The sequence below is a fragment of the Setaria italica genome, chromosome VIII, assembly GCF_000263155.2.
Source record: "Setaria italica strain Yugu1 chromosome VIII, Setaria_italica_v2.0, whole genome shotgun sequence".
Classification (NCBI taxonomy): Eukaryota; Viridiplantae; Streptophyta; class Magnoliopsida; order Poales; family Poaceae; genus Setaria; species Setaria italica.
In genome coordinates, this window is record NC_028457.1 from 9,940,038 (window position 1) to 10,012,126 (window position 72,089).

At 45.2% G+C, this 72,089-nt stretch overlaps 1 pseudogene; it reads left to right on the top strand.

Annotated features, from left to right (window-relative positions):
- Nucleotides 1–6,061: 6,061 nt before the first annotated feature.
- Nucleotides 6,062–37,556, top strand: LOC101754837 (annotated as a pseudogene).
- The last annotated feature ends 34,533 nt before the right edge of the window (nucleotides 37,557–72,089 follow it).

Sequence of the window (72,089 nt, forward strand, 5' to 3'; positions counted from 1 at the left end):
TAGTATTTTGCCTGTTTATATGTGTTATATGCTTGCATCATTTTTTATCTATGTGTTTTTCTTCCAAATAAAATCTGGACTGAATTTTACGCGCATATTTCCAACAATCCAAAAACCTGAATGTGCCTATTTCTGAGATCTAGCTACGGCAAATGCATCTGATGCCATGAAACCTAAGAGGTTTGGAGTTGAGAACTTCCGCAGATGGCAGACAAGGGCCAAGTTTTGGCTCATGTCATTGGGGCTGTGGTGGGTGATATACCCTATGTTTCCCTTCATAAAGGAGCAGACTATGTAGTTTGAGAATGCGAAGAACACTGCATTGGGCTGCATCCTCACCATCTTGGCGGACCAACTCTATGATGTGTATATGAATTACTCATCGGCCACCATGTTGTGGGAGGCTTTGGAGCAAAAATATGCAGAAGCCGAAGACGGTCGCTGGCTGTATGTGTGCGAAAAGTTTTTTGATTTCAGCATGGACAGTGCTAAATCAATTGTAACTCAAGCACATGACCTCCAGCTTCTGGTTGGCTAGATTGCACATTTGGGATGTGCTTTACCTCCAAAGTTTGTTGCAGCAGCGATTGTTGCTAAACTTCCTGCAGAGTGGCATGATTTTGCTACATCTTTGAAGCACAAAAGAGAAGAGATTTCTATTGAAGATCTCATTGCAGCTCTTGATGTGGAAGAGAAGGCAAGGGCAAAAGATGTGCAGGTGAAGAACGTGCATAATAGTACCAATTTTGTTCAAAAGAAGAAACAATTTAACAAGAAGAAGGGTCCCAAGGCGAATAAGATTACTAGCTTTAAAAAGAAGAAAATAGAGAAGAAGGATATGAAGGACCTCACCTGTTTCGTGCACGGTAATCCTGGTCACTTTGCCAAGGATTGTTGTGACTGCAAGGACAGAACCACTGAACTGAGCAAAAAGTTCACTCATGTGACCATTGGTGAGGCCTTGACTCCAGGAGGGTACGGTAAATCTCCTATTGGTCTATCGATTGGTGGGTTGATACTGGTGCAAATGTTCATGTGTGTTCTGATGCTTCCTTGTTTTCTTCATATCAGACAGTATGGGCTTCCAGCGTCCTAATGGGAAATGGAACGCGTGCTTTTGTTCTTGGTGTTGGTACGATAGATCTGAAGCTTACTTCAGGGAAAACCATCCAATTGAAGAATGTCCAGCACGCACCTGCAAAAAACAAGAACCTGTTGAGTGGGTCTCTCATGTGTAGGAGTGGTTATAAGCTAGTATTCAAGTCGAATAAAGTTGTAGTGTCGGTGTTTATAGGAAAAGGCTATGACAGCGAAGGCTTGTTCCGCCTAAGTACTATGGATTCTTGTTATAGTTTGAATATTACTATTGGTTTGAATAAAAGTTCTACTCATGTATGGCATTCGAGGTTTTGTCATGTTGGTTTTGATACAATTGCTAGAATGTCCAGATCTGAGTTAATTCCTAATGTGATATAGTAAAAAATTCTAAGTGCTAAACTTGTGTGCAAGCAAAACAACCTCGAAAACCTTTCAAGGCAATAGAGTTTGAGAAGAATCTGGCACCTCTAGATTTGATCCATTCTGATTTGTGTGAGATGAATGGTGTTTGGACTAATGGAGGAAAAATATTTTCTTACTTTTATTGATGATGCAACACGTTACCGTTATGTTTACTTGCTGAAGTCTAAGGATGAAGCACTGAACTATTTTAGAATATATAAGATAGAGATTGAGAACCGGTTAGAAAAGAAGATTAAGAGACTTAGAGATGATAGGGGAGGAGAGTATATCTCTAATGAATTTTCTAATTTCTGTTCTGAGCATGGGATTATCCATGAATTTACACCACCATATTCACCACAATCAAATGGTGTAGCTGAGAGGAAAACCGGTCACTTATAGATTTGGTAAATGCCTTATTAGAGAGTGCCAGTATGCCTAAGATTTGGTGGGGGGAGGCAATTTTGACTGTAAATTTCATGCTCAATAGAGTTATCACCAAGAGAAGTGACATAACTCCATATGAGACATGGAGGGGCAGAAAACCCAATGTCAACTTTCTGTGAATGTGGGGATACTTGGCGAAAGTCAACATTCCAGAGCCGAAGAAAAAAAAACTTGGGCCGAAAACAGTCGATTGCATTTTTATAGGATACGCTCAGAATAGTCATGCCTATAGATTCTTGGTAGTTAAATCCGATACTCCAGAGATTATAGTTGATACAATAATGGAGTCTAAGGATGTTACTTTCTTTGAGGATATCTTTCTTATGAGATCGAGTAGCAGTACTTTAGAAAATGTGGATGCAGTCATTCCTAACTCTGAACAAATTGAGAACATACCTCTGCGAGAGGCTAATGAGGAGGATAACAATATAGTCATCACTTCACGCAGGAGTAAGAGACAAAGGGTTGAGAAATCTTTTGGAGATGACTTTATTGTATACCTTGTGGATGACGTGCCTACTACTCTGGCTAATGCTTATGTGTCTTCAGACCGTAGTGAGATGGACTCCATCATGGCAAATGAGACTTGGGAAGTCACTGAAGGTACTGTTGGGTGCAAACCTATTGGATGTAAGTGGATTTTCAAGAAAAAGATGAGACCAGAAGGCACGATTGAAAAATATAAAGCGAGGCTTGTGGCCAAAGGCTTTACCCAGAAAGAAGGTGAAGATTATTTTGACACCTCTTCACCTGTGGCCAGGTTAATCACCATTAGGGTGGTCATTGCTTCCTATGGTCTACACATTCATCAAATGGATGTGAAGACAACTTTTTTTAATGGAGAGTTGGAGGAAGAAATCTATATGGAGCAACCTGATGGTTTTGTGGCTAAGGGACAGGAGGGTAAAGTATGCAGATTTTTTAAAATCATTGTATGGTCTAAAACAAGCACCCAAACAATGGCATGAAAAATTTGATCAAACCTTAACGTCTGCTGGTTTTGCTGTAAACGAAGCAGATAAGTGTGTATATTATCACCATGGTGGGGGTCAAATAGTGATCTCGTGCTTGTATGTGGATGATATAATTATATTTGGGACTAACACTGTCGTGATTGACAAGGTCAAATCATTCTTATCTTCATGCTTTGACATGAAGGATCTGGAAGAAGCAAGTGTTATCCTAAATATTAAGTTGACAAAAAATGAGAGTGGGATTATTCTAAATCAATCTCATTATGTGGAAAAATTACTGTATCACTTTGGCTTTGAGGATGCCAAAATATCCCCTGCACCCTATGATGCTAGTGTAAAGCTATGGAAAAATAAAGGGGAAGAGTTGGACCAATTGAGATATTCACAAATAATCGGGTCCCTCTTGTATCTTGCTTGTGCAACACATCCTGAGATATCTTTTGCTGTGAGCAAATTAAGTCGTTTTACTTCCAATCTAGGGAAGGATCATTGGGAGGCACTAGAGAGAGTGCTACGTTACAAGAGAGGTACAATCGAATATGGAATTCACTATACTGGTTCTCCATCTGTATTGGAAGGATATAGTGATTCCAACTGGATTTCTGATGCGGATGAAATTAAAACCATGAGTGGCTATGTGTTTACACTAGCAGGTGCTGCAGTTTCATGGAGGTCATGTGAACAGACCATTTTGATGCGGTCAACCATGGAAGCTGAGCTTGTAGCACTTGACACAGCTACTGTTGAGGCCGAGTGGCTAAGAGAGCTACTCATGGACTTGCCACTAGTAGAGAAACCAGTTCTGACAATCCTTATGTACTGTGACAACCAAACAGTATTGATCAAGGTTATGAGTACTAAGGATAATATGAAGTCCTCGAGACATGTGAAGAGGAGACTTAAATCTATTAGAAAGCTGAAAAACTCTGAAGTAATTGCTATGAATTATATTCGAAGTGAGAAAAATCTAGCAAATTCCTTTACAAAAGGGCTTGCACGGACAACGATTTTTGTTGCAAACATGGACATGGGAATGAGACCCATTTAGTTGCAAATGTAATGGCAACTCATTTCCTTTGATAGGAGATCCCTTATTTGGAAAATAAGAAAACCAAGTTACTGTTGTAACAGGGAGTACAGGCTGTTTAAAAATTACCCATGTTCCATAAAATGTACTCTCTTATGTATGGAAGGCTGGCTATTATTCCTCCACCGAGGGAAAAGGTATCGTCGTACAAGATACCTAAAATGAATACACCTATGTGAGCTAAACTGTTAGGTCGCAGTTCATGAGAATGGGGTACTCTCTGGAAAGCTCATGCGAAGATTAGAGAGCAAGACCTTTAAAGGCTCCGTTTGGACTTGGCGTTTTGGCAGCCTAGTACCAGTTGGATCTTCAAAAGAAATTTGACAGCAAAAAGCTATGAATTCAAGGCTTAGTCCATTCACAAGCTGCTGGAAGATGGACCTTATTGATCTAGGTGTAAGTTCAACCCGTACGGGACTTATACTGAAAATCTGGTATATATAAAGAATGTTCAGTACAACAATTTTATCTTTCCTTCTCACTGCTTTGGAATTGGTGGGGGATTGTTGGATTTAGGCCCATGTGTGGCCCAATCTGAAAATTCCAAAGCATGCACAACCTTTAGTCCCATATTGCTAAGTTAAGGATAGGTTGCCTTGCTTAAATATGGGAGTCTCCTCTCTGTACAAAATAGGTGCAAGTGAGAGAGCAGGAGACCGTTGCTACACGCACGCGCAACTCACGCGTATTTTCGCGTGAAAAATCGCGTGACTTGGGTATGTGTACAACAGGCTATTGTTTGTGCGGTTTCTATTTTTTTTATGCTGAGCCTAGTGGCTCTTCAATGTGATTGAAACTGCCATTTTAAACAGCAATAAGGTGCGTCAGTTTTTGCTACTTGATTGCAGCAGTTTTTGTCATTCAAATAGGAAGTTTCTACTGCTTGATGAGGGGAATTGATGCACCATGAGGCCTATAATATCAGGAGACATGCTGGTTGATAGGTACGCTGTCACATGCTCACCTCCCCACTTGCGCACTCCATTTTTGCTGTGCTGAACTTTTTGCTGCTGCGCCTCATCGACCTTTGAGTTCGGTGTGCACCATACTTGAAGGAAAGCGGGATCTCCGAAACTGCTGCCACGAGACTCTTGCACGGGGCAGCAATCAGGTTTTTTGGCAGTGTCTACACGCGACCGCTTGGTGATTCTGCAACATCTACTTCAACATGTTCAACTACGTTCTGTGCAGGATCATATTGAGTAATTTCCTTCGCAATCCTGTTCTTGTCAGTATGTTGCTTGTTTACATGTGTTATATGCTTGCATCATTTTTTTATGTATGTGTTTTTCCTCCAAATAAAATCTGGACTGAATTTTAGGCACATATTTCCAACAGAATGTTATTTGAGTTAATATTAAATCTAAAGCCACATATGAGTGACATCGTTGCTATGCCTAAAGAAAACTCTCCTTGAAACCTTGACGGGCGACTGACCTCACCATGAGATTAGAGTCCATTAGCAACATGGATGTCCAAGAGTTCTTGTTAAAAAAAAAGATAGAATTCCCTTTGAATAATGTTTTCACACTCTTTTCTCATGCCAATAATTCCAGTTTGGAATATGAATGAACAGCACTAAATATATCTTTTAGTTCCCCATATTTCTCATAATTTCTAAAGTTTAGTTAAACAAGATGATGATTTAACATAGGAAAATGTTACTTTCTCAAAAAAAAAAATATATCATAAAAATTGATTCTTGCATTACATAATAAATGCATAGCTCTTTTGGTTTAAAATGATAAATAAACTATTTTTCATAATCTAGTAGTTTCATTTAATTAAAGAGACAATTCCCTCGATGCTACAAAAATTAACATTAATCCCCTCACTGCAATAGATTTTCGTGAACTTCCCTCAGTGCCATTGAAATTTTGATTTATCCCCTCAGTGCCATTCCATCCATCTATCCATCCATAAACCGTTAAGTGTCATTGGAAAAGATGATTTTACCTCTCCCGTACCTGGCCCCACCTGTCAGCTCCTCTCAATCTCCTCTCTTTTCTTCTCCGCCCAGTCCAGAAGCTCCTACACACCCAGGCGTGCATCCATGGACCACCGGGAGCCCATGAAGACGCTGGAGACCAACATGGCACGACCCTTCTCCTACTCCACCCCATGGCGGCAGGCGCCATCGTCCTCGCCGATGCACCGTGCGCACGGCAATGGGTACTTGTTGGTGACGCCGTCGCTGGGGAAGGTGCGGCCCCCGATCCACCGTGCAGGCAGTGGTGGAGCTAGTCCACCTCGCCCGCCTCGTTGGGCACCATGGCGGCAGCGGCACCAACAACCACGGGGGCTTCATCCGTGAGCACTACGCCGCCGTCGCCATCCAGACCGCGTTCCGAGGGTACTTGGCCTGCCGTGCACTGCGAGCACTCAGGGGCCTCATCAAGTTGCAGTCACTGGTGCGGGGACACAACGTTGGTAAGAAGGCCAACATTACACTCCGCTGCATGTAGGTGCCGGTGCGTGTCCAAGATCGTGTCCGGGACCGGCGGGTGCGACTCTCCACTACATGAAATCTTCCGGTCTATGACGAACCAAAAAGTGTCATAAACACGTTTTTTCATCATAAACCGTGATATATGATGCTTGAGTGACGATTAGTGATGTTCCTTATTTCAGTGCGTCACTAAGATAATGACGAATGAAAGTTCGTCCCGTATGTTGTCATAAACTTGCTCCTGCATAGCACGCCACGTCGGACCACAGTTCGACGTGGCATGGCAATTGTGATGAACTATTTTGTCATAGATTGAATCAGGCCCAGCTGTTGTTGGACCGAGCCCAATAATTGCCGCCATCATAGATTGATTTGGGCCCAATTATTTTTGGACCAAGCTCAATAATTGCTATCATCATAACTTGGTTTAGGCCCAATTCTTGTTGTATCAAGCGCAACATATGCTGATGCCATAATTTTATTTTGGCCTAATTCTTAATGGATTTAGATGAACATTTGCTGTCGTCATAACTTTGTTTAGGCCCATGAAATAATGGGTTGAACATTAGCTGTCGTCGTAACTTTGTTTAGGCCCACGAAATTTCGTGGATTTATCCCATAAAATTTTGGGCCCAGTTATTTTTGGGTGTAGAGCAGGTAGCACTTAATTAAAATATAATCTAATTTAATATTACATACAAATCAATTCTATAATTGACAGCCAAAATAATTCATACATACTACACATACAAATAAATGTTTCTTATCACACTTCACACATGATTATTCATGTCCAAAGAACAAGCACAAGCATATTATCCCTAAGAGATCACAAACTACTACACATGATATCTCTCTGACCAAGAACAAAGCTGGCCTAAGCAGCTAGAAGGACATGAGCAGATGCCTAAGAAACACATTGACCTTACCCTCTGAAGTTTAGCAGTTGTTGAAGGAGGTACTCAGTTAGTCTTACTATTTTCTTCAAACTCTCAATCTCCTTAGACTGTATTTTCATTGCTGCATCTGAAGCTTGTGCCTTCATCTTCAAGTTGCTCAACATTTGCTCCTGTTCAACAACTTGCAGTCCTAGTTCTGCAGCTTCTTGAAGCCTTCCACAAAAAACTTGAGATCTTGAGCTTGTAGTTGAGGCTGGCCGTCACATAATCAAGCAAAGAACTTAACTGCAAATCTTGAGGAACAGAATTTTGGTACTGCAACCCCAAGGGTTGTTTTCAATATTTCAGCCTACAAATGAAAGGAGCAGAAGTCAAACTTCAATCTTAAACAATGCAACTGAATAAAGTAAAAAAGGTAGGAGCAGGTTAATCACTTGTTTAGTTACATACCACGACATGTGATTTAATTTCAACAATGTAGGAACATGGAACTAGGCCCTGCACAATAAGTATTTGGTTAGTCATCTTAGATATAAGGAACATAATGTACCATGATCATAGAAATGTAGATGCCAGCCTTGCAGAGAGATCTAGAGCGGCCAAGGTAAGAGAAGAAGCTCAAATCTAACATAGTACACCGTGAAATTTACTATTCGCTAAAGAAATACTCCAGCGGCATGGGGGCTGTGGCCACCTCTAGGCGTAACTAGGCACTGCTCTAGACAGATATAAACTTGAGCAAAGTGCTCTCTAGTGAAGCAAATGTAGATTCAGATAATTGAAGGGGGACTACAGAGAAAATAAATGAGATTCTCACTGGTGGAGCTTGAAGTTGCAGTGGTGCATGGTTGAACGGGTAGTCGGTGCTTGTGCGGCATCCTAGCTCAACGGCTCAACTGTGCAAGCATGGGTGCAGCCGCTGCCAGGACGCCGAGATGTTCCTTCGAGACTGCCGCAAACCATGTCGCACCTGGATGCCTGCCGCCCGTGGAGCTTGCCACCGCCACTGAGGTACCCCACAACCGCCGAAGTCGGCCGCCACCGCAGACTTTATAGATAGCGAAGGGGAGAGTGTTGATTTTGGAAATACAAGGTGTGAGTTTGGAGGGGTACTGTGGTAGCCATGTTTTTATTATTTGGGGGGAGGCGAGGGAATACCAAATTTAAAGATCCTGCTTTCAAGTTCCTGGGCATGAAATGAAAATTTGGTAAGCTGCACTTGCTCTGGGGTCACTGACAAGATTGTGCACTCTTATCAGACCCATTTGTTAGTGAAGCTGGGTGCGTTTCATCTTGCATACAACATAGGTAGGAGATGAATATCTGAAGGAGGCCCATGCTTCAGTGAACCCAAGGGTGCTTCAGTGAAAGAGGCCCATGCTTTAGTGAACCCAAGACACTTTAGTAAAAGAGGCCCACTATCAGTGAACTCATTTGGATGTAAGGATTTTCTTTCTTTTTATCCTGACCAAAGTGCACTCGTGTACAAACCAAATATTTTGCATGCCTACTCATGAACGAAATCCTACATATTCAGCCCTATACTTATGGCAGGATTCCTGATTAGTGTAGGCCTGCATATTCTGAGCATCCCACATATATTCATGGACTCATGGCTACTGTAATCCTGTGAGGCATGAGCTGCGAGAAGGTGCTATAATATATAGGTGTTCTCCCAAGGCCTTTGCTCATTGGCTCTTCATGTTTCACATCGTTACTGGTTGTGGTAGGCGACCTACTTGGTTCTGCACCCTGTGAAAGGTGAGCTCATAGCTTCCACATCTTATTTATAGGTTATCATCTCATTGCTTGTAATTTTTATAGTTGTATTGGAAACTGTCTGTAGGAGGATGGCTGCTCATGCGAACGGAGTAGGCAACTTTGATGCTGTGCCACCTACGCAACAGGCAAGATTCGTTGATCCATATGATCTGCACGACATGGAAGAAGCAGATGAGGATGAAATGGAGGAGCTGAAGAAATCTGTGTTCGCTTGGCTGCAGGACCATAGTCACACTCGTGTGCATCGCCATGGTAACTTTGTGTGCCCTTTCTTCCATCTTGCTCACCGGAGGTAGGGTATTCGTGACATCCTGCAGCATGCGTCTGGCATTGGTCGCTCGGGTTGTGTTACCTTGGACTCAAGGGCTAGGCATCGTGCATTGGAGGACTATCTACGCTTGTTTTGCTGCATTTCATGCTACCGCAGGTATGCCGAAATAGGCTTATGCCATATCCATATCCATGGCCGTGTCTGCTGTCTCTTCGTTGCCATGTCCGTGTCCGATGCATTGCATCTGCATATTGTGACACTTTTGTGTAACAGAGATGACTTTGCTTTTATTGTCTGGATTAGTGGTTTTAGCCTGCCGATGCCTGGTGACAATGCACCAGTTTAGTATTTAAAATATGTATGGTTTCGTTGTCGTGTGCTGTTGATGGCAATTAGTGCACCAATTTGTGAACCGCAAGCGCACAGATCATTGTAGCTTTTCCCTTAGAGTATTCCATCTAAGGTTTATCAATCCGTGGATCGGCAGTGAACTGACTAGAGTTTTCTATCTAATCTAACAGATCTAATCGTAACATGAAGCATAGGTTGCATATGAAGGGTGACCTTAATAGATATGAATGATTGAGCAAAGATTGATCACATCCATAGATATCTATAAGACAACACTACTAGGGGCAATAAGGGCGTACCATCTTCTACTTGTAGCTCCAACCAAAGTGGTAACTAACTAACTCGTACCTTGATAAAGAGTCATCTCTCAGAAAGGTGGTTCGCAAGTGTCCTACTTTCTTGTGGTCGCCACTGTGAGGTGCGTGTTGATGCCTCTAGTTTCCCAAAGCTTTACCTCAAATGACTCCCATAATACACACCATCGATCCTACTCAACATTATGCAATCATTCAACCTTTTCCCTACCCGCATGTTGTCACCACAAGAAGGAAAACACACCGACGTCCTACGCACTACTAAGATGTATTCGCAAGACATAGACTAATCACCACGATTACATCTATTCCTACTAAGAACATATGCTAGCTAAATAGATGAGAATAAGCATGCATCATAGTAGATCAAAGTAAGCACAGTATTAGATTGATATCATCATCGTGTGTACATAAGCCTTGGTGATCACAAGGATCGGCTCTAGAAGTCCACCATGCCTTCGCCGTGCAGGGAGGACCATGGTGACTAGGGTTTATCCTAAGCCATCTCCTAGGCAATTTCGAGGACATGCAGCGGCCGTCAGCTCCCTCTGGTGTACGCCTTTGGTTTTGTCGAGTTCTGGTGGATGGATCTACGGGTTTGGTGAGTTTTCGGAGTATTTATAGTCTGGAGAGCGCGTGGTAGAAATTGGAAGGCAAGAGAAGCAAGGAAATCCCCAGGCCGATCGGCCTGGGGGGGTCCAGGCCCATCGGCATGGCCCTTCCTTTTATCCCCTCGCGCCGAACTTTGTTGCCAAGTCTCCTCTGATGTTCTGCAAGTTTAGTTTTGTATGCATGTGGGCCTAGCACAACGATAGCTTCGGGATGAGATTGATCTTTGATAACCTTCAAAATCTTCGCTTGATCTTCTTTGATCCTGAAGTGATACTTGTCATATCTTCACAATCTTAGCCCTTAAGTAATCTTAGAGGAGTGCTTGCCAAAAATGAGCATTGGAGGGGGCCAGAAGACCCGTGTCCAATCAGCTTAGGCTTCACCAGGCTGATCGGCCTGGGCTCTTTCTGAGCCTACTAGCCTTCATCTTTGACAGGTTCATTGCTCGTTTGGGGCTTTATTCAAAAAATATACTTTTAGGTCCAATTTCCTGCAAAACTAGAATGTCCTCCAAAATACAATGCATATGTGAAATTGAGGTTATTTCTGGTGCCAAGTGGTAGGTTAGTATTAGAATATGTATGAAAACACCACTTAAATGGCACTAAAAGTGTGTCAATAACGAGCGTCAACAATTCCCCCATGCTTAAATCTTGCTTGTCTTCGAGCAAGTCCAGGATACTTGCTTAATCAAGAAATCAACACTGCCCTTTGATGTCATCACTGCACTCAGTTATACATAACAAGACACATTGCTCTCTCAAGTATTTAGCATTTAAAGTTCAAGTTGTGACCGGCTACTTTTTTATCATGGAAGATAGACTAGCAACAAAGAACATGCCATAATAAAAATAAATACAATGTTCTTGAACTTACGTGAACTTCAGACCTTTAGCTTATTCCATCATGAAAAGTTTTTCAAAAATATGCAAATCCAACATAAGTGAAATTCTCTTGCAAAAATTTATGGAAACACTCATCTCATCAAGTCACTCAAGCCTATACTAGATTATTTTCAACCTATTCTACTCATATATGAAGGTGGAAGGCTTATGTGGAGCTTGGTGGGTAAAAACAATCATAGCAAAATATTATATGTGAAATATTGTCAAACTAAGAGAGAGATCTATTAGGATCATTGTGACTTATCAAAAAGACCATGGAAAATAAATGTTGGAGAGGGAGAGGGGTGAAACACACATATTTAGATAAGTAGACATGTGCAAGTGGTAAATGAATGATCCCAAGGCAGAAATGAAGTCCTCATTATCGGATTGCACATGGTTGGAAAATGAGCATTGGGAAATTTAATGAGGCTCAAAGAACTGAGGAGCATTTTATTATTTTTTTTATTATTACTTTCTTTTTCAATCCTTTTTCTTTTCTTTCTTCTTTCTTTCTTTTTCCACATTTTTCTCTCTTTTTCCTCATTTGTTTTTCATTTTTCTCCTACGAACTTCTTGCAACATTGTACTTTACTCGGTAGCAGTCAGAGATAATACGATAACTCCTCCCTCATGCTTAGACGATGCTCATCCTCGAGCATGAAAAGGAATAAAGATAAACTTCTCATGTAAGTACCAAAATCTTCGATCTTCTACAAAAAAATATGTTATTTCCACGCCAAATTTCAGAGGGAACAAAGGGGGAAACACTTCGCCGATCGGCCTAAGGGTATCCAGGCAGATCGGCCTGGCCCCTTCTGGCCTCTATTTTCTTCGCTTTTTATTCTCTGTACTGGTGGATGCCTCCAGGTCTTGATTTTCTTGAAAAGGCACTTACTAATCTTTTGATTCTTTGTTGGAATATTTCTCCATACTCAATAATAGGTTGTGGTCAAGGAGGTAGTCACAAAAAATAGAGAGCAATTAGTCAAGTCATATACAACATTGTGTAGGTAAAATAAAGTGGCAACCTTCATCATTTTTCTATAAGCAAGATTATACCAAAATTATTAACAGTGTCATGAGCACAAGGTGATGGTGATCATGATTTAAAGAAAACAAAAACTAGGTTGTACTCCTAGTAGCCATGTTATTATCGAGAGATATACAAAGGTTGCATCGAGTCTATGGTTGAAGGCTTATATACACAGACATTTAGAAAGAGATGGGAGAAGGTTGCGGAAGAATTTACCATCCTTTTGATGCTTGTAATGATGTGTAACACAACTTCCCCATGCTTAAGCATTGTGCTTAGCATGGAAGAAGAAAAATGAGCATCTTCTGGCGACAGTGATCCTTGTATTCTTCGTCCACCAAGTCCTCCCCCATGTTTAGCATTGTGCTAGGCATGGAAGAAGAAGATGAAGCTTTTTGTGATTGTTGAAATCCTTGTTCTCAGCGTCTGGAGCTTGTTTTTATGGTTCTTCACCTTTGTTGCCTTTATTGTCCTTCAATTTCTTCTCTTTTCACAAAAACACTTCACCATGCCTATAAAACAATTCAATTACACAAACTACCCACAAGGTGTTTGCCGGGAGTAGAAGCAATTGCCAACAAACCAACAACACTTGTGGCATAGATAATCCAGTGAAATACAAAAAAACCTAATTAGTGTACGTGAGTGCAAGTGTGAATGCAAATGATAGGTAGGATCATAAACAAAGACATTGTTTGCACCAAGTTCTAAGCACCATGCTTACAACTAGGTTGCTAAAATTCTCTATAGACATCAAAAAATTATTAATCAAGGTTAAACACCATGCTTATCCCAAGATCAATAACTCTTTCCAGCACAAGAAAAATAGAGCGCATTGCAAAGCTTAAAGACCAACCAATGCAATATGGAGATGATATGTAAAACTAGCAAGGTTTATTAAACTGAATGATGATGGTCTACAACCAAGCCTAAACACCATGTTTACACAAGATTGCAAAGGAAAATGCCGTGCAAGGATTAACAAAGATATGAAAGCGTTCATCATAAAGTTCTAGGAAAAAGCCAAGCTAACACATGAATGATGGCAAAAATGCAAATGCACATGCAAAAGGGTTAGCAAAAACAGGGGCTAGCAAAGTCGAAAATACTATTGATTTTGTTCTACAATTAGTTGAGTCAAAAAGAATTGCTTAGAATGACAAAGCAAGGCTGGCCACTTCATTAGAAGACAAGAAATGTTAACAACAAAATCATTCATCGAAAAGCCCCAACAACTAAACTGACAAGGCTCAGGGTAGGTTCACAGGTTTCTTATATTTTTAGTTTCAAACAAGAATTTTGAAGAGAGAAATCAAGCATAGAAATTCTAACTAAGGGGATTTTAAAAAATAAAAAGGAAAAGAAAGGGCTTATTTTTTTGGATGAATAGCAAAAACCTATGATTTTAGGGTGGCTCTGGATGAGGGTGTAGTGTAAATGGTTTTTGGATTATGAAGAGTGGCTTTGGTAAAAGGCTTAGTCAAAACATAGGCAAAAACAACCCAGGCCGATCGGCCTGGTGTGGTCTAGGCCGATCGGCCTAGGCCACTTTTGTCTCTATTGGCTCTAGGTTTTTTGGGGATGGTGTGGAGTTGATAGGAAGGTTTAGGTGCAAAAGGTTTTGATGAAAACAAGATGAAAAATGAATTGCAACATGAGGTAGATTAACAAAATGATATGACATGATATGGAGGTGGTCTAAAACAAAATAAAATTTAGCCTAAATTAACTAGCCACAAGTTTAGAATCAAAGGGTGGTGCCATAATTCATATTTCTCTCTAAAAAGACACAAAGGAAAGACTCTAAACACTAAAAGCACACAAAAAGGGTCTATAAGTTTTCCAAAATAAAATAACAAAGCGCTCTCTCAATATTATTTAAAGGATACAACATGTGGTTGCAGAATTTGTTAGAGCAACGGTACAATGTTACTTGATGGTTTGATTAAAAAGCATAATATAGACCATCATCTTAGTAAAGAAAATGAATAAAAAGACAGGTTGCCTCCCAAAAGCACTGTAGTTAAAATCATATAGCTAGACTTCTCACCTCGATAATGTAGCCTGCTTGTGTCTTCATGTGCCAAAGCTCTGGAGGTTTTTATGTTGTTCTAAGATTCTAAGTTTGATCATGTACACTTGATGAAATCATTTCCAAGCTCCTCTTCATTGTTGTCATCCTAATCTCCTCCGTCTTGTTCTCATCGCCTTGCTGGTGCCTCTTCTTCGTTGATTTTACCATGTATCTAGAATAGAACATATACCGAAATATGGCTCTATTGAAAATTTTATGAAATTACCTTTCCAATGAGTGGTCATTCATCTAAACGGATTTCAAATGAGAGAGTTATGCCTATTTTATTTTAGCACTGCGTGCAGTCAGGAACTGATTTCAGCACGCGCGACATTCGATGATTTGGCCATAATTGTTTGTAGGAATGTCCGATTGCGTTGATTCTTGATTCGTTGGAACCTAGACTTCATGGGGCTCCAGAATGTCAAAAAATATTCTACTTTTTTCTCCTGAGGTCATGCAAAAGTTTGATGACAACAGTAGCTTCTTGTGAATTGATCCAGAGATGCTGATGATCTTGATCTTGTGGTCTTTGGGGCATTATGTCACACATCCTTTGGCTTCAAGGTCATCACCATTGCTGCCCTAGCAAGTATCTTGGTGGTAATGATGCACCTTCTCCATAATTCTTGCTCTAGCCAAGGTGCCAAGATCAGAGGAGGCTCCTGCGCTTTGTGTCGATGATCTGTGTAGTTTTCTTCCTTGATCGCATCACTCAATTAGAAGCTTTTGAGCATCCCACTGGAGAAGATTGGTAGTGTCATGGTACTTCTAGTCTTGTTTTCTCTAGTCTTGATCAACTCCAAATCGTCACCTTTTGTGCAGAGAGGTTCTCCAATCTTTCTTTGCTTGACATGGTTGCCTACATCATCATCACCTCCTTCGTCGCTCTTTGCTGCTGCCTCTTCTCCATTGGATTCCACTGCGTCCATTTCAGAACATATACCAAACTTCTACTCCATTGCAAAGTACATCAAATACCCTTTCCAAATAGTGGTCATTCACCCAAAACAGATTCCAGATGAAAGAGGTTCTGTCCCGAGTGAAATATTTTATCATAACTCCTTGTATAGACTTCCAAAATTAGCAATTCTTGTTGCATTGGAAAGAAGACTTGATGGAGCTTCTGAATATTCTATTTTCCTTTATTGTACATCTCTGATCATGGGCAGAAAATTGATCACAACAGCAACGTTCAACCTAAGATGTTGATGATCCAACTTGCAACATTTTGGGCATGACCCAACACCTATTACTTGAATAAAAAATCTCTAAGAAACATTAGGGAGTGTTTGGATCCTAGAGCTAAAGTTTAGTCCGTGTCACATCGGATATTCGGATGCTAATTAGGAGGACTAAACATGAGCTAATTACAAAACTAATTGCAGAACCCCTAGGCTAAATCGCGAGACGAATCTATTAAGTCTAATTAATCCATCATTAGCGAATGTTTACTATAGCATCATATTGTCAAATCATGGACTAATTAGGCTTAATGGATTCGTTTAGTGATTTAGCCTAGGGGTTGTGAAATTGGTTTTGTAATTAGCCTATGTTTAATACTCCTAATTAGTGTCCAAACATTCGATGTGACAAGGACTAAAATTTATTCCGGGGTTCCAAACACCCCCTTAGTCTTAAAAAAAATTAATTGACACAATGACAAACCTTGTTTAGAATCATTTGTATCGTCTTCATTGATGTGGACTCAATAGCAGATGTTGGGCCACTAACAGAGTTAGCACCTGTTGCTAAAGAGTTGAGCTCGATGTTGTTATCATCTTATCGGAGAGAATTGAGAATTGAAAGTCCATGTTCGATCATCCGGCATCTAGTATTTGCCTGCTTTCAAGGATGCAAACAAGAAAAATAGGGTATATGCAATAAACAGAATTAGGGTTAGTTTGAAATATTAGATAGATCGCCCCAGGGTTTGAGTTGCCAATCCTCGACAATGGTGCCAGAAAAGCTTGTTAACAGCAGTTAGCGCGTCAATTTATGAACGTGCACGCCACTCGCCAAATTATGGGTCTAGGCCCGAGTCGAGACTGGCAAGTGCGGTACCATACCTGTCGTAGGATAGAGTATCAGTGTAGGGGGAGTGGTGCTGACCTTTTTCCCCCTGATTTGCTTTTGCCCCCGATTGGCCCCGGTGGGAGTGCTTCATATTTCTGGGGTGGTCCTCTGTGGGGGATTGCATCTTAGCCCGGATGCAGGATGGTATCATAACTCCGAGGTTCATTGCTCGGTCGGGTGATGTTTAGTCGGCTGATCCCCGATTGTTTGACTCCGAGATGGGTCCAGGTGTACACACTCTGCAGAGTTAAAACTATACGTATAGCCACATCCTCGGTCATAGATAGCCCTATGTCGCGATGACTCTCCATTGTTTTTGGGAAATCTCTACCTCCCCCTTATAGCTACTTTTGTGTTGTGAGCTACAATTGAAGTTGGGAAGAGGGGAAGTTGATCTCTTTCCCTTTAGGATTCGGCTATAGTTGTTGAGAGGCGAAGAGAGGGAGTCTTTGCTTCGACTCTAGTATGGAATTAGGATGTTTGTGATAGGGACCCTGTCGAGGCAGGTGTACCTGATGTGTTGAGAGATTGGGATGATGGATATGGAGTTTTATTCTTTATGCTTGCTGTCGGAGTTACAGATCCGGCAGTCCACCAGGGGGTAATCCAAGTGGTTGATTTGTAGGTGAGGGCGATTGCGAAACCAAGAACTCAAAGGTGATTGTGAGAACACAAAGGGGACACAGAGGTTTGAGACAGGTTTGGGCCACGCAAGAGTGATACCCTATGTCCTGTATGCTGGTGGATTGTATTGCTCAATGATTCGATGGGGTCCGTTGTTTATTTCGTTGCCCTTAGGGGGCTCCCTTTGCCGCCTTATATAGTCTGACGACTAATAGGTACAAGTTGGTTTGAATCTAATCCACTCGATATTACATGGAAGGTAATCTAAGTTGGACTACAATATGTGTCCCACAATATCCGGGCAGATTTGAACTATCTGGTTGCCTTGTCTTGTACTCCAAGTAGGTTCATGTCCTCAACCCACACGCTCTGGTGGGGCGGGCCTACTTATCAGGTCCAACTTGTATCCTGGTCGGTAGGGACCCATAGGGTACTCATATCCCTCAAGCCCCCGAGCGATGTATAGGCGAACAGGAACTTGAAGTCATCACAGTGAAGCTTGAAATGAGGTCGGCTTAAGCTGCGATGGCATCATGGTGACTTAGAGGCTACGCAGTGCTCAAAAAAGAAGGAAATCCAAGCAAGCGCAGAGCCAACACGCAGAGCAAAGACATGTGCCAAGTTGATGGATGCTAGCATGTACTCCATCGGAGTAGCCCTCAAGCATTGGAGCGATTAGGATAATTGATCCGATGGTCAAAGAAGAAAAAGTTAATCCCAGAAGGAAGTCTAAGTGCTCGAGCACAAGGATAGGCAAAACCACAGAAGCACGCTGGCCAGAATTAGATGCCTAGCCCCTGAGGATGAGGACTAGCAGAGGCACAGAAGCACACCAACCTGAAGTAGGCGCGCAGCCCCCGAGCCTGGGAGCCGGACGAGTCATGGAAGCACGCCTAGTTGCCTTCTGCCCTGAGCTAGAGAGGTCAACCGGGCGACAAGAGGCACGCAGAGTCGTCGGCGGTGCCCAGCCCCCATGCCTGGGAGCCAGAGGAGTCGTGGAAGGACGCCGAGTCGTCTACTGCCCCGAGCTAGAGAGGTCGACCTGGCGGTGGGAGGCATGTCGAGTCGTCGATGGTGCCCAGCCCTAGTGTGGCGAAACCACCTAAATTAACCCGGCTAAAGTGTACTCAACGTCGCCTTTTATGCTATCAGACACTTTAATCAAGTTAAAATGGCAGTCCGTCGGGTTTCACCTGATGAACCACTTGTCTCGGATTGAAACAAAGCGTAGTCACACAAAGGCGAGTCCAAAGATTACAACATTTCAGTAGTTTAATAGATAGGTCCCACTTTATTTATTACATCACAATAGTTTGAAAGTGCATAAAGTAAAATTTTATTTCAGATTTTAGTAGCGAAAAATCAAACAGTACAACTAACATCGATACAGAATACCGTGGTGAAGCCGGCCATGATATCAATCACCACAATCCTCGCTATCCGAGGACGGGTTCCACTTGACCGTCCAGCCCGGAGGGAGTTGGGTCGGCCAAGTCAAATTGGCAACCATCTCCTCAAAATCAACACTACCTAAAAAACATAGCCACAAGCAAGGCTGAGTATACTAATACTCAATAAGACTTACCCATCAGGTAGTAACTACTCCACCGACTGCTAGACATGCAAGGCTTTCTGGCTGAGGGGTTTATTTTGCCAAAAGCATCTAAGTAGGTCCTTACTTTCATGTTTTAGTAGCAAATTCTAGTAGATTATTTATTCTAGGTAAGCAACCTATCTAAGGAAGCAAGTTGAGCAAACAATTTAATTCCAAGCATCACCAGTAAAATAACCATTCTCTGTTCCACTTGTTACTCGATGTAGAAGGGGTCAAGCAGCCTCAAACTGTGAGATGCAAACGATTCGAATCGAGTTTCTTAACCTTGCAAGGTGAACCTAACCCCACGACATTGCATACCACAATGGGTCCACACATGTCAGCCGTCCCTCTCAATCCCCAGGCACATGTCAGGCCCACTTCCCTTGGATACAATGCCCCATGTTCTCGGAGGACACCGTATTGTGACTACACTTGTACCCACATGATGCACCAGGGGAAACTCTATTCCAGAGACAGTGGGGCGGTCTGCTCACGTCCCGGTTCAATCAAGTACTAGGCTTCCCTATCGCATACTAGGTATAAGATTAGTACTTTCAAACACTTGACCACAGCTCTAAACACATTTCGACCTTAGCATTTTCATTGCTAGACAGACGGGACACAACCACCAAGTCAGAACCAATCCCGGTCCCGTCCGTCATCCTTATAGTTGCAGTAAGAGTAACCAATCAACTCCTATAACTCGCGAGTGACAGGAAATCACTCAACTTTTACCGAGTCCTATTTAGCACATCAACTACTTGGCCTATCATGCTAGTATTCAACCATAGGCACCTGAGATCATGCAACTAAGGTTTCAAGCAACTCCTATGAACTTAAATGCACAAACATAAGCAACATAAGTCGTGCATAAATTTAGAAAACTAGGTTATGCTCCCGGGCTTGCCTTCCTATTCTAAATTAGTGGGGAGCTCATTGGATGCTTCGCTGATCTTTTGCTCGGCCTCGACATGATGTAGCTCGGCAGGTACTTCCTCGGTCGTCGGGAGCAGTTCGTACGTCTCGTCTGCGAGATTCACTTCTATACGAGATGCATATGCAATAGTTCAAGTTTCCATGCTTTCACATGCAGGATGCAATTCATGAATTATTGCTGAAGTGTAAATTGCATTTCGACCACATTCACCTAAACAAGGTTCTAAACTTTCATTATCTTCATGAAGTAAGGTGTGTTGTGATATAAAACTCGGGGTTGACTTTGATGGTGATTGTGTACACATATAAGGTTTTACAACTTAGACTTTACAAAAGAAAGGTGGGGTTACTCTAGGGTTGCTCAAGGTTCATTTGGAAAGTTATCCTGTTTCTGAATGTTTTTTTGTACCTTGGTGTGTATTTACTATGATTTATTGTGAAGGATATCTATTTTCCATATTTTTCCTTTATTTAATCTTTCACAAAAAGTTAAGCATGTTTCAGTCGGTAACCATTATTTTTCCTAGTGATTGTATGACATTTTTGACCCAACAAAAGTGGTTTCATATTTTTCTCTGCCTTATTCCATTTATTATGCAAAAAGTAAGATTCTTCCTAGGATTTCAAAGTTTCATCTAAAACAGTGTGTTAAACATCTAAACTTATGTTACCACTATTTTATTCAGAACAAGCTGAACATAACAAAGCTAACAGAGGTGGATTTACATTTTTTCATTTTTGTGTGATTTATTAGGCATTTATTGGCTTAGACACAAAATAAAATCTAGAGATAAAACTACAATAGTGACTTGCATAAAAATATTTTTCTGTAAAACAACTCAACTCACAGATTTTATCAAAGATGATTTTGCATTTTCCCCATTTTTCTACAATTTTCCACACATTTTAAAAGTTCAGCCGATTTAAGCCAAAATAAAATAGAAAAAGGATCAAACATTTTACACGGGGTCCCTAGAGGTTTTGAACTATTACGGATGGGTCCCTACACTTAGCACTAAAGACCCTAGGGTTTTCAGGGGCTCGCAATCGAGTCCCTGGCCGGCCGGCGGCGTGTCGGCGAAATTGCCGGCGAGCGACGGCGCTATCGGGGAAGGGAAAAGTACAGGCACGTAGAGGAGCTCATCATGGTGATCTGCGCTTAGGGGCTTGAGGGCGGAGGATGGCCAGAGGTGGCGGTTCATGGTGGGGATGAAACGGCGGCGGGCGCTAGCAAGGTCGTCGGCGGAGAAGGCTCGGTGGGGGCTCGATGAGCTGCGCCTGGGTGTGTGTGGTGCTTAGGGAGGCTTAGCGGGTGGCGGGGAGGCTTGGGAGGTGGTTCTCCGCAGTGAGGTGGGTGGCAGAGCTTTGGGCAGAGGGAGGCGGTGGTGTGGTGCGCCGGCGAGTGAGCCATCATGGCTTTTATAGGCCGGGCGGGGTGCGGGGGTGCAAGGGAGGGAGCCAATGGCTCATGGCTGCTGAGGCGAGCATTGGGCGCAACGGCCAGGGCGGAACACCACTGGCAAAGCGGCGAGCAAGATCGGGATTGGGCGGGTGGAGATGCGATCTCCGACGATTGGCCGCGGTGGATAGCGAACCTCGGGAGACCTTCTTGTTGCGAGCAACTACTGGCTGGGGTAGAGCTCATGTGGTCGCGTCGGAGGTGGTGATAGGCGGCGCGGCAAGGCTGGTGCGGGACCGCGATGTGGCGGTGCACGGCGGCGAGTGGGCACGTGGGCTTGGCGTGGCTACTGGATGAAGAGGATGCGATGCCAAGGGATAAGATCACGCCAGCGGCCATTGGGTGGAGGGGCACATCGTGTGGTCATGTCACCCGCGACAATAGGGCAGCAGTGCTGCACGAACATCGAGGGCGCACATGGTGTGGTGCGACGGGCGCAGGTGGTGGTCGCGCTCTGGCGCTGGGTGGGAGCGCGATGGCGTGCAGGGTTGAGAGGTTCAAACACGTTTTGCGCAGATTTTTGAAACTGAAGTTGAAAAAGATCAAAACCAAAAGTTTTAGTTTTAAGTCCAAACTAGAACTTCTAGAAAGACCATAGGTTCAAATCTGTTTTACATTTGAAGTTATATTCAGCCCAGGTTTGCAGGAACACCAATTTAAAGACTTAGATTAAACAAGTTTTGTGGATTTTTTCCAAACTTCAAACTGAGTTTTCTCCAAACATTTAAACTAAAGTTAAGAAATTCCAAATGTAGAAGTTGTTGTCCATACTTTGGACTCTAACTCTTAGAAAGGGTTCAGGTTCAAAACTATTTTGGATTTGAAGATAAACACAGACAAAATAGGGAGAAACAACTATTTTTCAGGACTCGAAGAAATTTGAATTGAGTTTGAAATTGGGCTGATCTTTGTCTCGATTTTTGGAAGGGTTCCACTTCAAACTAGCAAAAGCTCGAATAAGAAAAGTTGTGTGTTCTGAAAAGTTCTACAATGTTTGTATTGGAAAAAAATCAAAGTTGTTATGTAAAATTTGAATTTATTGAATTGCACCCAAATTAAGCCTTTTAAGGGCATTTTAGTAACTTTAAGTACTTGGTTTCAATTTCAACTTGATCATTTGGGGTTTTTGGTATGTTGGCCACAGATCAAACCTAGTGCTAGTGTTTTTCATACTTAGCCTTTGGGTTTGACTTGATTTGATCAAATTAGACCCTAATGTGATACTTTCAAGTGTTTAAGTGAAGTTTGCACTTAAGCAAGACAAGTTTTGAAACATAGATGCTAATTAACCTTTAAACACTTCTAGTTATACTTTTAAAAATACTAAACCAAACTAGGGATGTTACACCCCGAGCCTGGTGTGGCGGAATGGCCGAGATTAACCCGGCTAAAGTGTACTCAACATCGCATCATATGAGATTAACTGGACACTTTAATTGTATTAAAATGGCAGTCCGTCGGGTTTCACCCGATAAAACCACTTGTCTCAGATCGAAACAAAGCATCTCACACGAAGGCAAGTCCAAAGATTACAACATTCCAGTCGTTTAATACATAGGTCCCACTTTATTTATTACATCATAGTAGTTCGAAAGTGCCTAAAGTAAATTGTTCAAAGTTTAAGCAGCGGAAAAAGGATGGCAACTAAACGTGGAAGTAGAAACATCATGGTGATGTTGACCATGATATCAGTTACCGCAATCCTGGCTGACCGAGGACAGGTCCCACTCGACTGTCCAACCCGGAGGGAGTTGGGTCGGCCAAGTCACATTTTCAGCAAAAGCACTAACACCCGAGTTACCTGAAAGTAGAGCCACAAGCAAGGCTGAGTATACTAATACTCAACAAGACTTACCCGTCGGGTGGTAACTACTCCACCGACTTCTAGACATGCAAGGCTTTGTGGCTGAGGGGTTTGTTTTGCCAAAAGCATCTACGTAGGTCCTTACTTTCAAGTTTTAGCAGCAGATTCTAGGTAAGCAACTTATTCTAGGCAAGCATGTTGAACAAGAAAAAATAAACAAGCAATCCATATTAATCATCATACTTTGTTCCACTTCTTACTCAGTGCAGCATACCAGTCAAGCAGTCTCAAACGGTGAGAGGCAGATGATCCGAATTAAGTTTCTTAACCTTGCAAGGTGAACCTAATCCCACGACATTGCGTACCATGATGGGTCCACACATGTCAGCCGTCCCCATCAATCCCTAGGCACATGTTAGGGCCACTTCCCTTGGATACAATGCCCCACGGTCCCGGAACATCACCGTACCATGACTACACTTGTACCAACATGGTGCGCCAGGGGAAACTCCGTTCCAGAGAGAGTGGGACGATCTGCTCATGGCCCGGTTCAATCAAGTACAAGGCTTCCCTATCCCCGGTTCATATCTAGAACAAGCATGACACAAGTGCTCTAACAGAGGTTGATGCACATTTTTATGATTTTTGTGTGATTTATGGGGCATTTATATGCTTAAACCCAAAATAAAAACTTTAAGGGAAAAACATAATAGTAACATGTCCAAAACTATTTTTCTGTAAAACTACTCAACACATAGTGTCTAACAAAGTTGGTTTTGCATTTTTACCATTTTTCTACATTTTCCTATGCATTTTCAAAGTTTCAGCTGATTTAAACCATTTTAAAAAGAAAAGGTTAAACATATTTTACACCGGGATCCCTGGAGGTTTTTGAAATTGCATAGAAAGGTCCTACCTTTTAACATCGAGGGCCTCATAAGGATTTGGGGCCTTGGAAATAGGCCCCTGGCCCGGCTGGTGGCTTCTCCGGCGGGATTCCGACGAAGTTCGGCGAGGATAGGGTGGAAGGAGGGCTCAGGCGGGTCGAGGGGATCACCTCGGGGGTTAGCACTGAGGGTGTCGAGGGCGGAGGGTGGCTGGAGGTGGAAGTCCATGGTGAGGCTCGGGCGGCGGAGAGGGAAGCTCTTCTCCAGCGCCGGCGACGGCTTCGGTGGCTTGGTGACGACTTGGGTGGCTGTGGTGTGTACCGTATGGCACTCGGTGGGCTCAGGAGGTGGTGGGAGCACCAGAGGGTGGAGCTTGGTAGTGAGGGTGTGGCGGTGCTCTACTTTGCTGCGGTGGAGGGGAGAGAGGGTGCGGGGAGCGCCGGCGAGGGCTCTGGGTGGCCTTTTATAGGCAGGTGGGGCGCTAAGAGGAGTGGGGCGCTTAGAGAGGCTCGGCCGTGGTTGGGGGACATGGATGCCGGCGGGCATTGGCGTGTAGGCGATAGCGGCGGCGATTGGCGGTGGCAAAGGGGGGGTGTGGGCGTGCGGCTGGCGATTGCCCATGGCGGATTTGTGGCAGGATGCTCCCGCTTTGCCTTGCGCAAGGACTGGGCGAACGCCAGGCTTGTATGGTCGCCGTCAGCGTGGCGGTTGGCCGAGCGGCACTGGCGAGTATGGGGACGCGATGTGGCGAGCGCGGCGGCAGCAGGCATGTGAGCATGGCGCGGCAACTGGGCAAAGGGGATGCGGCGTAGGAGGATAGGATGACGCCGGTGGACTAATGGGCAGTGTGGTGCGCCGTGGTGTCCTATCACCGGTGACAATTGGCATCCGGGCCTGCATGAACGTCGAGGTGACGCGTGTCATGGTGTGACACGGTCGCACGGTGACCGTGCACAGGGTGGCGGACGGGAACGCCGTGGCGTGCAGGGACAAGGGTTTTGGAGGAAGTTTGAGCAGAAATTTCAAACAGAACTTGGAAAATTTCAAATACAAAAGTTGTAGGCCTAAGTCCAAACTACAACTTCTAGAAAAACCTTAAGTTCAAAACTGTTTTAGATTGGGAGATAAACACAGGCAAACATTGGAGGAACGCTTGTTTCAAGGACTTGGAGGATTTTGAAAAGAGTTTGAAATTTGGCTGATTTTTTACTCAAATTTTGAAAGTGTTTCACTCAAAACTAGAAACAGTTAAAATAAGCAAAGTTGTTTGTTTTGAAAAGTTCTACAACTCTTATATTTTCAAAAGTTGGAGTTGTTATATAAAATTTGAATTAATTAACTGCCCCTAATTTAAGCCTTTTGAGGGTATTTTTGTCCATGTTAAGTGTTTGAACTTCAATCCAAATTTGGTCTTTTGAGGCTTTTGAGATGTTTGCTACCATTCCACCCTTGTTTGAGTACTTTTCATATTTAGTCTTTGGTTTGACTTGATTTGGTAAAATTTAGCCTCTCTTTATAACATTTGATGTATTTAGTGCATTGCATTTTCAACTATAGCAAGGTTTAAGTCCTAATTGCAAATTGTATCCTTAACCATCCTAATTAGCCTTTCAACATGCCCCCTTAAGCTAGGGATGTTACAGCCTACCCCCCTAAAAAGAGTCTTGCCCCGAGATTCTAGTGAAGAAAAACTTAGGGTGGTCGTGCGGGTACCTTTTTGGTCAAAAATGAAACCGCGAAAAAATTGGTTTAGATATTAATGACAGGCGGGTTGTGGATAGAGAAAGTACCCATCATGGCTGGTGCACCCTTGGGAAGGTCCACAAGGTTGGTGAAGTTTAGCCTTCCTTGCCTGACTTGCACCTTCGGCCTCTTGCCCTTATTATTCTGATTCGAGCTCTGCTCTTGAACCATCTGTCGGTGTTTTAGACCGGCAACCCGCCTAGGGGGTACCCTAGGTGGTCTTTTGTGCGGTAAGGGTCGTCGAGAATCAAGGAATCAATGTTGACGCAAGGAACACGATTTAGACAGGTTCGGGCCGCTAGATCGCGTAATACCCTACGTCCTGTGTGTTGGTTTGTATTGATCTTGAGAGAGAATCATCTAGAGTTGTTCTTGGGTGTCCTGGGCTTGGATGTTGAGGTGACCTCTTGCCGAGCTAGGTACCCCTGCCCTCCTTTATATACTCCAGGGGGCAGAGTACTAGTCGGATTACAAGGAGGAGTCCTAGTAGGAGTACACGGGACTAGTCCTAGTCGGATTACAAGGGAATCCTGGTAGGAGTCTGACTTCTTCCTTCCTTGTGGGTACTGGGGATGTATCCCCGACAAGCCCCCGAGCGCTTCATAGTCGAATGCAGCAGTCTTCGAGTAGTCTTGAGATATTCGCCGAGTAGTCTTGGTGCTCTTCGAGTACTTTGTCAGGCTGAATCTTTCAATGCTTCTCTGCCATGAGGCTATGGTGTGCTCAGAGTCTTGATCAACATGATATTGTAGTCTTCATGTATGGAGGGCGGCGAAAGTCGCACTCCATATGGAGTAGCCCCCGAGCCTTAGGTTGAATCATAGAATCAGGCTGAGGGTCAAAATCTTGAATCTTCCTTTTTCGACTTGAAAAAATCGATTGTTGGGTGTAGCTTATCAGCCCCCGGGCCTTGGATTGATTGAATAATCAACCCGAGGGTCTTGAATCTTCACTCAGGTCATCATTCGAGTAGTCTTTGCGGCGTCCAGCCCCCGAGTTTATACGCCAGGTAAGTCGTTGGAGCCACGTCTAGTGGTTTTGTGGCGTCCAGCCCTCGAGCCTGGGAGCTAGCTGAGCCACTGGAGATATTCCGAGTACTGATTGGTGCTTAGCCCTCGAGTTCGGGAACTAGCCTGTGCCGTTGGAGGCATGCTTAGCGTCGATGAAGCTCGATCTGAAAGAAAAGATGCATACATTATGTAGCATTTTTGTAGGATTTTGAAACTGCTGAAATTTATTCAGTGATCAGTATGAAAGTTGTGTCATGCTCTTATTTCGGTCATACTCTTCCCGAGTAGGTAGCCTGTTATGCTTAGGCTCTCAGTCTCTGGGTAGCCGTTGCCGCTGCGTGTGTGAGATCATCCTTGTATACGCGTATGGGCTTAGGCGTGACAGATGCGCCTGAGGCTTTCACGAGTTAAGGCGTGTACTACTCGAGAGGAGTAGTGACCTCAAGAGAAGACAAGGAAAAATCGCTGTTGCGATAAAAAGGGAGCGCGGTAGCGCGAAAGAGTTTGCTGCCCTCCGGCGAATAGAGCGCGCGTTGCGCGCAAGAGTTTCTGGCGAGTAGAGCGCGTGTTGCACGCAAACGGAAAATAAGTCGGAAAATGATTTAGAAAAGTGACTTAGCTTGATTCGTGGATGATTGTTGACGAAGCCGTGATGGTCGTTGATGAAGCCATAACGGTTGTTGACGAGGTCGACTAGTCGGAGGTGATTCAGACTAGGTAGTCGATGATGCAAAGTTTGCCCGACTAATTTTTAGTCGAGACGAGTTGAAGTCGTCGACGAGCTGCCCGTAGCTGACGGAGTGGTCGGCAAGCTGATCATGGTTGTCTTGTTGTGGGCATGGAGTAGTTCATTCCGTCTTGCCCGACCCAAGGTCCCGGGGTCGGACATGCTCGACCCTTTGAGGATGGAACTCCACCTCACCCGACCCTTGGTCCTGGGGTCGGATGCGCCCGACCCTTTGAGGGTGGAACTCCGCCTCGCCCGACCCTTGGTCCCAGGGTCGGATGCGCCCGACCCTTTGAGGACGGAACTCCGCCTCGCCCGACCCTGAGTCCTGGGGTTGGCAAAGCCTAGCCCTTTGGGGGAGAAGCTCCGCCTCGCCCGACCCTGAGTCCTGGGGTCAGGTGCGCCCGACCTCTGAGCAGAGGGTTGGAGTAGTCCGAGGCGAAGTTGAATCCGACGTGTAGTCGAACTCGAACTCATTGACTTTGAAATCTTGATTTTTCCTGGTCAAATCTTCTGGTTTCTTTTCCTGAATGTCGATGATCTGGCGCCGGAACGATCCCGAGCCTTCGGCGACGCAAAGCCAGGATCCAAAAACGAAGGTGGCGCCGGCTTCGATGAAGAAGATGGGCCTGATGATGACCTTTGCCATTGAGTTCGCGCTGAGAAACTCGACGAGTTCCCCTACCTGGTGTGCCAGCTGTCGGTGTTTTAGACCGGCAACCCGCCTGGGGGTACCCTAGGTGGTCTTTTGTGCAGTAAGGGTCATCGAGAATCAAGGAATCAATGGTGACGCAAGGAACACGATTTAGACAGATTCGGGCCGCTAGAACGCGTAATACCCTACGTCCTGTGTGTTGGTTTGTATTGATCTTGAGAGAGAATCATCTAGATTTGTTCTTGGGTGTCCTGGGCTTGGGTGTTGAGGTATGACCTCTTGCCGAGCTAGGTACCCCTGCCCTCCTTTATATACTCCAGGGGTAGAGTACTAGTCGGATTACAAGGAGGAGTCCTAGTAGGAGTACACGGGACTAGTCCTAGTCGGATTACAGGGGAATCCTGGTAGGAGTCTGACTTCTTCCTTCCTTGCGGGTACTGGGGATGTATCCCCGACACCATCTGCAAGCGGGAACTTTTCCCATTAGTCACACAATTTTGATGCTTGCTCATAAGTAGATGAAACAAGATAAATCATGTGTGGAATGTAAAAAGGTCATCGTGCAGTCAATTACACAGGCAGAAAAAAAAACTGCTGCCTACAGGGGGATTTATATCTCCTGATTCAAATGTCCACAATTCTTCATCTTTGGTCAGTGAGTAGAAAATTTTGTGTACTACGACTTTGGTATTCAAATCGGAGATCAAAACGAAAGCTCACAGGGTCAAACAGCTTCTCTTAGCCGGGTCTGTCCTGGCTGTTTTCAGCAAGCTGAGTCGTGGAGTTTTGCTCATATCTCGAGTTTGACAAACCGAAAAGGGCTGAAATTTTATGAGCAGTTAGAGAAAGAAACTTCGCACAACTTTGGTATTCAAGTCTCAGCTCAAAAGTGAACAGAAACAGGGGTAGAAATTTGAATACGATAGCTGCTGGAAATTGCCAAATTTAGGGGATTACAACGTCAACAATGTTTGTAACTCTCCGTACCCAAGCCTAGCACGGGGTACATGCTACACAAAAGAAGTACTCAACTCAAGGCTAGCCTATTACAACACCATCCAAAACTTAGACTACACCGAGGAGTATACAAGACCAACCCTAACGCATCTAGAAATCGTCGAGGTTGTTGACGGATGCGAAGCTGATCACTGGGGAGTGTGCTGCCCAAGAAGGTGCTGCCTCCTCGGGCTCCTCCTCCATAGGCTCCAGAGGTGCCTGCATGGCTGCCTGCTCCTGGTGATGCATCTCGAGGTGCTCGTTGGCATCAGCCAACTCCATATCAAGGTCCTCGATCTGCTCAGCTAGCATATCCAAGTCGTGCTCCTGGTCCTCCAGCTCCTGCTATAACTCACTGTGCTGGGCCTCTATCTCTGCGATCCGAACGCCCTTACTGATCAACTCAACTGATAGGGCTGTCATCTCCCTAGTCATGGCAGTGAGGGCCACCTGCTTGGCCTGGGCCAAGTCGGTCAACCTAACTGTGGCTCTAGCTCGGAGCTCGCTCAGCCGGTACAGTGCATTCATGCACCTAGCTGAAGTGAAGACAGTCTGTTGTGGCTGTAAGTAACCCATCAACTCCATATGGTCCATACGATCAATCCAATCGGCATCCTTCTCATCCTTAGTCGGAAATAGCCCAATAGGGTCCAGCGCTATCTCTATCGGGCGCTGCTGGCAGAATAAGGTCAAGCCCTCCAAGGCTGCTATCTCCCATGTATCATCCAGGTGGTACCCAGTGGTCACTATCTCAAGGCAAGGCCACTCGGGGTGCTCTAGGTGAGGAAGGACAGTCATACGCACAGTACTATGTGGGATTCCATACTCCTCATACTCGCGACCGGAGTAGCGAGGAGGTGTAGTGTACCCAAACATCAGCAGGGTATCCCACAAAATGGAAGGAAAGTCTTCCCAATGGAGACACTCTGAGTGCAAGCTCCCATCCATGTTCACCACAACATAGACCGGGTCAGCCATCTGAAGACAAAAAGAAGGTGATAGAGTGTGAGAACTAGATCACCACTTAATGAAACTCAAGACAGATTCTGGTAAGTTAGAGAAATATACATATCTCACAAAGTATCCATCCGAAAAGTCTCAAATTTTACCAGAGGGTTCTTTAGATGATTTCCTACAAGGTTGGTGTTCAAGGTTTTAGCGGAATCAAGGCCTAAGAAGGTGATAAACTAGGATGCTCACAGAGTTGTTCATTCTGAAATTTCAGAGACAGTGCAGGGATGAACAGATCATAACTTCCAAACCACTCATCCAACTTGGTTGAAATTTTACCACTAGGTTCTCTGCTCAGTGATTAACAACTTTTCTTTTAAGGTGCCTAACAGAAACAAAACTTAAGGGGGGTCGAAAAGATTAAGAACCTAGCAGGGGTGCAAACTGTGCTCTCAGGAAACAGGGGGTTACTAAACTCGGCATAACTCAAGATTCCCTTGGTCAAGTTTTATGCAATTTTATTAACATTTTGTTTAGAAAACTTTACACAACTTTCTTATAGAAGGTTTCCAGAGTAAAGAAAAGCAAACAGCTCGAAAGGAACAAGCAAGGCTAACACCGCTAAAACATAGGCAACTAGATAATCCTTAGTAACAATGCAAGATTTAGGGAGGACTTGACACACATGCAAGATTGATTTTGATCTTTTATGTTGCGATTTTTATTCATGATGCATGCATGACCTATTCGTCCTCACAAAAAAAACATTTGCCAAAATTTTGGACTTATGCGGTTAGTGCCGGTGGTGAGGCAACATTTATGGCTCTCCCTATACTAACTAGTCAAATTTCTATCAGTCGTTAACCTAGCGTAATCGCGGTTAGCGTACCTGTATAAAATCAAAATATACCTTAAACCTTTCGTGCCAGCACTCACGAAAGCGTCCACATTCATTACCGTTCACTATAGAAATAGCACCCTCACGATTTCTGCTGTACGGGCAACGGTCATACGCTTCGAAGTGTATTCACTTTTTATGTGCCGCCATCATATTTGCATATGATGCCGAGGGCATGTTACGAAATTGCCATACCCCTGCGTCAACCTTGTTGTGCAAGAAAGTAAGTTTTTGAACCAGTTATTATGTGCTGGGAGTCTGTATAAATAACCAATAGTAATTAGCCACCTAAAAACAACCCAAAAATTTCCCTTAGGGCTTCTCGTACTAACTTTCTCCTAAACGAGCTTATGCATTTTTCAAACACTTTTCTTGCAAGTTTATTCAAAAAAGGTGTTTAGGGCCTATTGCTTTCTCTGGTATGCTCAACTTGGCTCTAATGCCAGCTGTGGTGGAATGGCCCAGATTAACCCGCCTAAAGTGTATTCAACATCACCTCATATACGACCGGACACTTTAATCAAATTAAAATGGCAGTCCGTCGGGTTTCACCTGATAAAACCACTTGTCTCGGATTGAAACAAAGCGTCTCACACGAAGGCATGTCCTGAGATTACAACATTCTAGTCGTTTAATACATAGGTCCCACTTTATTTATTACATCATAGTAGTTCGAAAGTGCCTAAAGTAAATTGTTCAAAGTTTAAGCAACGGAAAAAGGATGGCAACTAAACGTCGAAGTAGAAACATCATGGTGATGCTGACCATGACATCAGTTACCGCAATCCTGGCCGACCGAGGACAGGTCCCACTCGACCGTCCAACCCGGAGGGAGTTGGGTCGGCCAAGTCACACTTTCAGCAAATGCACTAACATCCAAGTTACCTGAAAGTAGAGCCACAAGCAAGACTGAGTATACTAATACTCAACAAGACTTACCCATCGGGTGGTAACTACTCCACTGACTTCTAGACATGCAAGGCTTTCTGGCTGAGGGGTTTGTTTTGCCAAAAGCATCTAAGTAGGTCCTTACTTTCAAGTTTTAGCAGCAGATTCGAGGTAAGCAACCTATTCTAAGCAAGCATGTTGATCAAGCAAAATTAAACAAGCAATCCATATTAATCATCATACTTTGTTCCACTTCTTACTCAATGCAATATACCAGTGAAGCAGTCTAAAACTGTGAGAGGCAGGCAATCTGAATCGAATTTCTTAACCTTGCAAGGTGAACCTAATCCCACGACATTACGTACCACGATGGGTCCACACATGTCAGCCGTTCCCATCAATCCCCAGGCACGTGTCAGGGCCACTTCCCTTGGATACAATGCCCCACGGTCTCGGAACATCGCCGTACCGTGACTGCACTTGTACCCACATGGTGCACCAGGGAAACTCCGTTCCAGAGAGAGTGGGACGATCTGCTCACGCCCCGGTTCAATCAAGTACTAGGCTTCCCTCAAATTTGAGGTTTTTGAGATGTTTGCTACCATTCCAGCCTGGTTTGAGTACTTTTCATATTTAGTCTTTGGTTTGACTTGATTTGGTCAAATTTAGCCTCTATTTGTAACATTTCATGTGTTTAGTGCATTGCATTTTCAACTATAACAAGGTTTAAGTTCTAAGTGCAAATTGTATCCTTAACCATCCTAATTAGCCTTTCAACATGCACCCTTAAACTAAGGATGTTACACCTAGGAGCCGGACGAGTCGTGGAAGCACGCCGAGTCATCTGCTGCCCCGAGCTAGAGAGGTCGGCCTGGCAACGGGAGGCATGCCAAGTCACCGGTGGTGCCCAGCCCGCGAGCCTGGGAGCCAGATGAGTTGTCAAAGTATGCTGAGTCGCCTTCCGCCTCGAGCTAGAGAGGTTGGCCAAGCGACGGGAGGCACGCCGAGTCGGCGGCGGCGATTAGCCCCCGAGCCTGGTAGCGGGATGAGTCATCAAAGAACACCGAGTTGCCTCCTGCCCCAAGCCAGGGAGGTCGGCTGGGCGACGGGAGGCATGCTGAGTCACCGTCGGCGCTCAAGCCCCGAGCCTGGGAGCCGGACAAGTCGTCGAAGTACGCTAAGTCGGGACCTATAAAATAAATCTTCCGGTATATCAATATGTAATGAACTTAATCATATGCGCCAACTGTCGAAGTTACAGATCCGGTAGTCCACCAAGGGGTAACCCAGGTGGTTGATTTGTAGGTGACGGCGATTGTAAAACCAAGAACTCGAAGGTGATCGCGAGAACACAAAGGGGACACAGAGGTTTGAGACAGGTTCGGGCCACACGAGAGTGATACCCTACGTCCTGTATGCTGGTGGATTGTATTGCTCAATGATTTGATGGGGTCTGTTGTCTATTTCATTGCCCTTAGGTGGCGCCCTTGGCTGCCTTATATAGTCTGGTGACCAAGAGTTACAAGTTGGTTTGAATCTAATCCACTCAGTATTACATGGAATATAATCTAAGTCGGACTACAATACATCCTAGGCCCGCACCCCCTGGTCGGGCGGACCTATGGGGGACCCATATCCCTCACTTGCTGCTGCATAGGAAACCCGAGCCTATTCCTTGACTATATTTTTGACCACTAGTAATAGGCCATTTAAAGCTTGCATATGGATGGTGACATGAACCTATCCCAATCCTTGGGGACAGCTCATGAGTTTGCAGGTTACGAGTCCGACTTCGACAACAACTACGACGGTTGGTACGACTGAGAGTTGAAGTGTTACGCTCAAGAATACTGCATTGGTTTTGTTCATGTCATTTAGCCCAAGGGGCATGTACAAAATCGTACTCTGACATTCTGGGATGTAATAAATAAAATTGTACTATTATCGTGGTATTGATGTGATATTTATGCTAAAATAAGTTCTATGTGTGATAGCTACTGATCCAGGGACTATCATGAGAATACACGGAGTCAGATTCTCCTTACGGAAATCCGATTCGTTTCAGTTGGTATCGGAGCCATACTTGACCGTAGCACGTGGCCCTAGACACGGTCAGCAATAAGGATTTCCTTATGCTCTGTTGCTATATAAATACTCCTTGAACTATATTGTAACACCTAGTGTTAATAACAACTTAAGTATGGTCTTAATGAGCTAATGGTGAAGTTTGGATGAAAAGGGAAGATTATGGGCCAAAGTCAAATTTGAGCCAAATCTGATGAAACTACAATTTGGAAATTCAAATTTGGATAAATTTAATAAAAATATGGAATCAAGTCTTAAGAATATTAAGAACTTAAAGGAATGAAGTTTGAAGTCCAATTCAAGTAATAAACATCTCAAAAGTTATAATCAAAGAGGGAATAAATGAAGTTACTATTCATCGTAAAATAGTGCTGAGTGCACAACTTTGGAACCAGTTTCTGGAAAAAAAAATTCATTCAAGTGGGCCGAGGTTTTGGAACATGAGTGAACTATGGTCTAGAGAGGAGCTATTAGATGTGTTGTTGGCCAAACTAAGCAAAGAATTCAAATTTAAAATGCAGCCCAAAGTTTGAATATTGGGCAAGTTTCAACCTGGTTGCCGAAAAACTCTTTTAAGTCTGGAAATAGAGACAGATATGCAAGTTCGAGACTCATTTCTGGAAATTTTTCCATATAAACTTTGACAGGTTTGTGAGCTCAACTAGACTATGATTTTGAAAGAATTTTGGGGGTATGTTTTTGGACAAGTATAAGTAGGAATTCAAATTTATTTAAGAGCCCAAAGTTGGAACCCTACGCTGTTTTGACAGGAACAATAATCAGCCCTCAAGAATAATGCAGATTAGCGATATTTAGAGCAGATTTTTGAAAAATCTAGCGTGAAAGGGGTCAAGGATTATGTGAAAAATGGAATCCTTATGAGTTTCTGAACAAAGATAGGTGAAGGTTGAACCAAATAAAATAAGTTTGAACATTTAAAATCAAGCCCAAAGAAGAGTAAAAGGTCATTTCGGAATGACTGACGAAACTGAATCGTTCGATTCACTTAACAGCTTCAGTTTTGCCCGAACTTTGAAGCCCAAATTTCAGGGTCTTAAAGTGACTTTTTCAACTTGAAGCGAATCCATCAAATGGAGTATGTGTGATTTCCTACAAGTCTGCTTAATGGAAATTGAAGAATTTGGTTTGGAATTTGAACGAACTTTTGAGCTGAATTTTTCGGTTGGGAAGGAGAAACGGAGGAAAAGAGAAACAGAGGAGGAGGCGTGCAGCACTGCAGCATTTCTGCTCGCTGGCCAGCATGACGTTGCCGTGCCACGTCCGCACCCACGCAAGCACACAAGCAAGGAGGAGGTGGCAGCCATGCGCGCGGTAAAAATTTCGGAGGTGTTTGGATCTTTACTCCGGATTAAAATTCATGTCACATCGAATATTCGGAGGTTAATTAGGAAAACTAAATATAAGCTAATTATAAAACTAATTATATGGAGGCTAATTCACGTGACGAATCTATTAAGCCTAATTAATCTATCATTAGCACATGTTTACTGTAGCATAGCATGACATTGTCAAATCATAAACTAATTCGGCTTAATAGATTCGTCTTACAAATTAGTCTCCATCTGTGCAACTGGTTTTGTAAGTAGTCTATATTTAATACTCCTAGTTAGTATCTAAATATTCGATGTGATAGGAATTTTAGACGGCACAAACACCCCCTACGTACTGCTCCCGCTCCTTATTTTTGTCTGCTTACCGCGTCGTCCTTTTTCCTGGTCGAGAGCAGAGCACCAGCGGTACCGCCGTCGCCGGTCGATTCCGCAGCTCCGCCGCCTCTCTCCTCGATTCCTCTCGTGCATAGCTCCGCCATCATCTCATCCACACCCCACGCCCCTCCGTTCCGCGAATCCGCGCCGACGAGCTCGTCTCCGCCGTTCTTCCTGTCCGCCGGCCGCGTCCGCGCCGCCACCACACTCTTCCGCTCCATCCCCGCCCCCACTCCGCACTCCTTCAACTCCCTCCTCGCCGCGCTCCTCCGACGAGGCCGCCGCGGCGCCGCCTCTGCGCTGCTTGCGGCGTTCCTCCACTCCCCCGACGCCTCGCCCGACGTGACTAGCCTCAACACCCTCCTCCATGGGCTTTCCACTGCCTCCCCGCGCCCGTCGTCCCACACGCTCCTCAAGCTCTTCCGCTTCTTGCCGGAGACCTACGCCTTCGCCCCTGACGCCATGACGTACAATTCTCTGCTATCTGCTCTGTGCCGACGGGGCGATCTGGCCACCGCTCTATTCGACGGAATGCGCGTGACCGAAGAAGACAGCAAAAGTGGCGCCTTCGCTAACGTTGTCACCTACACTACCATGATCAGGGCGTACTGTGCAAAGGGGCTTGCCAACGAGGCACTTGCGCTCTTCAAGGTGATGGTCGCAAATGGCGTGCCGCCAGACAGGGTCACCTTCAACACGATGGTGCAGGGCTTCTGTGTGGCTGGGAAGGATGGAGCTAGTGAAGGAAGTGTTTGAGATGGAGTCGTTTAAGCCGGACACATGCACATTCAACACGCTGATGGCTGCACACTACAGTGAAGGGCGTTTTGAGGATGCAATGAAGGTGTTTGATCAAATGACAGAACTACACGTGAGACGAGACTCTGCAAGCTATAGCACGGTGATCCGGGCATTGTGTGAGAGTGGTGAGTTTGGTCGGGCTGAGGAGCTAGTGGATGAGATCTTGGAGAAGAAGTTGCTCAAGAAAAGAGGTGGTTCTGTACCACTTATCGCAGCGTACAACCCAGTTTTTGTGTACTTCTGTGAGAATGGAAAAGCTAAAAAGGCCAGGATCCTATTCGAGCAGTTGCTAGATAGGAGGAGCAAGGTTGATTTCCAAGCATTCAAGACGCTGATCCTAGGACATTGTAAGGAGGGCAATTTTGAAGAAGCTTATGAGCTGGTGCTCTCAATGTTGAAGACGGATCTTATCCCTGACAACGAGTGCTATATTGCTGTAATAGATGGCTTTATGCAGAAGAGAAGGATGAAATCTGCTTGGGAAGCTCTTCACAGGATGTTAAATAGTGGTCTTCGGCCTAGCACAAGTACATTCCACTCGGTTCTTTTGGGGCTTTTGAAGAAAGATGGCTGTGGAAAAGAAGCTGCTGATTTGATTGAGATAATGCTAGAGAGAAAAATCCGGCAGAATGTTGATCTTTCAACTAATCTGATTGATGTATTGTTCAAAAGTCACCTCAATCACCGTGCATACAAGATTACTAAGCGTCTGTATGATAATGGCTATTACATCAAGATGGAAAAGCTAATCGAAACACTTTGTGAGGACAAGAAGTTCATAGATGCAGCAGAGTTTACTTTGTTTAGCTTGCAGAAGCACCATGAACTGGGTGTGGCATTTCACAGTTTGGTTCTGTATGGCCTTTCCATGGACGGTAAAGCTTCAGAGGCATTCCGGCTTTTCTATGAGCTAATTGAGAATGGAAGCACTTCTGCTGTTGCTGCACCTCGTAGTGTAGTCTTGCTTCATCATGCACTCAAGGAAGCTGGAAAGATGAAAGAAGCTTTTTGAAATTGAACCATACACTAGTAGAGAATTGGCTTTCGATGCGCCCCCTTTTGTCCCGGTTTAAAGTTGGCCCGGGATAAAAGGGGGTGCGCCACGGTAGGTAAAAATGGAGGGGAGAGTTAGTCCCGGTTGGTAATTGCAATCGGGACTAAAGGTCCCCCTTTAGTCCCGGTTGCAACGGCTAGTGGAGGGCTGTCGGTGGCGGGACCCTTTCATCCCGGTTGGAGTCTCCAACCGGGATAAAAGGTGAACCCTTTTGTCCCGGTTGGAGGTTCCAACCGGGATAAAAAGTTTAGTCCCGGTTGGAGCTTCCAACCGGGATAAAAGGGTGTCCCTTTTGTCCTGGTTGGAGCTTCCAACCGGGATAAACAACTTTCAACCGGGACAAAAGGTGTTCCTTTTTGTCTCGGTTGGAGTTTTTAACCGGGATAAAAACTCATCCCCATTAAATACGGCCAAGACAGAGAACTTTCTTCCTCCTCCAGCCCGAGCCAGTCCAGCACATTGACAGAGAGAGCTGAGCTTCACCTACTCTCCAGTGGTGCCGAAGCAAGGGAGGTGCTGCCCGAAGTTTTTTCCCTCATTTTTGTGGGAATTTCACTCGGCCAACACAAGTGTTGTGAAGGTTTGCTACTTCATCCTCGTGTTATGCTTTGATTTATGCTTTGAGATGGAAAGATTATTTGCTAGAATGTGATGATGAAGTAGAAAAATGGAGAGGTATTTTGAGCTAAAATGTGAGGGAGATTGATGTGTCATACATATAGTATGCATTATTGCAGTGGTTTAAGAATGATGCTACCTTGTCTAGACGGTTTATCTTATCAAATTCAATATGGTTTTTCAAATCCATAGTTGTTGAACTTGCATACCGTGTTCATCTCTAGGAGGATTTTCTCCGCCGAGCAGCAACATATGTCAAGAAGGAGGTTCGATTCTACGAGAAAGAGTGGATACGGACATCGTGACCATGTCCCCTTTTCCGTAGCACATAACCTCTTTCATGACGAAGTGCGGTGCCGCCCAGTTGAGGACATGCTCGCGAGATGATCACGGTCTTCAAGTTCAACAACTTATGCAGTGTTAAGGTAATAATTTTTGTACATAGATGGCTTCTGCTACTGGAGGAAGTGGCGATAGTGGGGGCGATCGTGGTTCCTATTTCGGCAAGGGGAAAATCATAGTTGGCACTCAGCATAAGCCGAAGAAAAAGAGCGCGCTGGAAAAAGCAATGCTTCGTTATTTGCAGCAACGTCATGAAGAAGCTGTTGCCGCGGGTCAGGAACCTCCTTTGTGGTCGTTATGCTCCACCCTCAGTCCCGGGTGTTTCACGTCCACTTAGTACTACCGTTTCAGGCGGCACAAATAAACCTAAGGATGAGGTTGGGTCAGCGGAACCTTCGTCTTCCCCGTCCAAGGATGCTTAAAGTCCTCCTTGATAATAACCAGTGGATGGCTTGTTGTATTGTATCATGTTGTTTGGGACTTTAATTTAAATATGTGTATTTGGATCTTCATGTTGTTGTATTGAACCATGTTGTTTGGATCTTTAATCGATTTTCACGTGTAATCCATTGTCAAGTGTAATCCATTTTCATGCGTAATACGATGCAGATGGACCGGCAATGGATGTATAATGCAGACATGCGGAGCAAGGCGTTTATTGATGGCTTGCATTATTTTCTCAAAGTGGCCAAAGCGAACAAGCCAGAGAATGGGTTCGTATGTTGTCCATGCTTCCAATGCAATAACAAGAAGGAGTATTCAAAGGATTCCTGGGGGACTATTCACAGCCACTTGTTTAAATACGGTTTCATACCTAACTATTTGGTTTGGACCAAGCACGGTGAACTAGGGGTCGTAATGGAAGATGGCGAGGAGGAGGAGGAAGATGACACCATTCCGGACTGTGTTGCAGGCCAAGCTTTTGCAGGTACTACAATGGGCGAGGCTGATGAAGATGAGTTTGCAGAAAATGGCCCTACTGATGACCTTGGTCAGGTGATACGAGATGCATACAGAGATTGCAAAACTGAGAAGGAAGCAGCAAAGTTGCAGCGCATGATAGATGATCACCAAAAATTGTTGTACCCAGGTTGTCAGCAGGGCCATAAAAAACTAGGTACGACACTAGAATTTGTGCAATGGAAGGCAAAAAATGGTGTGTCCGATAAGGCATTTCAGGGGATGTTGAACATTGTCAAGAAGATTCTCCCCGAGAATAATGAATTACCGTCCACAACATATGAAGCTAAACAGATTATTTGCCCCTCTCGGATTGGATGTTCAGAAGATACACGCATGCCCTAATGACTGTATCCTCAATCGTGGTGATGAATACGAGAAATTGAATGCTTGTCCCGTCTGCGAAGCCCTGCGGTATAAGATCAGGCGAGATGATCCTGGTGATGTCGAGGGGCAGTCTCCCAAGAAGAGAGTTCCCGCGAAGAGAGTCTCCGTATATCGAGCAGCACAGGCAGATGGTAGCTTCCAAAAACCCGACCAAATCCGATGCTTGGCTTACCCGTCATCACATGGAAACTTTTCCCACCTGATTGCGCCAACAACTTATGGGTAACTCTGAGATTCACCCACAGCTTGCCTGATTAGCCAGGGGACCTGCTAGCACAATCGTCAAATTCCAAGGCTATGAGATAAATGGTTACACATTTTACACGAGAGCCCAGGACCAGAAAAGCACGAACCAGAATAGTGGTGTCCGCATAGATGCCATGGACAAAAATAATAGCAAGGAGTCGTATTATGCTTTCATACAGGAGATATGGGAACTCGAATACGGACCGCTGTACATCCCTCTATTTCTTTGCAATTGGGTGAAGCTAACTGCCGTAACCAAAGATCAGTACGGAATGACAATAGTAGATCTGAGCAAGACTGGATACAGTGATGACCCATTCGTACTTGCCAATGATGTGCATCAGGTGTTCTATGTGAAGGACATGTGTAGCAAACCCAAGAGGAATCCAGAAGAGACATGGGAGCCAAAGTGCCTCATAGTTCTTCCAGGTAAAAGAAAAATCGTGGGAGTCGAGGATAAAATAGACCAATCAGATGATTATGATCAGTTTGATGGCATGCCTCCATTCGCCGTTGAAGTTGATCCAAGCATCCTGCTATCCAAAGAAGAGGCTCCATACTTACGCCGCGATCATGATCAAGGAACTTTCGTGAAGAAGAAATTTTACAACGTTGTATTGTAATGTGTTAAATGTACATGACCTTTGTGTATTAATTGATACAATTGTTAATTTACCCTATGTATGATTTCATGTGTTCTTAAATTTGTTAGGTGAAGATTTTTTAGATAAACATGAACAATGTTAACCACATACAAACATGGATTTTTCTGCGCATTGAAATTATTTAATTGAATAATTTCTTGATCACAGCGATGCAGTAAAATAAATATTTTAGAGGCTAAATGAACTGGAATAGAATTAATGATTAATTAATACTTATTGTCAATTTACTCATTAATTAAATATATTTTTGCATGTACAAAATATGTGAAGGTTTTGTTTTTCATCCTGAAATGCAGTGAAAAGATAAAATAAAATCCATTTCCAAAAAACAGGCGGGAGAAGAAAATTAGGAAAAAGACCTTTTGTCTCGGGTGCCAACAGCAACCGGGACAAAAGGCCCCCCTTTTATCCCGGCTGCAAACGGCAACCGGGATAAAAGGGTACTTTTCGTCTCCCACCCGGACGTACCCTTTTATCCTGGTTGCCAACTGCAACCGGCATAAAAGGCCCCCCCCTTTTATCCCGGTTGGTGGTGGCACCCGGGATAAAAGGGTAGGCTCCCAGCCCCACCTGGCGGATGCACCCTTTTGTCCCGGGTCCCGTCGCCAACCGGGATAAACGTCTTTTATCCCGGTTGGCGACGGGAGCCGGGACAAAAGGCCCTTTAGTCCCGGGTGCTATTATGAACTGGGATAAAAGGGGGGGGGGTTAAAAGGCACTGTACTCCCTTCTACCCCCACGCCAGTTACACTTAGCAAAATTTTTGCCAAGTCCCGCGCGTTCTGCTCCGCCGTCGCCGCCCGTCCGCCTCCCTCACCGGCCGCCGCCGTCGTCGTCCCCCATTGCGCCGGCTGTCGTCGTCCCGCCGCCGACCGCGCCCAGACATCCCCCTCCTCCATCGCCCCGGCCGGCCCGCCTCGATCCTCCTCGTCCGTCGCGCCCGGCCCCTACCTCGTCGCCTCCGGCCACCAGAGCTGCATCGACCGCCTCGTCACCGCCTCCATCCTCGTCGCCGCCTCGTCGCCCGTCATCACCCCTCGTCGCCGCCTCGTCGCCGTCCCGCCTACGCCGTCCCGCCGTCCCGCGCGCCTTGGCTCTGTCGTCGTCGCCTCGGCCGCCGTCCTCGCCGCACCGGCCGCCTCCGTCCCGCCGCCCGGCCGCCGCCGTCCCGCCGCCTGGCCGCCGCCGTCCTGCCGCCCGGCCGCCGCCGTCCCGCCGACCCGGCCACCTCGTCGCCCCTGCCACCGTCGACGACCGCGCGCGAGAGGTCCGCCGCGCGCGCCAGCCGGCACTGGCGCCGGGAGGGCCTTTTTTTTTAAGTTAGAAAATTAAGTTATATTTTTAAGTTAGATTGTTAAGTTAGATTTTTAAGTTAGATTTTTTTAAGTTAGATTTTTTATATGTGTCCCCTCCGCCATCCCGCCGTAGTGACCGCCGCCGTCACAGCCTAGTAGGCACCGCCCGTGGTTCCGGGGAACCGTCCCTGTAATACCTACCATTTTTAGTCATCAAAGTGACTTTGAAGAAATGGAAGCAATTCATGAAGAAAAGAAGAAGAAATTGGCCAAAAATCAAATTCGGGTCAAATTTGACCGAAATTTGAAATTTTGAATTTGAAATTCAGAAAAATTTGGCAAAAATATGGAATGAAGGTGTAAGAGTGATTAGAACTTAAAGATCAAGGATTGGGACAAGATTTGATCCAAAATACCTCAAAAGAATCAAAGAAAGGAAATGGAAATTCAAAATTACTGTTCATCGTCCGACAATAGGGCATTCAGAGAAACAGCCTCAGAGTCCATTTTGGAAATTAATTTTTGATGAATTTTTCAAATAAGTGGATCAAAACAACTACACCATATTAAAGTGTGGACTTTGGACTACTAGATTTGGGTGTTGTTGATCAAGAATAGTAGAGGGAGCTATTTCAAATGAAGGCTTAAAGTCAGCATCTCGTCACTGTAAACTGCATCACTGAAATTAACTAAGTCTGAAACAGCACTAAATGGCCAAGTTTGGAGCTGATTTCAGAAAAATGTAGAACAAAAGGTGCAAGTGTTTATGGGCAAAATGGAAACTTTGAAGGTTGTAGAACACAATTGGGAAGAAGTTGGACAGAGAGGAAGGGATTTAGATCACTGAAACCATTTTTGAAGTTGGGTAAATGACTCTGTTCAAGACTGACGAACTGAATGTCGAGTTTCAGAGAAGTTTAGACAAATGCAAGAAAGAATTCGAAATTTGACTATAGTAGGATGTTTATCTCGGGTCAGAGCCAAAATAAAAGTTGAAGGATGCAAGTTTATCTACAACTTTGTTTAAGCGACTTGGGGACCGTCGGATTTGAAATCGGCCGTGGTGGAGCTCTGATGTTTCGGGCGCCAGAGATAAGGAGGGGGAGGATGACAGAGCAGGCAGAACGTGTCACAGCCGCTGTCGTCGGTCGCTCGCCAGCGCAGCAGCTACGCCACCTCCTCACCACGCAAGCCTACGGGTAGACCACGGTGGCAACCATGCGCGCAGTAAGTCTTTTGTATATCTACCGCTCCCGCCGCCGCTTTCACCGTCGGTTCTTTTTACCGCCGCCGCCTTCTCTGTCAAACGCCGCCGCCGAGCAAAATACTCCCACCACACCGCAGCTCCTGTCGATTCCTCTCGCCCACTCCTCCACAAACACCCCAGCTACACCCCAGCCGAGTCGTTGTCCAACATCCTTGCCGGTAGGCCCTGCGCCGCCGCCGTTTCCGTCCGCCGTCGCCGCACCTCCTGCTCACGGTGAGCACCTCCTCGCGCTTGCTCTCTCCCTTCTTGGGTAGTCGTGGGTAGGTCCTTGGGATGCTAGGATGGTGTAATAGTAGTCGTTGGGGTAGTTTGCGCCGTCGTCGTGCGTAGCCGCGACCGGCCGTAGGTGCCGCCGCCCGCCGTCGTGGAGGGAGTGGCTCTGGCCATCTCCCGAGGAGCTGTCGCCGTGCACGGGTGCGCTAGGGTATGGGGATGCTTCCCCGGCCTAGCCCCGTCGCCGGTAGGGCGCCGGCCAGCGAGCCGCACCGCCCCCTGTTGCGCGCGGGATTTGGCGGGAGGAAGAAGAAGGCGCTGGAGCCGCGGGCCCGCGCGTCAGTTGGAAAAGAGGAGGGGAGGAAGTAGGCCGGCCGCAGCGGAGGCCAGTTGGGCTGCGGCCTTGAAGGCCCAGGAGCGCGCGCGGTTGACCGTAAAAAGAATAGGGCCGGAGGCCCAGGAGAAAGACAGGTCGCGCTCGCGAGGGAAAGGAAAAAGAAAAGTGGGCCGTTGGGCCGTCACCGGTGGAAAGAAAAGAAGAGAGGAGAAGAATCGGCCGAGTAAGGCCCGCCGGGGAAGAAAGGGGCCGGCGGGTAGATTGAATAGGAGAAGGGGTGGGTCCGCGCCACGGGCCCAGCGTAAGAGAGAGAGAGGGTAGGATAGGGTTGCGTGAGAAAAGTTGCCGGGGGAGTTTTTCGGGAAAATTTAGATTTCCTTTATAGAATAATTAGTTTAAATCCGAATCTCACCTTTTAAATCACAGAAATTTCTAGGAGTGTCCAAAATTAGTGAACCAATTTTGTTAGGCTTGTTTTATTTTCCTTTATGCATTATAATTTTTATACCCTAGAAAAATAATAAAAATTTGGGTATTTATTTAATGCCTTTCTTTTAAGGTAATTAAATAAATACTTAATCTTTATAAAATGCATAAATTATGGAATAACATTTTCATAATCACAAATTATTCTTAACTCGTAGGAAATTAGGTTTTCAAGTTAGAAAATAATTATAACCTTTTCTAAAAATAAAAGAAAGGCCTTAAGTAAGGTTAAATAAGGAAATAAAAATTGTGGGCTAATCTGTTCGGGTTTTTGTGTGTTGGCTTGCAACTTTATCATGATAAATTGTATAGTCCTTGTTGGCTTGCAACTTTATCATGAAGGAAAGTTGTATAGTCTTTTATTCAAAAATTTGCATCCCTAACCCCTGCATATGTTGTGCTTTAGACCCCGAAGCAGCAGAAGGAGATTACTCGGAATATTCAGAAGGATCTTCGGAGTTTGAGGAAATCTTTGAATTGGTCCCCTGCGAGGCCAACCCTTCGGACAGTGCTAACTTTTTAAGCGAACAAGGCAAGCCCCGGTGCATTACACCTATTATTTTGAAGTCAATATTTCATGTGTCCTGTAATTAGCTAGTTGGTATATGTATGCATTAGGTCTAAGAGTTGCTTGAAACCCATTCTTGTGTATTATCATACCTTGTTTTAAGGACATCTTTGCCACTTGTTCAAACCTTTAATAGATAACCCAAGTCTAGAATTGCTTAGTTGCTTAAATACTTGGTTTACCAACCTTAGGGAAAACTTTTAAGTCATACATGTTATTTATGGAAGGATGACTTGGAAATTGAGAAGCGGACAGAAGCTAGGGATGTAGTTCTGTCTGCTAGATTAATTTGGTTAAGGCCCAATTCGTTGTCTTAACCTTTGATCAAGTGATAATCATCTCATCACTTACTGGGTATGGGACCAGTAAAGCCTAGTAGGTTAGTAAACTCTCTGATCGGGAATACTTCGTACCCGTGCTTGACGTGCTGGAGATTGGCAGGGGCGTAGCCTGAAACTCACATGGCGATCGGGCCAGACGTGGGGTCCCATGTGAGGGTGCGTCCCTGGGTCCGGGTAGTCTTATTCCTAATCATTGGTTTTGCTAATCAAAAAGTCGTTACGTACGACCTGGACAGTCGTATATAACTGGTGATCAGGGTACTCTCCTGCAGGATGTAATATGATCCGGATCGCCGCAATTCTTGGTTATGAATGCACTTGATCACTGTTGAGCATCGTAGCATAAATTCACGAATGTTATATCTTTCTGTTAATAATTGATGTATGACTTAATACCTTATTGTTGCATTTAATCTTTTCTCATCATCTAGAATGGTTAGGTAACAAGTTAACCCAAATAAAAGATAAAACTAAGGCATCACTTGTAGTAAGCTTTTCGGCAAAATGTATCAGCCCAGTACACCAAAAAGCTAGCATGTACTTCCAAGAAAAACTATTATTATTATATTGGTTAGTTGGGTAAGACTTGCTGAGTACACCGTACTCAGGGTTATCCCTTGTGGCTATCTTTTCAGAAGCACCGCAGGAGTCCACCGAGGAGGAAGCAGCGAAACTCTAGGGTATTGTTATGAGTCTCACAGTACCCTTAGAAGAAGTTTTATAATGCTCATCTCCACCCGAACCGTTTATATTTTAAGTCCTAGAACTCTGTCTAACACTGCACTATTAAGTTTGCTTCAAACTAAGTCTTGTATTAACTCGTACCTCTTGTACATATGTAAAAATGTAATATTTTTGATGCTATCCCATCGCGGATACTATCCTGATGTATGGCTATGAGACACGACGTGGATCTTTCGAGGAGTCCTAGGGACACTCGACGGACGACTGGACTTATACTGTTTTAAGTGCGCTTCGGATAATTGCTGCGTCGGCAGCTATTAGGCGCATTTAAACTAGTTAAAGATGGACGGTTCCGCCACAGTCCCCGCCTCCGCCGTACCGCCGCCGTCACAACCTAGGCACCGCCCGTGGTTCCGGGGAACCGTCCCCGCCTCCACCGTACCGCCGCCCTGACCGCCACCGTCACAACCTAGGCACCGCCCGTGGTTCCGGGGAACCGTCCCCGCCTCCGCCGTACCGCCGCCCTGACCGCCGCCGTCACAACCTAGGCACCGCCCGTGGTTATTGCTAGAAATTCGTAAAAATGCATGTTATTGCTAGGAATTCGTAAAAATTCATGTTATTGCTAGAAATTCGTAAAAATTCATGTTATTGCTAGAAATTCGTAAAAATTCATGTTATTGCTAGAAATTCGTAAAAATTCATGTTATTACTAGAAATTCGTAAAAATTCATGTTATTGCTAGAAATTCGTAAAATTCATGTTATTGCCAAAAATTCGTAAAAATTCATGTTATTGCTAGGAATTCGTAAAAATTCATGTTATTGCTAGGAATTCGTAAAAATTCATGTTATTGCTAGAAATTCGTCACAAAGTACTACTAATTTGTAGAAATTTGTATAAATATTCCGGACTTTGTAGGATTCATGTAATTTTATGATTTCATTATATACATATAAGTAAGACGATTTCTATGACTGTCATGTATGATTCCATGTATGTTTCAATCAATAGTTGAAATGGCATACGATGAGACCGCAAGGTATATCATGGAGCAGATAATCACTGGTGATGGTAGTGGCGACAACGTTCCACTATCGTACACGGATGAAGAGGGCACCCAGGCGGACATGTTCCTCAACATGTCCGCCGATGGGAATGAAGAGCAACAGCCGCAGCAACACCTTGCCGTGGCGGAAGGTTCCGGCGAGGTATATATAACGATTCTTGTATTTTTTCACGCCACCATTACTACTACGTACTAATTAACGAATCTTGAACTGTTAGCCCTCCGGATCGACGCAAGGGCAGAAGACCCGAGGTCGTACAAAGGTGATGGAAGGGAGGCTTGTCATCATGGAAGTGACAGAAGAGGGCAGGTCGGTTGCTCCCGAGAAAGTAGCAAAGAAGTACATGAGTCAGATCGGGGCAATCGTCCGGGACAACGTGCCTATCAGCATCAGAGAATGGAAGGGCAGAAGCACTAATCCGTACGCCCTTCCGGAGACAGAAAAGAATATGCTGTGGGAAGACGTGAAGAGACATTTCACATTCCCCGAAGGATATAGTGAGAAGGATGTCAAAGCGTGGACGCTTAAGAAGATGGCTACACAATTCCAGACATTCAAGAAGATGCTGGATACCCACTATATTAAGAAGGGCCGAACTCCAGACTTCAACGCGTGGCCAAAGTTGAGGGACCACTGGGATGCATTTGTTGAATATAAGAGGAGTGAAGACGGTGTGAAAAAGATCAATACCAACACAACAAATGCTAGTCAGAAGGGCTACCACCATCATCTGGGGCGAGGTGGGTATGGCTTAGCAATTCCCAAGTGGAGGAAGATGGAACAAGATCTGATCGAACGGGGAATCGTACCTGCAACTATTGAATGGCTTGAACGATCAAAAAATTGGTACTACGCTCATGGAGGCTCCCTGAGCCAAGAGGATGGGACGTTGATTTTTAATGACAGAATACGTGAGAAGGCCGAACATCTTGTGAAGAACATTAAAGATTCTAAGGCTGGGAGGTTGAAGGTGGACCGAGAAAATGATGAGCTCACATTGGCCCTCGGTAATCCGGAGCACCCAGGACGTTGCCGAGGGTTTGGGGTGGTTCCGTGGAAGTTTGCTTTCCGAGGCGACAGCGCCTCGTACAGAAGCCGGAAGTGAAGAAAGGAACAGATCGAGGAGAGCTGGCGGCAGATGCTAGAATCTAAAGTGCAGGCACAAGAACAAAGAATGATGGATGAAATCAATCGGCAGGTGGCCCACGCAGTTGCGGAGTTGGCCCAATCTGGAGCATTGCCGAATCCTAACACCGCCAGCCCTTCTCAACGCCTCTTGAGCAGTTGTGCTTCTACAGGGATCCCCGATGCACAGACCCCCAGGTTACCCGTGGAGGAGCAACGGTTCCCCGTGGATGCCATCACACAACGGACCTCATGTGAGCTGCATGCACTGGTCGGCAACCTCACTATTAAGGTATACTTATACATAATATTTATGCAATCTTGTCAATTGATCCAGGCCTCGAGATCGGAGTTCAACTTGTTTACTTCTGCTATATGTACAGGTAGCGTACGGGAGTGCGTTAGCAACCCTGGCGGGGTAGAGCAGTCATGGCATGGAGATTCCACCTGGCTACGCCAGCGTCCGCGTAGAACAAATAGTTGATAGCCAGTATGAAGGTCTATAGCTGGACCTCCCGGGAGGCAACGGGGAAAAGACATTGGCAGATGCACTTCATGGGATCATTCTATGGCGAAAACGCTACATCATTATTCCCGGCACGGAGCCATCTCCTCAGAGCTCAAGACCGCTCCCCCTAGATCCCCAGCAGCGACCTTCTCCTCATACCTCGAGACCGTCATCTCCTGCTCCAGGACCGTCCCTTCCATCTATATCAAGGTCTCCATCTCCACCACATCCTGGTGCTGGGAGCGATGACGACAATAACAACACCCCTCCCTGATCACCGTCGCCGGCACCAAGAGCGGCCCCCTTGAAGGAACCTGCACCACCACTAAAGAAGTCACGAGCACCGCCTCCCAAGCAAAGACAGAGAAAGAAGAAAACAAAGGAGCCTGAAGTGACTCGTAAGGAATGCTGGGAGGCAATGTCTCATGCAGAACAGTGGGCAGAAATCCAACGAGAGGCTAGTGAGTGGTTCAAGAAACAAGCCGAAGAAAAAAAAGCAAGGGAGATGGAGCCACCGCCAGTAAGTCGGCGAGATTTAAACTTTTTTATCAGGATGGAAGAAGGAGCCAAGAAAAGGATACCACTCTTATCAAACTATGAACGAGCTTTAGTAAAGGCTGATGAAAAGGATAAAAGGAAAGGAAAGTCATCTTCCAGCGGTCCTGTCCCCGACCTCAACCATTTATCAAAAAAAGATGCTCAACGGGTAAAAGTAATGCCCTTGGATCAACAAGCAAATGTATTGAAGTTAATGGAAGAAACAGGTCTGGGACTTGATGAATGCATAGGGCAAGTTGAGACGCCAACTGCACCGCCCCCTGAGCCGAGATGGCCTTATGAGCTAGGCAAACCTCTAGTAAAGCCTTCATTGGTACGGAAGCTATAACCAAAGATGTATGCATTCCATCAATGGTACATGATGGCATCCGCCGACTCAAGGGAGATGATCGGCCTGAAGGTAAAACCGATAGATTTTCACGGCGAAGGGGAGAAAGTGCTGTGGCTAGGCTTCAAGGATATATACGAAGTGTACCATCATGATGCCCTGGACGTCTCTCTGATCAGCGCTTGGGTTCTGTAAGTGTCCGTTTATCTCTAGATGTACATTTTGCCGTGCGTCACCGTACTAACTTCGTCTTCCATTTCATGTAGGATGCTAATTCAGACATGCCACCGAGAGGCGTACCTACATATAGGCTTCATGGATCCATCTGTAGTTAACCAACAATAGATACAATTAGCGCCGGAAAAAACCTTGGTGGAAGTATACAATTTCCTAGACAAACAAACATTCAAGGATTTCATACTACTTCCATACAACTTCAAGTAAGTGTGTGTATACCGTCTACTTTCGATGTCTTTTTCCTTATCTCTACATGTTAGTTAGCTCTAATATGCATGAACATTTTACGCACGCAGCTTCCACTGGATCCTTATTATAATTGAGCCTGAAAGAAGCCATGTCACTGTCTTCGATTCGTTGAGGAAAGATCCAGTGGAGTACCAAGAAGTGCAAGACATGCTAGGCTTGTAATAATTCTGGACCTTTATCTCTATGCAAAAGTTTATTTCCTAAATTTTATACCTGTTACACTATATCATTCATTATTCTAATCTGCAGCGCATAGAAACAATTCATAAGGACACACAAAGGTCCATTCAAAGAAAAACTTACATGGAACACAGACTTCCCGGTACGTATGAAGTCTGCACATTTATTACATTGTATAACACGAATATTTCATAACTTATTTTTTTCCGCACTGAAGTGCTTAAGACAGGAACCCGGGAATAATCTATGTGACTACTACATCTGTGAGCACATGCACAGTTTTATAGGACCCAAGGGACTGAAGATGACGCCGCACAACTTTAAAGTACGTAAAATAAAACTATTACTAGTTAACTATTTTCTAGCTCCTTATATGTATTTGTTCGTGTAACATTCACAAATTTCCAAATTATAGATGTTAAATATTCAACAAGGACTCTTGAAGGAAGAAAGAGTAGCAGCAATATGTGAAGGTCTCATTGGATTCATAATGGACGAGGTGGTAGATCCAAAAGGAGAATTTTATTACGATGGACGGCAATTAGACACTCCGATCAGCAACACCACGACGGAAAGATTGTAGATAGATACTTTGATTTATTTGTATATATAATACGCGCTAATTATGATCGATTTGTACTAAGCTAGTTGAATTGTGTATATGAATTGTGTATAAGAATTGTGTATATATATAGTAATTGTATAATTACAAATCCCATTCGTTTAAATACTAGTTGATTTCGTTCTAAAAAAATCTCAACTACTAAAGGTTAACAAAAGGGCCGCGGTACTATGTACGTGATGCATGCATGAAAAATTCAGGCGCCAGGCAGTGCCATGCAGGCTCCATTTAGTCCTGGTTGGAATCCAGCCGGGACTAAAGGGTTACCCTTTAGTCCCGGTCGCTTTTACCAACCGGGACTAAAGGGCCTGTCCCGCGCCTGGCGTGGCAGGCCCTTTAGTCCCGGTTGGTGACACCAACCGGGACTAAAGGGGGACCTTTACTCCCGGTTAAAAGACCCGGGACTAAAGACCCCCCCCCTTTTGTCCCGGTTGGTTTATCCCGGATGGATTTTTGAGAGATATGCACCCTACCAACCGAGACTAAAGGCCAATTCTCTACTAGTGATACGATGCTGGAAATTATGTCTCCCTTTCAAATATGTATGCAAACATTGACAGGTGGGGAGATGTTTCAGTAATTAGGAATGAGATGACTGAAAAGAGGATAACAAAAATTGCAGGTCGTACTATTGTTTTGCAGTGAGGCAGTGTCAACCAGAATGTTATATTTATTTTGTCTCATGTTACTGGCCCATTGGAAACCTGAATAGGCTATGAAGGAAGAAAGGAGACCTCACGACGGTTATGAAATGAATGGAAAACAAGATATCATTACTCAAGTTAAGATGCATATGGTGGAAGTTCAGCATATGTTGACATAGGCAACATGCTGATGAGCAGACTGTTATGTATAATAGGCTGGAGGCTATCTGAACTGAATTAAGACACTTCAATTTGCTTGGTGTTCCCACAATTTTATGCCAATGAAACATTGTCAGAACCGGGTGGATGCTTTGGTTGTCGGTGATTGAGAAAGGTTTTTCGGGGGTTGGTATGGATAAGTATAGGATTTCTGGTTTTTAGAAATAGATTTAAATGCTTGTTTCACCATTTAATTCACTGGAAATTGTAAATTGTCTAAAATTAGTGAAACCAATTTTGCTAGGCTTGTTTTATTTTCCTTTATGCATTAAAGATTCTTAAACCCTAGGAAAAATTAAAAACATTAGGTATTTATTTAGTGCCTCTAATTAAAGGTTATTAAATAAATGCTTAATATTTATAAAACGCATAAATTTTGAATAATACTTTCTTATTCACAAATTATTATTAATCCATAGGAATTAAGTTTTGAGATTAGAAAATAATTATAATGTTTTTTCAAAAATAAAAGAAAAAGGCTTAAGTTAGGTTAGTAAAGAAAACTAAAATTGTGGGTTAATCTTTATGGGTAGTTTAGTGTTGGCTTGCAATCCTCTCATGAAGATAAGTTGGCTTGTAACCTTCTCATGAAGATAAGTTGTATAGTCATTGTTGGCTTGCAACTTTATCATGAAGGAAAGTTGTGTAGTCTTGTGTTTAAAAGTTTGCATCTCTAACTCCTGCATGTACTAAATCGTAGGCATTGAAGCTCCAGAAGTGGAATTCTTGGAATTATCTAAAGAACCTTCAAAATTTGAGGAGATTGTCGAGTTGATCCCTTGTGAAGCAGAATCATCGGAAGACGCTAATCTTTTTGTGGATCAAGGCAAGCCCCGGTGCATCTAAATCCATCTACTTTCGGAAATTACTATCATAAGTCCAATTATTGGTTATTTCCTTATGTGGGCACTAAGTCTAGGAGTTGATTGCAACCCACTTTTGTGCATAATCATACCTTGTCTTTCGGGACATCTTTGCCACTTGTTTAACTAATTAGTAACTATCCTATGCTTAGCAATGCTTAGATACCTTCAAGTAACTTGGTTAGTTAACTCTAAGGTTAATTTGGTCATACATGTTAATTAAGGAAAATAGCCTGGAATTTGGAAACGTGGACAGAAGCTAGAGATGGTAGTTTTGTCTGCTAAAGTTAATTTGGTGAAGGCCCGATCGCTGTCTTAACCTTTGATCAAGTGATTTTACCTGGTTGCTTACTAGGTATGCGTTGGGATACGAGGTAGGCTAGGCTAGCGTAAAATAAAATTTTTCTACCACGTAAACCAGGGATAACTACTGTATAGATCACGGGATTACCACTCGACGCACAGGTTTGGAACTTGTAGATATGCTTCAGGGCAGCGAAATCGATAACACGTCGACGCAGTGTAGTTGAATACGTCGATGTCGAGCAGCTCGTCTACGTGCAGCGACTCCCTCCTCGTGCCGCGGCTCGTCGTCAGCTCATTAGGCTCATCGTCGGAGCTCTCGTGCGGTGGCTTGTCCAAGTGCTGCAGATGCAACACCTTCAAGGTATCCACACGTGCGGGGACGAAGCGTCGGAAGCCAGACTGCTAGGTCCACGAGTTGCAACAAATCGAGGGCGTGGGAGGCGCGACTGCTGTTGGTGCGAAAGGGATTAAACCCTAGGGCGCCCCCCCACACCTTAATATATAGGGGTTCCTAACATGCCTCTAGGTTCGAGGCCCATTTGTACTCCTAAATCTGATCCAATTCAGATCACATCCGAATTGGGCTTCCAGCTCTTTAAGTGTGTGACCCTATAGGTTCATATACGTATAGACATAGCCCGAGTACTCCTACTTGGCCAATAGTTAGTAGCGGCCTCTAGCAAGACATACTAACTCCTATACACACACGAAGATCATATCAGACGAACCATCACAACATCACGTAAATGCTATTCCCTTTGCCTCACGATATTTGGTCTAGCTCCAAGCCGACCACTCTTTCTCGATGCTGTGATTCAGAATTCCTTTCTAGGTTAACTCTTAACCTCACGTAGCATGGCCATGCATTTCCGGATCTGATCACTCGAGGGGCCTAGAGATATCTCTCTCAAATAGAGGGGCAAATTCCATCTTGATTGACCATGCCTCACAGCATGCTTCTTGTTAAATCCGAAAGCTACCTTTATGACTATCTAGTTACGGTGTAGCGTTTGATAGCCCCTAAGTAAGTCGATCCACATCTTAAGTACATGCGACAGTCTCAAGTCTAAGGACAAAGCGTACATGTTGTGTAAAGACAGAACTACATAACTTGAGTTGGGTCAGTCCTAGCACATGTCTCTACACGTGCCCACATTATTAGTTTGACATCTCCATGTCCATGACTTGTGAAACATAGTCATCAACTAATACATGTGCTAGTCTAATATTCATGTGTGTCCTCACATGAACTCTGACTAGGGAACTTTTAGAATAACCATACAAGTAAAGAGTTTCACAGACAATTCACATAATTGCAAATCAATTCATGTAGCCTTTAATGGATATTCAAGGAACACAATATAAAACATGGATACAAAGGAATATCATCATCTCTATGATTGCCTCTAGGCTATACCTCCAACAGTATGGGACCAGTAAAGACCGGTAGGTTAGTTGGCTCTCTAATCGGGAATATCTCGTACCTGTGCTTGACGTGCTGGAGAATGGTAGGGGCATAGCCTGAAACTCATATGGAGATTAGGCCAAACGTGGGGTCCCATGTGGGGATGCATCCTAGGGTTTAGGTAGTCATATTCCTAATTTTTGGGTACGGCTAATCGATAGGTTGTTTTGTACAACCGGTATAGTTGTACATAGCTGGTGGTCGGGTATCTCCCGCAGGATGTAAATCAATCCATATCGTCGCAATTCTCGGATATGAATGCACTTGATCACCGTTAAGCATTATAGTGTAATCCAGTTGAATATAATGTTTTTCCTGGAATTAATATGTTGTATGACTTAGTCCCACTGAGTTCTCAAAATGTTTTATTCATCTAGATTGGTTAGGTAACAACTAAACAAAAGTAAAAGAATAAAGTTAAGATTCCACTTATAGTAAGCCTTTTCCGCAAAATGTGAGTCAACCAGTACACCAAACAGCTATGATTCAGTTTTTGGAAAAACTATCTATATTGGTTAGTCGGGTCAGTCTTGCTGAATACCCTCGTACCCAGGGGATCCTTGTTGCTGTGTTAGAAACTCAGCAGGAGTCCACTGAGGAAGAAGCCCTGAAGAATTAGGGTATTTTACGAGTCTCATAATAGCCTAGAATAAAAATTAGTTGTTTAATTATTTGCTTGAACTGGTTTATGATTTAAAATCTTAGTACTGCTCTAACCTGCACTGTTAAGTTTGTTTCAAACTATGGTTTGTAATAATCTGTATCTTGATATGTATGTAAAAATGTAATATGTGTTGATGCTTTCCCATCGTGGAAGTGATCCTGATTTATGGCTATGAGACACGTCGTGGATGTTTTGAGGAGTCCTAGGGACACTTGACGGACTACCGGACTTACACTGTTTTAAGTGCGTTTCGGATAATTGCTGTTCTGACAGCGATTAGGCGTCCTTAGGCCAGTTTAAGTTGGGCGGTTCCGCCACATATATTACAAAAGCTCTTCCTCATTTGAAAACGACTTCCTTTTCTATGCTGACTCAACTTTTTTCTTTAGTGACACAGGGAGCAATGGCAGGTGAAATCAATGTCTTGCCCGAGCATAATAGGGAGATCGCAAGGTTGTTGGAGAAAGCCCTGATGAAGCTCGGGATTCCATCAACCTACGTCCACTATTATGTTGTTTGGGTGTACCTTGCAGTCACCCCTTATGTGCACGGTACGGTTGTGGTGACCCCGCACTCGTCCTGGCCTGACTTTGCTAGAGAGGTGTCACACGGGATGGGATTCTCCATGAAGACTGCACTCAACTTCGCAAGCCGAAGACTATTGGCGAAGGTGTTGGCTCGGTACCGGGGGGAGTTCGAGTCCATGAACTTCCAGCTCCTTCCCTGAGGGTACTGGGGTGCACCTAACCTCAAGAACCTGTAGGAGGAGGTGTGGATTGTGCCTCTCTGAGAGGAGGACGAGGCACTGTCTACCACCAGGTCTTACCTGGTTGACCTCGACAACCATGTCCACCAACTCGAGTCTTAGGCACTAGACTTTCACCGCACCTTCGACTAGACCACCGCGAGGGCCCGTGAGTACCTTCCTCAGTGTCAGGCTCTCGAGAGGGAGAACTACACTCTCCGTCGCTGACTCCAGTAGCTTGAGGGTGCTCTCAACACTTCCATTGCTACCCTAATCCGTGTGGAGAAGGAACTCGCAGACATCAGGGAGATACTGATTCACACCATGGTGGACAAGAGGAAGCTTCACATGAGTCTAGACTGACTGAAGCAATAGATGGAGGGAAAGGGTGGCCTCCTGATGGTTCGTGGACACCTGCTTGACTGCGCGCATGAAAAGATCAAGGAGTTGGAAGCCAACCAAAATCACAACGAGGCAAACATAGCCGCGCTCACTCGTACTGCGCTGTACCTTCAGGACAAGTCTAAGATGCTACTTAAGATTTGGAAGGATGCTGATTTGCTCCATGTGGACGAGCTCCTGGAGGCGAGTAGTGAGCTTCCACCCGAGTCTCAGCGTGCGATACGCAAGGAGGACTTCACCGTGTACCCAACCATGCTTAAGCTCCACTTGTGTCTAGCCGAGGACATGCCCACCCCTGTGGAGACCGAGGAAGTAAAGCCCACACAGGCAATGGTCGAGAAGATGTTCACCCTCGAGCACACCCCTGAGGATCGCTGCCTTATCTCTTACAAGAAGGCTCACACCGAGGAGTGTTCTTGAGCGAATGCCACCGAGCAAGAGTAAAAGTAGAGTTATAATGTAGTAGTTTCTAGGAGTTGTTCCATGTTAGCCATGAGCAAGTTCCGGCACATGAAGAGTCGTGAGTACCATGAATCACCATGAGTAGGCACTACCCTTTTGAAATCTTTCGCGATGTACTTAGATCGATGGTGTCTGTGAGACCTCCAAGGCTTAGGAGTCAGCCTCAAGGTAGCATGTGTCTATCATGTAATGCTGAGTGAGTGATATGGATTTTCTTGGAGTAATCGAGTTTTATTGCTTTTTCCCATTGAGTGTTGGATTATATATTTAGTATTATTTTCATGTTTGTACTTGACTCCTATCTTAGTTGGTGAGTGACATTTACCAATGCCTAACTAACCCCATAATTGTCGATTCAGTGACATGTCAACAAGAAGGTCTAGAAGCCTGATGGTGCACTTCGAGGAAGCTGCCCACGAGGAAGCCACCCAAGAGGAAGATGCCCTACCAGCACATGGCCGCAAATGTGCTGCTGTCCATGGACGCGAACGCGCTCATGTCCATGTGCCAGTCCATGGAAGAGGCCGAGGCCATGCTGCTGGCGCAGCCTCGCAGCCACCCATCGGCCAAGAAGCCAAAGGCAAAGGAGAAGAGGAGGAAGCTAAGCCTAAGCCCGCCCAATAGGGTCATGGTCGTGGTCGTGGCCACCATTAGTAGGAGAAGCCACTGCCACCACCGCCCCACCTAGCTGAGGTGATGGCGACCCAGACCCACCTCCTGCAGAGGATGGCTGAGGCTGTCGAGCACCGGAACAATGGTGGGAACCGCCAAGGACCACATGAGGAGGACCTCCCAAGGAAGATCGAGAGGTTCATCCAATTAAAGGCCCCTACCTTCAGCTACTCAGAGGATCCGATCAGAGCTAACGACTGGCTGAGGGTGATTGAGACCAAGCTCAATCTCACCAACTACACCGACGAGGAGTGCGTCGCGATCGCCATCCACCAGCTCGAGGGACCAGCCAAGGCTTGGTAGGATAGCTTCTCAGACATCCACCCAGATCTAGCACACATCACATGGCTGTAAATCTACAAGGCATTCTGCGAGCGCACATACCCAAGCAGTTGATGGTCTAGAAGGCCCAAGAGTTCTGTAGTATGACTCAGGGCACCATAAGGGTGGACGAGTACGAACGCCACTTCACCAAGATGCAGAGGAATGCTCCAGACAACACTAACACTGACTAGAAGAAATAGTTCTTGTTTCTTTGAGGCCTCCACTACGACCTTTGCCAGATCCTTATGGGGAGTGACTTCAAGTCGCTCCACTACCTAGTGAACAAGGCCATTGCTCTGGAGACTGAGAGAATGGGACATGAAGATCGCATCAGGAACAAAAAAAGGAGAAGTGATCATGACTCTCATGATTGGCCGTCCCAGAGGTCGAGGATTGGGCAGAGCAACCTGCAGAGGGGAAACTTCCGTCCGAGATCCAGCTAGTTTGGCTGCACTTTTTGTGGAGGCAGCAGCCCGTTCATGGGAGGAAGGAACCCCAGCTTCCAGCAGCAAGCAGGAGGTTACGGCCGCCCGCAACAGCTTGCGCTAAGGTTGAACACTGGAGCAGCTATGCTCACCTGCTTCAGCTATGGCAAGCCTGACCAAAAGTCCTACGACTGCCCCAACAAGAAGACCAACAAGACGCCTGCAAAGACACCGCACCCAAGAGGGAGACCTCCTTAGACTTCCAATTGGCAGCCTAATGGCCGCAGAAGACTCAACCACCTTACCGAGGAGGAAGCTCGGGATGCCCCTGATGTGGCGATCAGTGAGTTTGTAGTTTGTGGCACTAAAGCTTTAATTTTATTTGATACTGGAGAAACTAGCTCTTATGTTTCTTCTAAGTTTGTGACCAAAACGTCTCTCCCCATGGCCCCCCTACCAATACCTATCATCACAAGTTCTCCCCTAGGTGATATAAGCTGCACCTTGATGTGTAAAGGTGTGGAAATGTTTATGAAGGGGTAGAAGTTCTTAGGAGATCTGACTGTACTAAAGTCTAATGGTATTGACATCATACTAGGCATGGACTAGATTACCACACACAAAGGTGTTATCTCTAGTTCTCCTTGTCTTGTGACCTTGCCACATCCTAATGGAAAGAAGCTCGACTTTGAGCCTATGAAGTCTCGTGATATTCCAGCTGTGTACAACCTCTTTGAGAAGACAGTGGTAGATGTCCTTGTGGTTTGCGAGTACCCCGATATTTTCCCAGAGGAGTTGCCGGCTTTACCTCCAGACCACGAGGTGGAGTTTGTGATTAACCTTGTGCTAGGGATAGCCCTGATAGAAAAGTGACCGTACCGTATGTCAGTTGAGGAACTTGAGTTGTTGAATGCAGAATTGAATACTCTCCTTGATAAGAAGTACATCAAAATTGGGGTTCACCGGTATTGTTTGTGAAGAAGAAGGATGCATCGATGCATTTGTGTGTCGATTACCGTGCACTTAACACGGTGACCATCAAGAACAAGTACCCGTTGCCGCGAATTGATGATCTGCTTGATCAGGTGAAGAAGGCCAAATACTTTATTAAAATTGATCTCCGGTCTGGCTACCATCAAATGAAGATTAGGCTGGAGGATATTCACAAGACCATGTTTGTGACCCGGTACGGGCAGTTTGAGTTCACAATCGTATCATATGGTCTTACAAATGCACCAGCTTATTTCATGAACATGATGAATAAAGTGTTCATGCAAGAGTTGGACAAGTTTGTCATTGTCTTCATTGATGATATCTTGATCTACTCCGAGACTACCGAGGAGCATGAAGAGCACCTGAGGATTGTGTTGGAGAAGCTGAGGCAACACCAGTTGTACACCAAGTTCAGCAAATGCAAGTTCCGACCTGAGAAAGTAGCTTTTCTTAGACATGTGTTGACAATAGAGGGAGTTGTTGTAGGTCCAGAGAAGATTGAGGCTGTGTCAGAACGGCAACAACCAAAGAATGCGTACCCCGAGATGGGGAAATCAGACAGTCTAACCTAAAAGAAGCTCATAACTCCTGGTATTGAATTCACTCGGGATGCACAAAGATGTACCAAGACCTGAAGGATCGATTCTGGTGGAAGAAGATGAAGGTGGACATAGCAGAGTACGTTGCCTGATGCGATACATGCTAGAGGGTGAAGGCAGAACACCAGAGGCTAGTGGGTTTGTTGAAACCATTGGACATTCTGGTTTGGAAAAGGGACGACATCAGCATGGACATTGTGGTAGGACTACCTCGCACACAGAAGGATCATGATTCCGTTTGGGTGATCGTTGATCGATTGACCAAGGTAGCACACTTTATACCCGTGAGAACTATATACAACGTGAGCAAGTTGGTCGAACTTTATGTCGAGCACATTTTTAGGCTACATGGAGCTCCACAAAGTATTGTGTCCGATAGAGGCCCACAATTCACAGCTCAGTTTTGGAAGAGTCTGCACGAATCCATGGATACTAGCTTAGAGTACAGCTTAGTCTTCCATCCCCAAACCAATGGGCAGATGGAATGAGTGAACCAAATCTTAGAAGACCTATTGCAAGCTTGTGTGCTGACTTATGGCTCTGATTGGGAGTAGAGTTTTCCATATGCAGAGTTCTCATACAACAACAGCTATCAAGCGAGTATACAGATGTCTCCATTTGACGTGTTGTACAATAGGAAGTGCAGGACCCCATTGATGTGGTTCGAGGTGGGGCAGAGGACCTTCTTCGGTCCGGCCACCATTGTATAAGCCGAGGAAAATGTGGCCAAGGTCAGAGAGAACCTAAAGACAGCCCAGAGTAGGCAGAAGAGTTATGCAGATAAGAGAAGGAGGGATCTATTCTTTGAAGTTGGGGATTACGTCTATCTAAAAGTATCCCCGCTATGAGGAATGAAGAGATTACATGTGAAGGGTAAACTATCTCCGAGGTTTGTAGGACCTTATTTGATTACAAGGAGAATTGGGAAAGTTGCTTATGAGCTCGACTTACCCCAAGAACTTGCTGGAGTGCACCCCATGTTTCACGTATCCCAACTGCAGGAATATCTCAGAGTTCCAAAAGAGCAAGTCCCGACAGGAGCACTTGGTTTACAAGACACCCTTGAGTACTTGGAGTATCCTGTGGAAATTCTAGACAGGGCTGAGAAGGTAACAAGGAGGTCCACTATCCCGTATTGTAAGGTGTTGTGGAGCAACCACACTGAACGTGAGGCAACTTGGGAAAAAGAGGCAGAATTAAAGGAGAAGTACCCACACCTTTTCAAGAACAAGGTAAAGCCTTAATATCGGGGACAAGATTCTTGTGAGGGGGGAGACTGTAATATCTCGTATTTTTACGAGATGTTTGAATTTGCAAAAATGTGGATTTCAAAAATTTTGTGTTTCTAGAGTGGAATTTCCAAACTATAAGAGTGTCTTCATTGAATCTCTCCCAGAATTCCTAGAATTAAGTTATAAATTAAATTGTATTGCTAAGGCGTTTTATGTGCTAGTGTGAATATTTGGAGTTCATTTGAAATTTATTTGGATTTGTTTGAGTGGGATTTGTATTTGAATTGGAATTCAAATACAAATCAAACTAGAAAAGCTAACTAAACCTAACCTGGGCCCGAACCAACCCAGCTAACCCCACTAGCCCACCAAAATAACAACCCAAGCTAAGGCGGGTGCAAAAATCAGAACTTCCAATTTTGAGATCTCGGAACTTCTCGTTTTCTAGTCAAACCTCCTCCATGCCACAGCCACTGACTGCCCGGCCCCACACGTTAGCCACCCGCACCACTGTTCCACTTTCTTCCCCACGGCGCTCATGCGTGCGCCACGGGCGTGACAAGGACGTGCATGCCGCGCACGACACTGGCCCCGGCCGCTCCACTTTTGCGCTGGCACCTGTGGATTTGTGCCACGCCGCCCGGCCACAATATCCTACCGTCCAAGCCACCCAAAACCCTTAGCCACTGCTATTAGAGCCCCCACACCAACCACTTTCGGCCTCCACTACAAATTGGGGTTTTCCCCTTCACCCGCCGCCGTTTGGAGTAGAGGAGAAGGGAGGAGGGGGTGCATGAGAGGATGTCGGAGGAGGAGACCGTTGCTGCCCCACCAGAAAGCCGCTAAGCCCGTGCCTGTATGCTTCACCTCACCACCATTCCCTCGTCCGCAAGCCCACCAGGTGAGCTTCACAATCCCCGCTCGCCTGGAGGAACCGCCATCGTAGTTGAGGTCTGAGATGCGAGCTCGCACGCGCAAACCCTACCATGGCGGAATCCCATGGGAAACTAGAACTTCCTGTTTTCCAATTTGGAACTTCCAATTCTGTTCAGTAAGCTTGCAGGAGCCTAGAGACAATAGAAGGACCCAACCAAACAAACTCCAAACCCATGAGTTGTGAACCATAACTTCCCAGGACCATCCAAAGTCCTTCCTAGGAGATCTCCCCAAGGTAACAGAGCTACCCATGGAAAATCGGAGCTACCTGTTTCCAAACCGGAACATCCAATTTTTATGTGTCAACCTGAACTGTCTAGAGCATCCAAAGTCCTTCTTGGGAGACCACCCTAAGTGAGCTAAAATTGGAACATCCGGTTATCCTAAAGCCGAACTTCTAGTTCCAAACTGGAACTTCCGGTTCTCCAAAGTCGTAGCTTCCGATTTTCAACCACAGAAACCAAAAACTCTCCACACCAACTTAGCCACTAGCCTATAAACCTCCAAAGCTACCTGTGAACCCTTGTGGCAGTTTGCATCCAGATTGTAGCTGACCTACAGGCAGTTAACAGCTAACTCCTTTTCATTTTCTGATTTCGCTCACCATATAAAAATTCCAAAAAATGTTTTCAAATTCAAGAATTCAGAACTAATTCTTTTTTATTCCAAAAATTATGAAACCAGTTTCATAATTTTCCTAAAAATCTTGCAGCATGCGTTATACTAGGCTTCGACCTTGTTTCGTTCTTCTTTGGATCTTTTTGTGGTTTACTTTGCACCTAGACCAGGCAATTGTGGTAATTGTGTAATTAGGAGCTCCCGGAGACTCGGAACTGAACCAAAAGCCGGAGCCATTCGAGGACGACTAAAAGAAGGAAGACTACTCAAGTTCATGCCCATTCGATTTGAATACCCATTAGGCATTGCTAAATTAGTATGCTAGCGCTTTATTTCCTCGCATGATGATGATGAACCTTACATACCCTTGTTTGACCTACTACCATACTACTTATATATGTGATGCGTGATGCTTGCATGTGCATGGGATTTTATGAATAAGATTCTTGGCATGTGTGGGGTTAAAACCGGCAGGAGAAGGTGTTTTTGGGATAGTTGATGGGGGTGAGCTTTACACAACCCAATCTTTGGATTGGGGGCTTGGGGTCCATTCTCGGACGTTCCCTGTTTGGTAGTTGTTGCAAGTGCATAGTTGAGGAGCATAGGAGTTGGTGGTGATACCTGTTATTAGTGCCGCTGCGGACCACGTTGTGGAGCTCGCCCCGGTCTGAACCTGAGTGGGTCACCACGCTTCATTGCAGAGTTAAAATTATACATATAGCCGCGTCCTCGGTCATTGACAGCCCTGTGTCACGATGACTCTCCATTGTTTTTGGGAAATCTCTACCTCCCCCTTATACTGGTGTGTTGTGAGCCGCAATTGCAGTCGGGAAGAAGGGAAGTCGATCCCTTTCCCTTTAGGATCCGGCTGTAGTTTTTGAGAGGCAAAGAGAGAGAGTCTTCGCCTCGACTCTAGTATGGAGTTAGAATGTTGGTGATTCTTGTCCATACATCTATAGGCCCACTGGGAGGCTTGGATAGTCCTACAATACGGGGTTGTACACCAAGACGTATCAGACACAGAGACTACGGTGTAGGATGGTGTGGCCTACGTGATGAACAAGGAGTGGTCAAGGATAATAAAACTACTTGTAGCAATTAGAGTGGGACTATCTGGTCAAATTTGACTAGTACTCTTGTACAACAACCGATCTGTAACCCTGCTCTCGACAATATAAGGTGAGGCAGGGACCCCCTCCAAACATCTCATTAATCAATACAATCCAACCAACACACAGGACGTAGGGTATTACGCGACATAAGCGGCCCAAACCTGTCTAAATTGTATGTTCGAGTTCACCTTCCAGTTCTTGGTCTTCGGTGAGCCCCACGCACAAAACACTACCCCGGGTACCCCCTCGGTAGGTTTCCAGGTCTAAACACCGACAGCTAGCATCCTAGGTAGGGGATCTCACCAAAGATCCACCAGCGAACTCGATGGTTCCAGTCATCATCAAGCCCACCGTCGCGTTTGAAGAAGGTGCGATGTTAGTCTTCGGCTCCTGGGTCTACATCATGGACGGTGCTGGGAAGTTCCACCGCTGCATCGTGCCAGCCCCGAAGAAGAAGCACTATGACATCGATCTCCATCGCCAAGCTTTGGAGGATTTCATTGAAATATTCAAAGAAATTTTTGACCTTTTCCGAGGTCCCATGGGTGAGTCTGAGTACAACTCAACCTCTCCCACCAATCGGATTGGTTCCCACGAGCTGGCGCTTGAGCTGTCGTGCAAATCGGTCTACAACACAAGTCGGTTCCCGTTCAGACTTCGAAATGCGGTCACTGGCTACCGAACTTCCTTGTCCATATCCCAATCCAACTTGGACTTGATTGAGGACTTCAACTACTACTTCGATCCGGATGGGGAAATTCCGTTATCAGGTCCGCGGCAAGGCCTGATAATCACATCTACTTCACAAGGAAGATTCGTCTACTAGCCCGGCATGAAACCATCTGCCCTTGCCAGGGACGATGAGTCACGCTTCGTCATGTACCTCAACAACTCCCATACTAGGATGGAACACCTCTGTCTCCTATATACGAAGAAGACAGCCCGACAAAGATCATCACGTCAAGCTCGAGTAGTTTCTCCGAGAGTGAGAACTACTCGCCATTATCACTCCTGAAAGAGCCAACGACGATGGAGTAGAACAACCAGAAAGAAATCCATGACAGGAGAGTCACCCTGAAGATGTGTTAGCAGATGAACTCTCTGCCAATGTCCAAGGGGATGAGACAGAAGATCAAAGGGTGTGCCGACGAGCAAGAAATGCAAAGCAAGCAGAACGTCGACACCGCCTTGCAAATGACCTACCCATCATGAACCTGGATCAAGCGTTCCAAGCAGTTTCAACGCATCAACATAACACTTCTGTCACCACCGTCGCCTCCATTGACCAGCTCACACGGGTGATGGCGCAAGATAAGTACACTAGGAAACTAGCTTTTTTGGCGGAGCACGCGTACAAACTACTCGATCAACAGTGTCCGATCAACTTAGTCCGACGCACCTCCTCCCATTATGGCAGCAGTGGCAGGCACCCAAGTCATAACAAAGCTGCTAGAAACGAGGTTCCCAGGATTGAGCAACCCAGGGCAAGTCAACACGGGGCAGAAGGTACTCGGGCGGGACCCTCGGGAGGCCTCGGCCACCGTTGGCCCTACTTAGAACCTGAGCAACCTCACGACCTTCGCCAGTAGATCCACCAGAATCGTGATGCTCGTGACATCATTGAAGGGCACCACTGCAAATGCGATCAAGAAGTCGACTACTCGTGAGAAGACACTGACGGGTTCCCTACCTTTTCAAGCCGTGTACACAAGACAGCTCTACCCGACAAGTTTAAACTTCTGGGTATCAACAAATACGATGGCAAGCAGGATCCAATCCAATGGCTGCAGTGCTATTCACTAGCGGTCCAAGCGGTGGGAGGAAATGATGAAACCAAGGTCATCTACTTCCCCATCTACATGGAGGCAGGGCTACTCACTTGGCTCGAGTCTCTAAAGAGGAACTCCATCGATACATGGACTCAACTGAAGGCGGCGTTCACAAATAACTTCACCAGAGCAATGCAACGTCCGTGTAATAGAATTGACTTGTTGCAAGTCAAACAGCAACAAGGCGAAACCCTACGTAGTTACCTACATCATTTCTTCGACAAGAAGGCCACTGTCATGGACATCACGGACAAGGACGCCATAGAGTGCTTCTAGGACGGTCTCTATGACCGCCGAATGTTCCAAGACTTTGGCAGAAGACGCTCGGAGGATATCAAGTCTCTCAAGACTATGATCGAAGCCTGGGCAGATGAAGAAGACAAGGAGATTGAGTGGTTTGAATCTAGCCATAACAGAGGCCAGAACAACAACAACTAGAGCAACAGCCAAGGTAATGGCAACAATCGCAACGATCACCCCAACGAGAACCTAGGCAACTACTGGGGTGGTCAAAATCGTAAGAGGAAGCCAAACAACACTATCACGGCAAAGTCCCAGTCCTCCAAGAAGAGCGGTGGAAACCAAGAAAGAACTCCTTTTAAGGAGCTCTTGAAAAAGCAGTGCCAATGGCACCCCAATTCTAAACACTCTGCGATGGAATGCATAAGCCTTCGTAGAGTCATGAAAGATCTGCCGGAATCTTCTGGAGCTAAAGACAAGGTAAAGGCCAAAGAAGACAGAGATGAGGACGATAATGGGAAATTCCAGAACCCGTCGAACACCATCAACGCCATATTCGGCGGCACTACGGGTACTGCAACCAAGTGGTCCCAGAAGTTAACCCTCTAGGAAATCATGTCCATTGAGCCAGTAGCGCTCATGTTCCTTAAGTGGTTCGAGGTGCCAATCACCTTCTCAAGAAAAGATCAGTGGACTAGTTTCTCCAACCCAGGACGCTATCCTCTCATCCTGGATCCAGTTGTCGCAGGCTCTCGCCTCAGAAAAGTACTCACAGATGGTGGCAGTGGACTCAACGTGCTCTTTGCCAAGACTTTGAGGAAGATTGGCCTTGACATGATAGATATGCTCGCCCTGATGAACTTTCCGTTCTACGGGATTGTCCCATGTAATGCGGATGTACCCCTTGGTCAGGTGGTTTTGCCAGTTACTTTCGGGACCAAGGATCATTACCGGACCGAGTACATCCGATTCAAGGTGACTGACTTCGAGATGTTGTACCACGCCATCGTCGAAAGACTAGCATTGGCCAAGTTCATGGCCATCTCGTATTACGTGTACCTAGTACTCAAGATGATGGGACCCAAGGGAGTACTTTCCTTGCATAGAGACTTGAAGAGATCATACGATAGCAACACTGATGCTGTGGAGTTGGCAGTGACTACTCAAGTGCCAAACTCCATGATGCAAGTCTTCGCTGCCTCCAAGAAATTGTCCCTGACAGAACTTGAAATCCGAGAGAAGAAGTTAGAGGCAACCAAGGTCAAGCCAGCAGGAGAGATTGACCTCAAAGCCATTGACCTTGACACTGGCGACAGCTCCAAGACAACCCTAATCTTCTCAGGGCTAGATCCCAAATAGGAAGACGTGCTCATCAGCTTCCTTCAGGCCAACCGAGACATCTTCACATGGAAGCCATCTGATATGCTGGGGGTGCCTAGGGAGTTGATTGAGCACTCACTGAACATGGATCACAAAGCTACGCCCAAGCGACAATGACTACGCCGTTTCGCCCAAGATAGAAGAGAAGCCATCAAAAAAGAATTGGCCAAACTACTCGCAGCTGGTTTCATAAAAGAAGTCCTTCATCCAGAGTGGTTGGCTAACCCTATCATGGTGCGAAAGAAGAACAACAATGACTGGATGATGTGTGTCAACTACACAGACCTCAACAAGCACTGTCCAAAGGATCCCTTTGGGCTCCCTAGGATTGATCGAAGTCATCAACTTGATGGCTGGATGCGCTCTGCTCTGTTTCCTCGACTGCTACTCAGGGTATCACCAGATAGCACTAGGAAGAAGCCCAGATCAAGATCGCGTTCATCACCCCGTACGAAGCTTTCTGCTACACTATGATGTCCTTCAGGTTGAAGAACGCAGGTGCCACATATCAACGAGCCATCCAGGAGTGCTTTAAGAACTAGCTACACCGCAACGTAGAGGCGTACGTGGATGACGTGATCATAAAGACTAAAAATCCCAACGACTTCATTGCGGATTTGGAAGAAACCTTCGCAAGCCTGCGAGCATACCGGTCAAAACTGAACCCAACAAAGTGCATGTTCGATGTACCATTCGGAAAACTACTCGAGTTCATCATCAGCCATCGAGGAATCAAATCTAACCTTGAGAAGACTGCTACCATCACCAACTTGCACACTTCATCGTGCATCAAGGATGTCCAGAAGCTGACTAGATGCATGGTGGCCCTCAATAGATTTGTCTCAAGACTTGGAAACGGGGGCTACCCTTCTTCAAACTACTCATGCGGCAAGACAAGTTCCAGTGGACTGAGGAGGCAGAACAAGCCCTTCAAAGGTTGAAGGACTTGCTATCAAAGCCACCGGTCTTCATGGCGCCTACTCCCAATGAAGACTTGTTGCTCTACATCTCCGCGACTACTAACGTCATCAGCACGATGATCATAGTCGAAAGACCAGAACCAGGCCATGTATACAAAGTACAAAGGCCCGTCTACTTCGTCAGCGAGGTGCTATCAGACTCCAAAACTAGGGACCCGCCAGTACCGAAGCTGCTATACACAATACTACTCACCTCGTGGAAGCTACGACACTACTTTCAGGAATACAACCTCTCCGTCATCAAAGACTTCCCCTTGGGAGACATACTCCACAATAGAGATGCAACAGGAAGAATCTCCAAGTGGGCAGCAGAATTCAGAGTTTTGTCCCTGGAATTCAAGATAAGGACTGCCATCAAGTCAGAAGCAGTAGTTGATTTCATAGTAGAATGGCGGGAAAATCAAGTACTCACCCCGGCAGAATGACTAGAGCATTAGGTCATGTACTTTGATGGATCACTCAAGATCATGGTCGAAAGATCAGAACCAGGCCATGTGTACAAAGTACAAAGGCCCGTCTACTTCGTCAGCGAGGTGATGTCAGATTCTAAAACCAGGTACCCACCAATTGAAAAAATACTATACACAATATTACTGACCTCATGGAAGCTACAACAATACTTCCAGGAACACAACAACTCCGTCGTCACAGATTTCCCCTTGGGACAAATTCTGCACAATCGAGATGCAACATGAAGAATATCCATGTGAGCAGTAGAACTTAGAGCATCATCCTTGTAATTCAAGTTGAGGACTGCCATCAAGTCAGCAGTAGTCGATTTCATGGTAGAGTGGCAGGAAAATCAAGTAGTAATGCCTGGAACATTAGGTTATGTATTTTGACGGATAACTCAAGCTCGAGGGTGCCAGCTTAAGAGTACTCTTAATCTCTCCCAAAGGCAAACAACTCAAATACGTGTTACAAATCTTCTAGGAGGTCTCCAACAACGAAGCAGAATACGAGGCGCTACTGCATGGGCTCCACCTGGTAGTCTCGCTGGGAATTAAATGGTTGTTGGTTTACAGCGACTCACTAGCAATCATCAACCAAGTCAACGATGAGTGGGATCACCACAAGGATAATATGGATGCGTACTTCCTTGAAGTGCGCAAGCTGGAGAATAAGTTCTCTGGTCTGGAGTTCCATCACGTGGCTTGTGACAATAACGTAGCCACAGATGTCTTGTCCAAACTCGGGTCAACTTGTGCCCAACTCCCAGCTGGGGTCTTCATCCATGAACTACGCAACCCATCCATACAGGAGCCGGCACCATCTAACACCACCGATCGTGGCAATGATGCGCCAGACTGGGAGGTTATGATGATCGACGTAGATTGGAGAACCCCCTTCATGGACTACATCAAGGAGCACAATCTACCTCTAGACAAGACAACATCAAGGAGCACAATCTACCTCTCGACAAGATAGAAGCAGAGCAAGTCTCACAGCGCGGCAATAACTACATCCTAGTCGGGGACAAGCTCTACAGACAAGGCGCGTCACCAGGAGTACTCATGAAGTGCATCTCAGGCGAAGATGGCAAGGACATACTGGAGGAGATTCACAAAGACATCTACGGCAACCATGCATCATCCAGAACGATTGTAGGCAAAGCTTTCAGAGCGGGATTCAATTGGCCTACAACTCTCAAAGATGCCGAAGAACTAGTCCACCGGTGCCAAGGTTGTTAATTCTTCGCCAAGCAGTAGCACGTCCCTGCCTACAAGCTGATCACCATGCCGCCCTCCTAGCCCTTTGAATGCTGGGGGTTGGACATGATTGACCCTCTGCCTACGGTGCCCAGGGGCTTCAACTGAGTACTCGTGCTGATCGACAAGTTCACCAAATGGATCGAGGTGAAGCCTATAACCTGCCCCAAGGTAGATAGAGTACTTGACTTCCTCGACAAGATCGTTCATCGCTACGGCTTTCCCAATCGCATCATCATAGACTTGGGCTCGAATTTCAACAATCATGAGTTCTGGGAATACTGCGAGAATAGCGGGATCAACGTCTAGTACGTCTCTGTCCCTCATCCGCGGGCCAACGGCCAGGTTGAGCATGCTAATGGGATGGTACTCAAAGCTATCAAGAAGAGACTGCACGACATTGGTAACACCAAAGGAGGCAAGTTACTCAAGGAGCTACCCAATGTCCTTTGGGGACTTCGCACACAGCCGTGCAAGCCTACATGATACTCACCTTACTTCCTGGTCAACGGATCAGAAGCTGTCCTTCCCGCCAACATCATGTGGAAATCTTCAGTAGTCGAGCAATACGAGGAAGGTGCGGCTGAAGAAACAAGACGTCTAAACTTAGATAACCTCAAAGAAGCTCGCGGTGCAGCACTCATCTAGTCAGCAAGATAACTTGAAGGGATTTGCCACTACCATGATCGCAACATCAAAGAACGTTCGTTCAACACAGGTGACATGGTCCTCAACTATTATCGTATTCAAGACACTAAGGGGCTGCACAAGCTAAACTCGCCTTGGGATGGGCCTTACATTGTCTCCAAGGTCATTGGACCTTGGTTGTACGGGCTCCAAACTCTCACGTGTGAAGAAGTCGACAACTCATGGAACATTGAACACTCATGTACAGCAACCATCGGCCAATGTTATTTTTTGTCACAAAAGACTAGTCTCTGCCCACTCGCACCTTGTACCCACAAGTCTGCACACTTATCTTTTGGGTTATTCAACTCATTAGATAGTCACAACTTGCACAGAAGCAAGCCTGCGCACACAAATCTCGAGCTAATCAGCTCCTCGGACAAAATCTGTCGATCGACAGTCTTCGCAAATAGAAGTCGTCAAATTACTTGCGAGTGATCTATACTACCTGAGTCCTTCTAGCTGCGGCTTGTAATAACAAGTTTGCAAGTTCCAAGGTAGGCTCCATATCATGAAGTTCTCAAGAGTCTACTCACCTGAAGAGTTCGACTACCTAGATACACGAGTACTGGAGCTCCGCACAAAGGAGTCACATCCTAAAGGTACTCTACATAGTGTATTTGAAGAGGCTCCCAGGAGTAGCCTTGTGCGCAGACACTAATGACTACCACAAGAGCAAACATCTAGGTAGTTCATGAGATGCACTAAACCGAAGGAATTCAAACAAATCGACAAGCAAACAAAAATTGCGACAAGACTTCAAATAATTTGCATTAACATAACTTGTTTATATTACAAACAATTGTTTTTGTAGATTACTCAAGGTCTATTTTACCAGCTACTTCTTGAGCAATGGGAGGCATCTTCTCCAAGTACTACTAGAACTGCTCATCTGAGCAGTCCTCGGCAATGCCTTCTGCCATGGGAGCCAAGTTGGCTTGCGGGTAGAACAACTTCACAATCGCCAGCAGTTGCTTGGAGATGGACTCCGTAGTCTTCTTCACGTAGCTGGTGAACTTCTCGGATACATCCTTAAGTATCTCCGCCAAGGGACGAGGCTCCACGCCTTCCTCCGAGGGCTCCACCATGTTAGCAATGGGATGAGTGGCTTCTGATAGCTTTTTGAGAGCAAGGCTCTTCGCCTCCAACTCAGCCTACTGCGCTTATAGTTTCTCCATCAGGTCTACAAGTTGGACCTCCCCATCCTTGCACAGTTGCTTCTCTTTGTCAAAGTTGTGTTCTAGGGCCTCGTACTTCTTAGTCACCTTGTCAAAGTCATAGGTGACCCGGTAGTACGCATTTTGCCAGTCCACAACATGACCTTGGAGATCGTTATTCTCCTTAGTGAGCTCTACAACAACAAAGGCAAAAAAAATTCAGCATCAGCAAGGGTAGACAAGTACTAGAAAGCAACGAAGGACAAACATCCTACCTTCGTTTTGGGTCCTCCGGCCTCTGTTGAGTACCCGGAGCCTATCCTTTTCTTCATCAACTTTCTGCAAGAAGTTCTGGTACTCAGCAGCTTGGCCATCATACTTCATCAATACCCAGGATGAGTACCGCCTCTCCTCAGCTAGTTTTTGTTCCAGCACCTTGGCCCACTGGATGGTGTCTCTAACTACTTCGAGAACTTTCAACTTCTTGCGGGAGCGCTGGATCAGTGTCTACAACAAAAGAGCAAGTGCTCATTGTCAATAAC